At 54.6% G+C, this 69,443-nt stretch overlaps 2 protein-coding genes across 4 annotated transcripts; both read left to right on the top strand.

The window, feature by feature from the left end:
- The first annotated feature begins 3,561 nt into the window (after nt 1–3,561).
- Nucleotides 3,562–4,229, top strand: LOC120759755 (noggin-2-like). Its single transcript, XM_040079345.2, has one exon. It carries the CDS (start codon nt 3,562–3,564, stop codon nt 4,192–4,194), a length of 633 nt encoding a protein of 210 aa, XP_039935279.1. The 3' UTR covers nt 4,195–4,229.
- Nucleotides 4,230–24,833: 20,604 nt separating this feature from the next.
- On the top strand, nt 24,834–56,667 carry NTN3 (netrin 3). 3 transcript variants are annotated; one of them, XM_040079627.2, is made up of 8 exons: nt 24,834–25,028; nt 25,871–25,982; nt 34,709–35,676; nt 42,011–42,199; nt 47,969–48,118; nt 49,031–49,084; nt 55,805–55,879; nt 56,141–56,667. In XM_040079627.2, the coding sequence occupies exons 3-8, from the start codon at nt 34,710–34,712 to the stop codon at nt 56,467–56,469; spliced, it is 1,764 nt and encodes a 587-aa protein (XP_039935561.1). In that variant the 5' UTR covers nt 24,834–25,028; nt 25,871–25,982; nt 34,709; the 3' UTR covers nt 56,470–56,667. The 3 variants fall into 3 exon arrangements, with proteins under 3 accessions (XP_039935561.1, XP_039935559.1, XP_039935560.1); XM_040079625.2 differs by having other exon boundaries at nt 34,706–35,676; XM_040079626.2 differs by lacking the exon at nt 24,834–25,028 and adding an exon at nt 25,521–25,652 and having other exon boundaries at nt 34,706–35,676.
- The last annotated feature ends 12,776 nt before the right edge of the window (nt 56,668–69,443 follow it).

Raw genomic sequence — 69,443 nt, 5'->3', positions numbered from 1 at the left:
TGCCTTTTTACTTTGTTTCTAAATTTTCCATGTCTTCTTTAGCTGGCAAAAGGATGCCAGATAAGGAAAAGATGCAAAAATAAGCAGCTGGTAACCGTTTTAGCCTTTCAGAAAGTGCCTTTAACATCACGTCTTTCTTCTTACATAGAATTATTTTGATAAGGCTTTTCTATATGGGATATGTACCCTTTCCAACTTGAAATCCTTTAATTAAGGGCTAGATGGAAGGGAAGGGAAGGGAAGGGAAGGGAAGGGAAGGGAAGGGAAGGGAAGGGAAGGGAAGGGAAGGGAAGGGAAGGGAAACCTTTGACTCTCATGGTGGACTTTGCAAACAGAATGAAGCCTTAAGTTTCCTGCCTATGGGCTAGTCTTCACTTCCCCTTTCCCCTAGAGTACTTCAGAAGAAGACCAAGTGAAATGCTTCAGAGTGGCTAGCACAAGAGCAGGGCAGTTAGCCCACTGCAATCTTCCAAGCCCTCTGCAGACATTGGTGCCTTCCCCTTCACTAACCTTGGGATGTGCCAAGCACCATTTTCCAGGAATCTTGCCTCCAGAAGGGGAAATCTTCTCCAGCACACCCTGGAGAGCCTCTCCTCTCCCATGGGGGACTTGTTGAAGCAAGGTGAGGGTGGCCAGAGCAAAGACATCTTTGCCTGTGGCGGAATGATTAAGAAGCATGTCCAGGACACAGCTGAAGGAGTTAAGTTACTTGAGTGCTTTGGGATCCTTCAGGATTCAAAATGCTCTATACATGTCAGATTTTATTATTACAATTACAGTCAGATGTTAATCACCCCACCAGGATTTACTCAGGCAGCAGTGCCAACAACAGTACATCTTGCTGAGTAATTGCCCCCTTCCTGACTCTTGGGTGTCTCTGCCCTGAGCTGCTTCTCATTTCTGTGTTTGCTTTAGTTCTGACACTGCTGAGAGTGCTGCATTTTCCCACCCAGCAGCAAGTGATGGCAGAGCACATCTTGCACATTCAGGTTGCCTTCGCTTCAAGCACTGCATGTGCATTGGGGTCAGAAAATAGATAATGAGAATGTTTTACGGATAATATTCAGCCTCAGGGGATGGCAATACTAACCTCTTTTGCAAATCGTTGGAAAAGCTGTGAAACAGTACAGTTTCATGGGTCTAATTGTAGAGTATGTGTGAGCCAAATGAATGAAGAAAAGCTCTAAGTTCAGCAAACTGCGCTGGGATCATGAAAGCAGAAATACAGAGTAAGGGAATAAAGGCAAGATACATTTAAGCCCCTGAAGACAGTAAATTACTGAGATGCACTGGGATCAGCTCCCTCGCTGGCACAGCAGCTCTGTGTCCCCAATGTCCAGCAGATGCTCTGACTCTATGCAGACTCAGAGCTAGATGTCCAGCCTCTCTGTTTTAGGGAGATTGGGTTTTGTTTCCTGTCTGAACCCAACATTTGGCATTTCTGGGATGATGAAAACAGAAGCCAGGGGAGATGCTCTGTTACTCAGTACTTACGTGAAGCCAGCTCTGTACAACCCCCAGCATGTGCCAGAGGGATGCTCTCGGGACCTGTCGCTGCAGCCCCTCACTTTGCTAGGTCAGAAGAACACTGTGGTGAGAAACTGGCCCCATGATCCACCTCAGTCACTCTGCACCCTGCCTTGGCTCCAGTGGGTAACTGGTTATCTCATGGCTTTGGGAGAGAGTGACTGGCATGGGCAGGAATGTTCTTACACACTGTCAGCCTGGAGGAACCAGCTGTGTGTCCAATTTCTGGATACGATTCAAGTGTGAGCTCAGTGCTCAGCAATGTGGAGGTAAAGGAGGTGAGGAGGGTTTGGGGTTTCACACTGTTGACACACACCAGGCTGGGAGTCTCTGTGCCTCAAAGGCTGTGGGTCCAGCTCGTCTCCAAAAAAAAAAAAAAAAAAAAAGATGTAGCCCCACACAGCTGAGAAGGAGGTGAAGGAAGAGCCAGTGTTTTAACCTGGCTGGTTATCACACCATGTTGCACTGAGGGATCCAGGGACTCTTTCTCTCAAATGAGAGTGATGCTCCCGGAAGGCTGCAGGCTCCCTTGGATAGGGTGCCGAGATGCTGACGCTGGAGTGGTCCCACCCTGATGTGCCGTCCCAGAGGGGCTCTAAGGACATGGTACCCTATTCTATTAAAGTTCTGTGTAATGCTGGAAGGTGGTTCGATAGCGGCTGGGCTCCTGCGGAGAAGCAGACATGGGGCAGCAAAGCAGCTGTGGCGGGCAGAGGCAGAGTGAGGGTCCGGCCACGCGGGGATCCGTGCGGTGACTGGATCCCGGGCTGCTGCAGCGCCCCGCTGCTCCGGGGCCATCGCCTCCAGCCCCTTGCCGCGCCCGCTGCCGGGGTGACGGCTCCCGGCGAGCCCGGGGCCGCAGGTGGGACGGGGCTCCGCGGAGGGGGGTGGATGGCTCCGGGGGGTTGGCGGCAGGACCCGGCTGTCACTCAGCGCGTGGAGAAAGTGACAGGGGGGGCGGGGCGGCCCCGCGCCGGGCGCGTATTTAACTTGGGCGGCAGCGGCGGCGCGGCAGAGCGCGGCGGGCGGGCGGCGGCGGCGGGCTGGACAGCGCGACACCGGGCGACACCGGCGACGCCGAGCCGAGCCCCGCCGGGCCGGGCTGCACCGCGCCGGGCCGAGCCGGCAGCTCAGGGCACGGAGCGAAGCCGCGGCTGGATGCGCTGAGCGCGGCGGCGACGACGACCGGGTCCCCGGAGCACCGGCAAGAGCAGCGGCAGCGGCATGGGTCGCCGGGGCTGCTGAGCGGCGACCGAGCCCGTCCCTGCCCGTCCCCGCCGAGGAGCCGCCAGGGAATCGAGACGCGCCGCCTCGCCGGTGCCGGGGACGCCCCCCGGCCCCCCAGCCCCATCACGCCGAGGATGCCCCGGGGGCCCGCGGGCCGCCCCCGCCGCTCGCCATGAGGAGGAACCCGGCCGGGCCGCGGGCGCTGCCGCCGCCGCCCGCCGCCGCCTGAGCCCCGTGCACCGGCCGTGCCCGCGCAGGGGCCGCTCGAGCGCCCCGGCGCCGTGACCCTCCTCCCGCCCCCTCGCCCGGCGCGCCCGGCTATAAAGGAGGGTTTTATTCTCGGGCTCCGGTCTCACGCCAAACCTTGTCACACCGTCTAGACGAGCTGTCGTGGGGCTCGGCCCAGCTGTCACCATGGCGATGGAGACGAGTCCGCTGTGAATTTTGGGGGGGGAGCGAGCGAGCGAGAGCGGCAGCGGCGGCGGCGGCAGAGGAGGAGGAGGAGGAGGAGGAAGGCTCGGCCGCCGCCGTGCCTTGCCCTCCCCCGCGGGGGAGGTTCGGACCCCCCGGCGCTGCCGACCACGGCTGGAGCCGGCCCGGCGGGGAGCCCCGGGAGCCAGCGGCCGCGGGCGCGGGGCGAGCCTCAGATGCGGCTGTCACACAACCCCGGCCGGGCTATTTAAAGTAACGGGCCCCGCCGGACATTGGTGTCTCTGCCTATTTATGAGCCCCCGAGAGCCGGCGGGCGCCGCCGGGCAGCGCTAGGAGCCGAGGCCGCCGGGAGCAGCGCCGGGGCCCGCCCGGAGCATGACGGCGATCCGGGCGCTGCTGCTCTGCCTCTGCCTGGGGCTGCCGGCGGGCGGGCAGCCCTTCCTGCGCCTGCGACCCTCGCCCAGCGACAACCTGCCCGTCAAGGACATCGTGGAGCACCCGGACCCCGAGTACGACCCCAAGGAACAGGACCTGGACGAGAGGACGCTGAGGAAGAAGCTGGGCAGCCATTTCGACCCCGGCTTCATGGCCGTGGCCGTGCCGGGGCCGGCCAACGCCTCGGGCGCCGCGGCGGCGGCGGGGCGGGGGCGGGCGGCGCTGCCGGCCGAGCTGCGGCGGCTGGAGCTGGGGCCGCCCCGGGGCCCGCGCCTGCGGCTGGGCAAGAAGGCGCGGCGGAAGGTGCTGCAGTGGCTGTGGGCGCACACCCACTGCCCCGTCCTCTACGCCTGGAAGGACCTGGGGGTGCGCTTCTGGCCGCGCTACATCAAGGAGGGCAACTGCCTGGCCGAGAAGTCCTGCTCGCTGCCCGAGGGCATGTTCTGCAAGCCCGTCAAGTCGGTCACCAAGACCTTCCTGCGCTGGCACTGCCAGGGCTGGTCCAGTCAGAAGTACTGCACCTGGATCCCCGTGCAGTACCCGCTCATCTCCGAGTGCAAGTGCTCCTGCTAAGTCTCCCCGGCCCCTTGCACTGCCGCCCTCCTCCTCCGGATCACTTCAGGGGGGAGGTTTTTCGGGTGGGTTTTTTTTTTTTTTTGGGGGGGGGGGGTTCTTTTGGGATAGTTTTTCTGGGGGATTTTTTTTTTTTTCTTCCCATCCCCCAGGGCGAAGTGGAAGAAGATGAACACCTTTGGGGTTTTGTTTAATTTTTTTGTTGTTGTTGTTAATTTGGGGGGCTTTTTTTATTTTTGGGGTTTTTTGTTTTGTTTTGTTTTGTTTTGTTGGGGTTTTTTTTGTTGTTTTGTTTTTCGGTTTTTTTTTTGTTTTTTTTTTTTTTTTTCCTTGGACTTCTTTTAATGTTATTTTATTCAAAAGGGGAAAAAAGCAAACCCAGGAACTGCAGGGCAGGCCAAAGGCACAGTAAAGCACTACAATCAGATGTCTATTTTTATACGTATATAGCCTTCTAACAAAAGGAAAATTAAAAAAAAAAAAAAAAACCTTAAAAAAAAAAAAAAAGGAAAAAAACTACCAGCCATGTAAATAGAGAGATTTTAAAGGAAAAAGGAGGGAAATTGCAGCTGTTTTTTATTATTATTATAATTATTATTGTTATTATTATTATTTTAAAGACATAGGACCACATTTTAAGCCCATCCCCACAGAACCCAAGCACTTCCCTGCCGAAGGGAAGGGCAGAAATGTTTTTATCAAAAGGAGAAAAGGGGCGGGGGGGTGTGGAAAAAGAAAAACAAGAACCGCAGCATCCCTGAACGGTTGTTTCTCTGTGCTGTATTTTTTTTTTTTTTTTTTTTGTCTTCTTCAGACCTTGTCACTGATGTTTGAACTAATTTGCCAAGCTCTCTAGGGTTTTTTTTTTGTTTTGTTTTGTTTGTTTGTTTTTAAGTGTATAACAATTAATTAAGGAAATTTTAAAGAAAAGTACAAATCTATGAAAGAGTGGAATTGTTTTGTTGTGTGGGAATACATATAGTCGTGTAGAGATGTTAAAGGAAATTTTCTGTGTACAGTTTATTTATTTTTAACGTTTGTGTATAGGGGAAAAAAAAAAAAAAAGCTAGAGATTATGCCAGAAACTATTGGAAATGTTTACTTGAATATTCCTTTAAAAACATATCAATGTAAATATGAGCTATCACTGATCAAAACATTTTTAGCAATAAACTCTATCTTTGAAGAAAAGCCCCGTGCTGCCCTCCAGCTCCCTGGGAGACCAGCGGAGACTCGGATTCTTGCTCCGAGCAGGTGATGAGTAAAGGGCTTTGCTTGGGCCACGCTGTTGTAAATCACGAGATGACCCAAAAGTTGGGACAGCTCCACCGGTTTCTGTCTCTCTGGGATTTCTTTGTGTGTATAACCTGTTGGGGAGAGAGAAAAATATCGACGGGAGAGAAATGTCCTGTAACGCATGAAAGAGCTGCGGTGTCCCAGACTGGAGGTGTCATCTGAAGTCCTTGGGAGATTCCATGCTCTGCGGCTCTTGGATTCGCCTCTCCCGCTGGCAGAGGAAACGGTCGAGGTTACTGCCCTGGCCATCAAAGCGCCTGACACAACTTGGCAGCCCCGCGTGTGTCAGAACAAATGGGTTTTTTTCTCTGCTGCTGCCACTAGCAAAGGAGGGAAAGATGGAGATGAGCCCTGCCCTCCTGCCGCGACGGATCCCCGGATCCGGCATCCCTGCCCACGGTGTTGCTGGGTGTGTGCGGGGGTCAGCAGCCCCTGCGATGGCGTGGAGTGCTCGTAGCTTGTGTGCCGGGGCCAGGCCGACCCCCGGGCTCCCACCGGAGCTCATGGAGCCAGGGCAAGGCAGAAACGGGACGGCTCCACACGGACAGGCTCCGACAGCTGGGCTGGGACGAGCCCAGCACCAGAGAGTGAGGTCTCTGGCGGTGTGAGTCCGCTGCCGACGGAGATCTGTCTGTCTCTCGGTCCGTCACAGGGCTTGGAGCGCGGCCCTGACGGGCGGCCAGGCCATTCCCCTGCGTGTTCTGCGTGGGTTGCTGGTGCTGGAGGGGAAGGTCTGGCTATTCCTGCTGGTGTCTGAAACGTGCCCAGCATCCCTGAGGAACAAACTGCTGCCAAAGGCCCTGGCCAGTGAGGAGATGTTCTCCCCCAAGGTGGCTGTGGAACAGCCAGGAGATCCTGCCCCCCTCCAGCTTGTCATGCAGCACAGGAGAGCAGCATGACACCAAGCCCATGGGAAGGCACTAGGACCCTCCAAGGGGTCTGGCCTGTATCCCTCCATCTTCATCTGAGGGGACTGAGGTCCAGCAAGTCCCGTGAAGCAGGCCTGCAGAACCTGGAGGTCACAGATTGAAGCTGAAACAGGGAGAGAGTTGTTGAGATGGGCAAGGTGGGGACAAAGGCAAGAGGGACAGTGACATCCAGTAGCCCACATCCCTGCAGAGCCCTGCAGCCATCCCCTCATCCCTGCGTGAGGAGGCAGGTTGGCCTTTCCACACATTTGTCATGAGGGACTCGGGAAGGAGGGGATGCAGAGGGCAGGGTGAAAAGGAGACTTCAGCGAAGACAATGTGCAAAACATCAGGGGCATTTCAGAGAGAAAGGGGAAAGCTCATTTTGCAAGAGGAACAACATCTGTGGTGTGGGGGCTGAACATCTGTAGGAGGGAGCATGGGGGGAAGGCATTCTGGGAAAATATTTCTGACATAATCCCAACAGTATCTGGTGTGTTGGGATTTGGTTACAAATGGCCCTCTAACGTCTTTGTGCGTTTTGTTCTGCTGGTTCCAGGGGCACACAGAGACCCCTGCTTTGTGCTAACCTGGGAAATAAACCATTCGCTGGGCTCAATGGCTGAGTTCAGTTGCACGGGGAAGGGGGGGTTGGGAAAGGGGAAGGCGAGATTTGTGTGAACTCAGCGAAAACCCTCCTAAAAGCCTCCATGCCATGTACCGGAGGGAGGAGGGGGGCTGCCTCTGTCTCTGGGGAGAACTCTGGTCCCGCTTTGGATGATGGCTTGCCTGGAGGTGAAAGCATGAGAGCTGAGGGCCAAGGTGCTCCGTGAGGGCCAGGGCTGGGGAGCAGAGGGCAGTCCCGTAGGGTGTGTGCCAGCTCGCCCGGCCCTGCCTTGCCAATCTGCCACAGCACTGGCCCATGGTCACCTGGTGCTGATGCGCGGTGCCCTTGCGCTGAGGAGCTTGGCTGCCCTGGGAGGCGGTGAGCTGGATGTGTGATGGCTGGGCCATGGGCGTGATGGCTCGCCTCAACTGCTGAGCCTCAAAGAAGAGGAAGACAAAGGGGAACAAGCCTAGTTCTTTGGTGCGGTTATTGCATTGTCTCCCCAAGCTGCTTGTGATTAAGGGATGAGCTGCAGGGGGAAAGGGGCAGAACAGGAAGAACCCTGAGATGTGGTGGGTGCCAGCTTCTGAAGACACGGGCCTTTCCCAGTGTGTCCTGGGGTCATGGCCTGGGAAAAGGGCTGGAGCACTGAGGGTGGGTGCCATCCTGTAGCTCGGGTGCTGCCCGTCATTACACTGTCAAAATCTGTGCACAGCCATGGGCACTCACTGACAGCCCCACTCCTGGGCACCCAGCTGTTCCTCCACTCGCCCAGTGCAGGCAGGGAATCCATGCCCATGCCCTGTGGAGCCACAGTGAGCCCCACGCTTTGCAGTGTCCCTTCTCCACACTGAGTCTCCATGCTTGAACAGAAAGTTGTTATCTAGAGGATCAGCTCTTTAACCACTTCTTCCTTCGGGCAGGGCAGAGCACACATGATGGAGGAAGTTCCACAAGACTCAGTGGATGTTCCATGTCCCATGGCATGATGGGAAAGCAAAGGCAGCTTTCCTCTGCACAGCTGGCACCGGCCACAGCTCACCTGCTCCAACCCCACATGCTGTTCAGGGGCAGCTCCCTTGGCTGGATCACAGGTGGATCTCTTCCTTGTAGTCCCTACAAAGCCTGGCTGAAGGAAAGAGCCCCTCTCTCAGGTCTGCAGAGGTCTCCATCTCTTCCTTCTTCATGTCAAGGCCCTTCTATCATTTGGTGAGATGCCTTCCCATGCATGAACCCCAGATCTAGATTATCCTGTTTCTCTTGGGAGAGAGAATGAGTTCAGGATGGCTCCTGACATTTGGCTCGATGAGATCAAGTCACTTTTCCATTCCTCTTTCACATCCCAGTTTGGTTTTGATGCCAGCAACAGGTTAACTCTTTTGTCTCATTGGCAAAGGGTATTTCATCCCCATTTTTTGCCCTGCCTCTCCCCGTTTACCTCATGTCCCCTCAACTAAGGCCAGTGTCCAGGAATGCAGTTTCTGTCAGCATGCCAGCTCTGCCAGGGTAACTCAGATTCATGGGGCCAGAGCTCGCAGATATTCAGTGCCAGCTCTTGAGATATCTGACTCAGGGCCGGGTGATGACCTAAGCCCATCACTCATTCCTAGAAAGGCAGACAAATCGACTGGAGGCAGTAATTGCCCTCCTCAAACTTTAAAGCCCAGGTTAGACTTTTTCTCAACATGCAAATTGTATTTATCTCCTCCTTCAGCCTGAGCATTTGTAGTCAATCACCTTTGCAGCCTGTCATTGCCACCAGGAGCTATCAGGGAAAGCCAGTCTCTCTGCACACCCTACTTGGTTGAGCAGCAGGTCCCTGGTGAGTTCATCCTGCTGACCACTGCTAGTCAGGAGCTCCAGCTGAGCTGGACCCACTTCCTCAGGCACCCCAAGCTCCTTGTCCATCACGTCAGTGAAAATCAAGCCACACTGCTGAGGTTAATAGTGCCAGGGTGCACCATGCTCAATGATCCCAGAGGTCTTTTCCAACCACAGTGATCCTGTGTTGACCACAGGTGTGCCCTGCAGGGTGGTCAGAGGTGGGCTCATCTCACCATCTCCTCAGGGCTACTGGGTAAAAGGGTGGGGGTTCTGCTTTCTCTGTGCAAGACATACCCCAGGATGCCTTTCCTCTCCTGCGCAGATCTCCTTTGCTGTGTCCATGTATAGCAAACCCAACCACGTGCCCAGCTGCTGCTCAGCAGAGCAGGATCCTGACCCCTCTGCATGAGGGAGTGTAGGAGCGTAAGGCTTTACTCACTGACACTCTAGAGGTATCAGAAGGGCTGCTGGCTCATCTGCAAAAGCCATGCACGAGCTTCCCCTCCCCCTCAGTGATTAAAACCAAACATTAACAGCAGCAGCATGCCAGGGACATGACTGCTCTTCAGTGTTAGCTGTTTCGTATTCTGCCTAAAAGTGTCATACACTCCATCAAGGAGAAGGGACAGCGTCATGTGGCACCGGGAGCCCAATCACAGAGGAAGAGCCATGCAGAGCAAATCATGAGGAGTAGGGAGGCAGCGCTTGCGAACCGGCCATTGGCTAAAATGGCCTTTTCAGGAGGACAGTGAATGAATCCATTCACAAAAAAAAAAAAGCACGGCCTCTTTGCAAACAGCAAAACAGTCTACACATTTTACTTTTTTCATCTGGATGACTCTGACCCAAACCCTGAAGCAGATGTGTGGGATGTGGCTGTTGCAGCCATGTCCAAGCCCATCAGTGAATTTCAGTGGACTGATTCTGCCCATCTTCTTGTAGGCCCCACCATTCCTCCCAAGGAGTTTCAATAACCTGCCCAAAGAACCTTGGCTTCTGATTGGGCACCTGGGGTGGGGCACAGATCACCAAGTGCCTGTGGACCACTGCTGGTATATGGTAGGAGACCCTGCTCTCCAGCATCACACTGATATCCTAAAAAGACAGACGAGTCCTCAGAGAAGCCCATGGTCCCAGCAATATGACAGAGCATGTGATAGGAAAGGCTCCTTCCTGTATCTGGAAGCTGGGAGTGAAGGGTATCCAGATATGGGACATGGCTGATCATAGATGACCTGACTAGGTCAGCCATGTCTTGCGCTTTGTCCTGTGAATATGACCTGTGAACATGGGCCATGGAAACCAGTGATCTCCCTGCGCTGGAGAATGAAAGCAAGATGCCCAGCCAAGCTTACTGACACCTCCCCCCCCCCCCCCCCCCCCCCCCCCATTTTAGGTAAGATCTGGACCTTTCCCCAGGGGGAGTCTTGCACGCCACTAAAAGAAGCTGAGGCTTTGGAGACAGTTCTGCCAGAGCTGCTGGGGGTCCACAGCAGGGACCCTAGAGTTCCCAGGATGCTGATTCCACCCACTGGGCAGCAGCATGTCCAGTGGTCGTTGTAGCTCCTCTGTCTCAGCACTGGATGCTTTTGAGACAGCCTTTAGGAAGATAGCAGGAGGCAGAGTGGAGCAGAGGAAGGTTGAGAAGGGAAGCAAAGGCTGCGTCCCTGGATACCGTGGCAGAACACCCTTTGGACAGCCAGCTCTAAATCTGGGGTGGGAAATGGAGCAACAGTACCAGAGAAAAAGTTCCTTGTCATGGATGCTGGATCACGTACAGGTGTTTGAGTCCATAAGCTTCTGGGAGGGTTGTGCAAGAGCCATCAGATCCCATCTGATGCTGGCTGTGTCCTCGAGCATTGTCCAGCCTGTTTCCATTACGTTTGCTGCCAAAAGACACTTTCTCTCCAGGAGATGGTACTAACAAAGGACTGGGCCTCCAGCCTTGGCTCAGTTTATCTACTTTATTGGGGCAGAGTCCATATTTCATGCTGGAGCTGAGATTAAGCACTTGGTGTTCTGCTCTTCGACCATATTTTAGGAAAGAGCCTACATTTGTCTCCCCCCCTTCCCACCCAGGAACTGCAGCCAGCAACCCTCTTGGACACCTCTTTGAGCCAGCAAATGCAACATGTGGCTCAAAGCGTAGCCATGAGGCTGGATTAAGCAGGACACTAATAAAGGACATGGTGATGGTGTTTGTGATGTCGTGGTACCCAGCAGAGCCGTGGGCTGAATTGTACCGGGAGGTGCCAGGCCAGGATGCGGCTTCTCAACGGGAACACAGTGGCTTTGCCTGCTCCCTGACACTGCTCTGGGGGTCCCAGTGAGGGCTGGTGAAGGGACCGCTGGACACACACAGCACGGCAGCGTCCTCCGCCCTCAGGGAGCCCCACGGGGGTTCTGCCCCGGCCCTGCCTTGAGCGCGGCCCCTGCTCTAAGCCCGGCTCTAGCCCCGGCCCCGCGCTGACCCGGGAGCGTGGCGCCACCTGGCGGCCGCGCAGGGCAGGCGGGACCCGCCACAGGGCCCGGAACCCCGAGAGTCCCAACACCGCCACAGGGCCTGGATCCCCGAGGGTCCCGACACCACCACAGGGCCTGGATCCCCGAGGGTCCCGACACCGCCACAGGGCCTGGATCCCCGAGGGTCCCGACACCACCACAGGGCCTGGATCCCCGAGGGTCCCGACACCGCCACAGGTCTCAAAGCCCTGAGGGTCCCGACACCACCACAGGGGCCGTAACCCCTAGAGTCCCGACACCACCACAGGGCCTGGAACCCCGAGGGTCCCGACACCGCCACAGGTCTCAAAGCCCTGAGGGTCCCGACACTGCCACAGGGCCTGGAGCACCTCGAGGTGGCTCCATAAGAGGCAGGGGAATGCACCACCTCAAGCATATGGCCATGAGACACGAAAGAGCCTCTGCCAAGGGCAGTGTGCCATGTGGCAGTGCCATGTGGCAGTGCCGGGGAGGAGGTCGTCCCTCTGAGGGAGCTGTGCCGTCCTGTGGAGCAACTGGAGCTTGCAATGCAGAAGCTTTGTGCTCCGGTCGGATGGCACATGTTGGACATGCAGCAGCTTTCCAGGAATTCCAGTTTCACAGCAGCCCCTGCTGACCCTGGTGTCCCATTCGGGCCACCCCAGGGTGGCAGGTGCTTCTTTTTCCTCTGGAGGCTGCAGCAGCAACAGACAGACACAAGAAATCCAAAGTCCTCCATGACTGTCCTCTGGCCTGAAGCAAATTTGTTCTTCATGAGGAGTTTTAGCATGCCTGGAATATAAAGGCTGCCCACAGGGGCTGACACAGCATCCCTCTATCCTCCCAAATGGAGCAGTGGAAGAAGCACAACCAAAGATATCCTGCATAGAAAAAAGGACATATCCTCCATGAATGTTCTGAGTGAAGTGGGATTCATCCAGGCCCCTCTATCCCTATTCCATACAGGCCTAGTGTCTGTGCACAGTTGTTGTCCTGGGCCAGGTCCAACCCTGTTGACCAGCTCAGTTACTTCAATAAGACTTCAAATTGCTTAACAAATACCACACAAATGTTTAAACCCTCAGAATTTGTACTCTGGGTTCAAAATGTGATTTATCTTCATCTGTGCCCATGAGATTTATCAGCCCCAATTAAGGGAATGGCTGTTCTCTTTAAAGTGTGGTTCTAGTCAGAAAAACCAACTGGAGTCTCCTCTCAGTGAGTCAAACACATGGCCAAACCAGAAGGGAAAAACTGAGAAACGTTTTTCTAAAAACATCCTTATGTTTTTTGGTCAGAAATTTTTGAAGCCTAGCTGAATTTAGAAACATTAAACCAACTGCAGCAAGAGAGGAATCAGGAAAGGAATTGTGAAAATTCAGAAAGGTTTTTTTTCCCCCTCTGTTCTTCATCAAAATTTTATATTTTTATGCCATTTTTCATCAAAAAGTGCAGGCAGGATTATGTGGCACATCTGCCTAAGAAAGACCATTTGCAAACCTCCCCCCACCCCGTGTAGCACGGATAGGAGGTGACTGTGTGGATTCCTACACAGGAGAATAAGAGCTCTTGTTCACATCCTCTGGGCAAGCCTGCTGAAACATGGGATGTGAGGACTTAATCCTGGGCATAGAGGAGTATGCTGGTAAGTAAGGCACTAATTCCTGCTGACAAACCCTGTGGGCTTATACTTCCAATCATGGCTGCCCTGCTTCTTCCTTTCCTCTTCTGCGACGCTGAACTCCAAGGGGGTATGATGGCTCTGCTGTGCCCTGAGAGCTGTTGGAGCACAGCCAGGGAATCCCCAGGCCAAGGATTCAGAGAACATGAATTCCTTCTCCTCTCTTAAAAGCTCTTCAATTCAATCTCTGAGGTGAAAGCCATGATCAGAAGGACAAGTCCAAAAAAACCCCCAACCTCCAACAGGGTAAAACCTAAAACGAGGCAGAGCAGATGGAGAAATACACAAAGATGAGTAGTTGCCATTGAGTAGTTGCAACTAGGATCGAGAGAGATCAGCTTTGACATCATCTGTCATTAAGCCAGTGCCGTACTGGAAATGCACCTCATCTGGAGGTGGAAAGGCATGAAAGATGGGTGCAGAGACAAATGCCAGAAGGAAACAGCCCTAGAAATTGCATTGGCAGGAAACTTTTTTAGACAAAACTTACCTTGAAACTATGTTATTTTTCTGCCTGTGCAATTTCCCAACAAATTAAATGGTAGGGAAAATGTCATGATGGGAATTTTAGAGGTTTCCCCCAGACAGCACCAGAGCCTTTTGACCCAGTTTGAACCCACAGACTCTGTGCATTCAGATTAGGGTGCCAAAAAAGAACCAGAAGTTCCTTTCAGGCAAGATGGTGAATGTTATCCTTTCCTAGTAAGTGTGAGGAGAATGTTTTAATCCTCATCGTCTTGCATGGGTCAATATGTATTTCTCCTTGCAAAAAACTAATTTGTATTTAAGCCTTTTCTGTTCAGTATTTCAGGGTATACAACAAAAGGATTTTCCTTCCTGGAACACTGTGTTGTTAGACAGTTCTGGCTATAGCTCTCACCTGGGATGTACAGTAAAGAAATCTGACCTTTTATGCTCACTGTCTTTGAAGCTAGGAGGGTCCTGATTTCAATCTCAGCAGCAAAGGGCACATGTAAGTCTTGATTTAAAAGGTCTGAAATTACTCTCATCATCTTCCCTGGCTGCTTGTCTCATCCAGCCAGTCTCACCTCATCCCGCCCCACCTGGAGTCAGGCGCAGACAGCTGAATCCCATATGCTGGGCTGTCCTGGGCAGTCCACCGGTGATCATCAGGGCCAGGTGTCCTGGGCTGGGGGCTTGAGGGGCACAATTCCCCTCTTAGTACCCATGTCACATAGCATGACCATGGTCATGTGTGGGGTCCGCCTGATCCAGCCTGGCTGTCATTCACCCCAGCTGTGCAGAAGGCACACAGAAAGAGCAGGAAAAAGCCCCAGGACTGACTTTCCCAAGCCTGAGCCAGACCCATGAGGAGACATGAACCCCAGGAAACACCCTGGTTTCCCTTAACACCACCAGCAATACATTCTGCAGCCAAAGACCTGAGGGCAACCCAGCCCCACCTCTGTGTCACCAGTGACCCCTGCTAGCAGCCCTGCCTGTACCTGGCTGCACCATAGAGGATTGCTCCTGGTGCTGCCAGCATCTCTGAGAGACCAAGGTGAAAAAAAAGCAGGGTCTGTTACCTCAAGATCTCTCCTGTGCAGATGAGGCACATCTGGACAGATACGAATGATTTCAATCTTACCAAAAATAGAGGTTTCCTCCCAGAGGATGCATCGACTTGGAAACTGCTCAGCGGGCTCAGGGAATCAGTTCAGCATCACAGCCCTGTGCCTCCAGTTAGGTGTAGGCACCTCCCCAGGATTCCTGGGGCTTGTCTTAGGTCTGTCCCTGGCGTGGCTCTCTGCCCTTGGCTTTGCTTAGCACCTCCGAACCTTTCCTATAAGAGGAATTGCTGGAAGTGTGAATCTCCATGCCTCAGGACTGCTCACTAGAGCACATGCACTTCTAGAATCAGTGGAAAATGCTACAAGGTCCTATCCCTTGTAGGTGTGTATTGGATTATGTAACCTAAAAATGTGTATTCTGTTTCATCTGCTGAAAACTGGTTTTTGGGAGATGTTTTATCCTTCTCTTGTAACTCCAGGGGGGAAGGGGGCAGCTGCCTTCTGATAATGGCCCAGCCATTCAAACCAGGTGGGGCAGTGTTTCTTACCTCTTTCACCACCCCTCCATCCTCCAGGGGGACATCTTCTGATAATGGGCCTTTAGGGCCCACCAATGGCATGACACATTCCATCATCCCATTGGGAGATGCTCCACCCAGTGTGGGAGGAGCCAACTGTTCCTAGCTAGATAAAAACTGGGACTGAAGGACACAAGGTATCTGGTTTTTCCACTGGATTCCTGGAGGAAGACCGGACCCATCTCGTCGCCACTGGACTTTCTACAGGACCATCTCTACTACACAGAACCACATCTGTTACTCCAGGAGGACTTATTTGGACTGCTTTCAACACCCTGACTAACAGGGTGCCAAGTTGTATTCCTGTCAGTGTTTTCTCCAGGATTTTTGTTTGCTTCCTTGCTTAGTTTTTTGTACTACTACATTTGTATTTTTCTGTATTTTTATATTCCTAATAAAGAACTGTTACTCCTATTGCCATATCTTTGCCTGAAAGCCCCTAATTGCAAAATTATAATAATTTGGAGGGAAGGGGGTTTACATTCTCCATTCCAAGGGAGGCTCCAGCTTTCCTTGGCAGACAACTGTCTTTCAAAATCAAGACAAGGTGCAAACCCTGCCTCCTTTCCCTTGCAGTGTTCTCCTGTGGGAATCTGCAGCTCTTCCATGCCTCCTGGTTAGGAGTATAGCTGTGAGGCCATGAGGCCCTTCGCTTTCGCCTCCATGGACACAAGCAGGTTTTTCTCCTGCCATTGCTGGTTCTGCCTCTGAAGCAGACTGGGGACTGTCTGATGAGCTCTTTGGGTGTCTGAGGCCAAAGCCTGATCCTGGGCCACAAACCTCCCAGGTCTGAGCTGCTTTTGAGACATCTGCCACCCAGGGCTGAGGAAAGGTTCTCAGGCCTGCTCAGAAGAAAAGCATCGCTGCCTGCTTGGCGCCAGAGCTTGGACAAGAATTCTCTTGTTTTTCACAAGCAGGCTGAGCGGTCAGCACATACCATCAGCAACAGTCAGAGTAGCAATAAATAGCCAGACCAGAAGGAGACAACCTGTTCAGACTGGACCGCTCATCCCCTATGCCGGCGGGATGACTACTGCTCTGCGTCACGGTCTCATGAGAGACACGGGAACAGAGAGCCGCCGGCCTGGCCCAGCCTGCCCCGAGTGCATCCTCCAGGAGCAGCCGTGCCTGCTGCTCCAACCAGCATCTCCCAGGACATGGTAGGCAGCCATTGGGGTTGTCTGTGTGGGATGTCTCACTTCTGCTCCCAGAATTGTGCCAGACGACAGATGCCATAACTGCAGGCTGACTTCAGGACTGTTCCTCCAGGGCTGGTTCCCATTTGGGATCACATCCAAACTTATTCCTGAGTCCCAGCAAAAGTCCCAGTTTTTCTTGTTCTCCAGGAAAAGGAGTACTTTGTAAACATTAAGGTTCAGTAACACATCCCAGAAAACTCTGTTTTCCCAAATGGTGTTCCTTTGTGATCTTACACCACCCCATGACTGTGGGCTACAGGAGAGGTCCCAAATACCCAGTGAAAGCCCATTGCTTGGCATTTTCCTTTCTCCCCTTTAAGGTCCGCAAGAGAAGCAGGCATGTTGTTCCTACTGCTCCAGGTCACCTCCTGCTGTGCATCCAATATGGAATAGCCAGGGGTTGTAAAGTGCTCTGAACCTGAAAAGTGCTAACTAAGAAAATGAAGCCCAACATGAGTGTTATTAATAAATGCCAGCCACTGTTATATAACTCCTAATCATGAACCGCGTGTTTCGGCCCCCATTGTTCCATTGTCAGGCCCTATTATCTGGGAACTCCTACCCACCGACCACAAGAAATAGCCTGGGCTCTGTGGGTTTGCAAACTTTGTTGTTGGAAAGCTTTTCATGCAATTGTTTTTGCTTTGCGCTGTTGCCTTCCTCATTGTACAGATGTGGGTGTGTATCACAGCCCACACCCTCTGCCTTTTGCCTCGGGATATCTTCGAAAATTAGCTGATCCATCTCAGTGAGTGTTTTTCCTAAGAATTCTCTTTAAAAACAACAACATTCAAACAAACAAACAAACAAAAAAAAACCCCAAAAAAACCAACTAAACAAAACCCCCCTCATTTTCCTGAAGTGAAGCTTGTGCCCAGGAAAGATGCTGGCCTGCAATCCCAGCAGAATAAGGAGTGCGCCATATCCTCAGAAGAGTCTCCCCGCAGGAACAGCAGCGCCTGAGCCCAGGGCTGAAGGAAGGAGGGAGTGTGGGCTACTGGGTCTCTGGAACTCAGTTGGAGCATGGCACACTGGGGCTTGCAGGGCTGCACTATTGGTGCCCCTTGCCAGACCCTGTGTTTTCAGCCACCCCGCTTCAATGCTTCTTGTCCTCTTCACCACAGCCCATCTCAAGATGGGTTTCTGCATGGTGGTTCTACCTGGGAGAAGCTCATGAAGCTCATCTGGCACATGAAGCTCATCTGGCAAGAGAGTGCGAGCTTGTAAGGAAGTCTCAGCTCTCCTTTCGAGCTACTTCAGGCCTCTGCAGAGGTTTCCATGCCCCAATAAGTGTGGACCTTTGAGGCACTTGCCCACTGGTCAGTGTAAGGTACAGCAGCATGGGAAGCTCTGCAGGCTGGCCACAGCTCGCCAGTGTAGAAACACTGTCATTCATAGGGCTCAGGCTGGGACCGACCATACTGAAAAATGTCTTTCTGGTCAAAATATAACAGTTTGCTGAACTTTGTCTCATTTGAAATAGACATTTTAAACCAAAACCAGAAAATGTCAGGCAAAGAACTTTTGGTGTCCAGTTTTGGAGGCCTGTATTTTCTCTACCAACGTGTTTTAAAAATCTGTGAGACTTTTTTCTTCCTTTCACTGGAAAACCTGAAATGACACAGAAAGCTAAAAGTAGTGACAATACCCAACCAAGTCACTGGTGTTTTCCAGTAAGCTCTAATACAAACTTTGATGCTGTCTTGGGCAAGTTTTGTCACTTTTCTGACCAGGGCCTATTATTAGGGTTGTAAATATTCCCAACCAAAATGGTCTGGAAGCCACCAACCTGTTCCTGCATGGTTTTTCCTGTAGTTTATCCAGCACCTTGCACCTTTGAGCAGTGACAACCTGTAAGTGCAGTGATGCTCTTGGGGTTGGGATGGAGGTGAGGAGCACCCAGAGCAGTGCTGCAGTATGATCTCAGCATGGTTCCCAAGCTGGGACTATTGACCTTGGGGTCACCCTCCCTCACCATCTGCAGAGATGGGCTCTGGGACGCTGGTCATAGGACTGCCCTTTGTGGGTGGATATGCTCCCCACACAGGTCTGAGCTCTCCCAGTTGTCCATCCTCGGGCCCATCCCGGGTTTTGCAGCAAAGGGCAGGCACAGAAGATACATGGCCACCACTGGGCACCCTTCTGCCCAGCCATTCCCGGTGTTTTTCCTTTAAGAGGGAGCAAGACAGGAGGCACAGAGGCTGTGTGGACTGTGCAGGGAGCTGGGGCAGACCAGGAGACCTCTCTCCTGGGATCTCTGCATGGCACAGAGACATTTACCTAAAAATTAAGGGAATAATTTCCATCCAAAGAATCCATTTCGTGGTCCCCTCTTCATTTGTGACACAAGGGAAAATGTGAAGCAGCCAAAATGCATGAATCACTGTCCCAAACAACATATAATGAACTCATAAAATCAAAGGCAGGGTTAGTTTCAACCCGTGCTGCCAGGGCTCCTTGGACATTGTCTGGAATGAATTTAAGTTGTTACAAAACTCTCTGTGTGTTTCTCTTCCCCCCCAAACCATCTTTCTTCTCTCTCTCTTCACACCATGTTTTCCTATGAGCTTCTTTCCCTTCCCTCCCTCCCACCTCTCCTCTCCTGCCTTCCTTCTCTCACTGTTCACCCTGGTCCCTTCTTCCCAGCCCTTTGTCCCAGCCCTTCCTCTCAATATCCCTTCTTCCCCCAACCATCTGGCTGCCAGCCACGTACCTTTCAGAAAGACTCATTTTCAGGACAGCTTCAGACAAAAGTCTTTAGCTGAGTCAGCAAGGCCCATGCCACCTGCTCGGTCTGGCTACACCAAGGGACCCCCTGGGCTCCTGCCTCACTGGGAGCTCAGCCCCAGATTATCAGAAGAGACAGTGGAGGGATGACATCCCCAGACAGTCTGGAGGACTGGAGAAGTATGGCTGCATGCATTTGATCATATGCTCACACTTTTGCCCCCTCACAGGAATTTACAGAATCTTGTGAGCTGGAAGGGGCCCCGAAACATTGAGCCCAACTCCTTGCACAGGACACCCCAACAATCCCACCATGTGGCTGAGGGCATTGTTCAAACACTTCTGGAGCTCTGTCAAGTTTGGGCTTTGAATTGCCTTCACCCCTACAGACCTGCTCACGTGCCAGCACTCTCAAAGAGGACAAGGAAACAGGCACTTCAATCCCACCACCACTTAAAAAACCCCAGGGATTTGTTTATATCACAGTAGCTGCTGCTGCTTGCAACGGAGCAGGCTCTGGAGCCACAGGAGCTGCTCAAGGCAAGTTTGAGCAGCAGCAGGCCCTGCTGCCTTGGAGACCTGGGCTGGCATCCCTGTGCTGCAGTGCATGATCCCAGCAGTAGGATGGGGCCCACAACCCTTGGGCACCCAAGCTTCTGAGCTTCCCTGGAATTCAAACCCAAATCTACCCAAACACTGAATTGGTTTGGAGCAAACAAGATAGAAGCCAAACCTCAACCCCAGCCATGCCAGAGCCAGCCTAGCAAGCTGCTCCCGGCTCACGCAGGACAGCCTCCATCTGCCAGGCAGGTTTGTGGACCTCTTCCCTTGGTGTCTCGCTGGGAACACCCCTGAAGCACCAGGCACACGCAGTGCTTCGATTGCAACATCGTTCTGCGGTGGCCGCCTGCTCTTCCAAAGCCGCGGACGAGGTGTTATCTGCCAGCCGGAAGGGCTCACATTCCGACACCGCCCAACTCCTTCCGATCCCTGCACAAGGCTTGGAGCAGGGAAACAACAGCAGGCGAGAGCAGGGTCCCCCGCACATGAAGATGCTGAGGTAGCTGATGAGGTTTATTAAAAGAGCCCCTTGTGTTAAAGCTAAGCTTTGCTTCTGACTTCAGGCCCGCGAACAGCATTTGGGCCCCTGGAAAACAGCTCAAAAAATTCAGGTGAGATGTTTCCCAGGAGAAACCCTCACTGTGCATCCACATAATCCTGCTCAGCAGAGATGCCACTGGCCGGGCAGCTGTGCATCCTTGAGAGGCCCCCGTTACCCCGAGGGCATCCCGAGGCTCCTCCTGCGGCACAAGGTGTGCGAAACACACACACAGCGTCCTTCTACTTGTGACAAGCACAGCATCCTTCCCCTGATGGCAAGACGACAGGCTCAGCACCTTCGTGCCGGTGGGAACATACACTCAGCTGTCGGTGCCACTGTGGGACCGGCTTATCCCGCTGTTCCAATCCACCCGCTCCCGGCTGCCGGAGCCTCTCCCCGGCACAGACCGAGGTCCGCAGCTGCGGGGGAACGGCTCCACCTCGCGGCCGCCGGGACGAGCCGGGCCGGGTCACACCCGGGGCTGCAGCGTCCCGCGGCGGCTGCGATCGCGTCCTTGGGGACATGGGGATCCCTTTGCCTGCCGCGGGGAAGGAACATGCCGGTGCCATGGCGGTCACTGCAGAGCAAGGAACCAGGAGTGTAAAGTGTGGGGGTGGCGTTCTTGAGCGGTCTGCACACACAGCCATGGCAGTGATGTGAGAATGGAATTCGTTAAAGATGAACCAAAGCATGTTCAGGAGAGGGCCAGGCTTAGGTCTTGCAGCTCAGGTAGCTGATGAGAGAGAAAGGGGCAGAAAATTAATTCCTGACCCCAGCTACTTGCTGACGTGTTCATCACATTCAGCATCATCCAGGAATATTTTCACTGTGAGCAGGGCCATGCTGTGAGCCCTTTGCCATGGGCTACAAGTAGCTACAGGGAGATAACACAGAGCTGAAGATGTGCTAGAAGAACAGGACCTGGACTGCCTGCAGAACTGCCACTTCCTGAGGGCATGGAGTCTGTCTGAGGGCTGTGTTGCACATTGTCCCCAGCCTCCGCAGCATCTTTCCACAGCATCCCCCAATCCAAGACAAGGAATAGCAATGTCACCAAAACATGGCCTCAGCACACACTGCTGCAGGTTCAACATCTCTCCAGCCTTGCTAGCAGCCTGCAGTCCCTTGGGCTGCCCCACCTTGTCTTGGGGTTGTGAACTGAAGCTCTAGCACTGTGCCTGTCCTGTGCAATGTTCATGCTGGGGTGAGCAGGGGCAGGGTAGGGCAAAGTACATGTAATGTCACTGCAGTGGTTATATGTGTTATATGTGTTATATGCTGAGTTTGTTGGTGATGTTGCACTGGGTTCCTTTTCCCCAAGCCACACTCACTGCACACGTTTCAACAAACAAACCCTGTTTCCACCAGGGTGAACTGCCCCTACTGACCTTTCTGGGTGGCAGAGAAGAGCTGTTGTGGCCCAGAGAAGGGCTACAGGTCGCTGGGGAGGGCCTATCCCCCATATCCACACAGTGCTCAAACCAGGGTGCTGCCAGCAGCTGGACTCCAAGCTGGGCAGGCAGCCCAGGACATCTCTGTTCCCCAGCTGTGCAGAGCAAGAGGAAGGGCCCAAATGCACCATGGATGCAGTGGGCCTGCAGGCAGGCTGGTGGCCAGCAGGAGAATCAGGGTGGAGGGAACAGACTCCCAAGGGCTGCTTAGGCTCAGGTGAGGCCCAAGACACTGGTGTGATGGAGAATGGCACGATGCCTTGGGCAAATCACACCCCACAATGAGAGTGTCCCTGCAAGGTCACATTTCAGCTCCTGGCAACAGCTGCTGTGGCCCGAACTCCAGAAGAAATCAGGTGTGGGGACAGACTCTGAGCACAGGGTGGGAGGGCAGATGTGTCTGTCAGGAGACTGATAGTCCCAAAAGGGAGGTAGATAAGGTGCCCTTGGAAGAGTAAACAGCACAGAAAAGAAGGGAAACGTGAGAATTACAGAGTCATCCTGAAGATGACACAGTGGCTGAAATGAGATCCTCCTCTCTTACTGCACTGGGAGAGGGGCCTGTGGGACCAGTCAAAAGAAAGAGTCCTCCCGTCTGGCAGTAAACCTCTTCCTTCTCCATTGCGGAGGTTAAAGAAGGATGTGCTGAGGCAGTAGGGAGGGTCTCTTCCCTGCTTTCCTGGTAACATGAGCCTCCACCTCAAGGAGCCATTCCGACACGCCGGAATGGGGCTGGGGCCGCTCACTGTGACATCTTCTCCTTCTTCGGCAGGGCTGGGGACTGGATTACAGTTGGGCTCATCAGGCAAGCGAGCCAGCCGCGGGGCGCCGGGCCCCGGTGTCACCGCGCCCCGGTGTCACCGCGCCCCGGTGTCACCGCGCACCCCGCTGCGGGGCCCCGCTCTACCGCGGCTCCTCCCGCGCCGCGGCCGGCAGGGGGCGCGCGAGCGCCGCGCACCGGCCGCGGGAGGCGCGGGCTCGAGTGGTCCCTGTCCCGTGGCCCGTGTCCCCCCCGTGGCCCGTGTCCCCCCGTGTCCGTCCCCTGGCCCGTATCCCCCCCGTGTCCCGGGTCCCCTCGTGGCCCGTGTCCCCCCCGTGTCCCGTGTCTCCCCGTGTCCCCCCGTGTCCCCTGTCCCGTATCCCGTGTCCCCCCGTGTCCTGTGGCCCATGGCCCATGTCCGTATACCCCCGTGTCCCGTAGCCTGTGGCCCGTGTCCCCCCATGGCCCGTGTCCTGTGGCCCGTGGCCCGTTCGGGTCCGAGCCACTCTATGGGCATAAGGCAATGGCCAGCGGAGCCCTCTGCAGGGCAGGGCTGGCTTTGAGCGTGTGCTGCAGGGGAAGGGGGGAGGGAGGGGCGAGGTACAGAGGGCAGAAGAGGGCATCAGCCTGGGGGACAGATGGCTCCAGGGGCACTTTAGAGCCCCTTCCAATTCCTAAAGCGGCTCCAACAGAGCTGGAAATAGACTTTTCAGGGATGGGACAAGGGGGGATATCTTCCCACTGCCAGAGAGTAGGGTTAGATGGGATATTGGGAAGAAAATCTTCCCTGTGAGAACGGTGAGGGCCTAGCACAGGGTGCCCAGAGAAGCTGTGTCTGCCACATGACTGAAAGTGCTCAAGGATAAGTTTGAATGAGCAATTTGGTCTAGTGAAAGATATCCCTGCTGTGCAATTGGACTGGATGATCTTTTAAGGTCCCTCCAACCCATTCAACAATTCTGTATTTGCCCCAGCTGACTTGGTGCCAGTGCTTTTGCTCCAACAGCTTGTGGATGTCTGTGTCCTTTCAGCAATCCTTTGTTGACTGGGAGGCCTGGCTGGCACCAAATGCTGTGCCTTCACGAGGCACAAGGAGCAGGAATGAGCAGAGCTTCCTGCAGACCGCAGGGTGACAAACAACACAGCGTGCTTGCCCTCTCATCCTGCCAGTCCTGCCAGATCTGCCCAGGAAGGCAGCAAACACTGGCTGATGTCAGCATGCTGAGGAACACCAACAGGGTCTCACACTCTGATTCCTCCCTCAGTGAGTGTTCCATGTTGCTGATGTCTGTAGCAGTTCCATAAGTCAAACCCAGATTCACATCTTTCTCTCAGGCTCTTCATCCTACAAAGGGGAGACAGGGGAAACAGGGATTCAAGAAATAGTCTCTGCCCATCTCAACTGGGCTTTCACTGATGTGAGGCATGTGAACAGCAGTTCCAAAACTTTTCCATATGGTGGCCAGTGCTTCTAACATCATGTTTGAGTCACAGGATGGTGGGGGTCCAATAGGTGTGAAAACAGCAGCACTGAGGTTGTGGTGATGCAGTTCCCCCCAGCTCACCACCACCCTGGCGCAGCCAGGCCAGGCTGACTCAGTATCACAGCTCATGTTCATGGTTATCACTGTGTTTCCTGGTGAGGAAAATGCCTTCCATTGCTTGGACAATTCCTGCTTCATGTCACTTCAGGCTCTTCTAGCCATGCCTCATTTTCCCCTGTTGCCTTCATCATCCCTGCCTGTCCCTGGCACCACACTGTCCTGAGAACCCTGGGCCTTACTCTGCCCCACAGTCTGAGCTGATCCCACACAAAGCAAACATTGGTCTTGCATTAGCATCTCATCTGGGATCTGCATTGGGGCTGCTTTTTTGGCTTCTGGCTTGACTGCCCAGCTCTCCAAATGCACAAGTGTCCCTGAGAGAGACAGGTGGGCTACAAGACTGGATTGGACTTAGAGCCTTGATGTTCCCCTGCTCATGGCCAGGTCTTCTCTGTCCTGTCACCTGGTGGCTTCCCTCTTGTTTATCCACATCCTTGGTGCTGGAAAAGGAGAGGAAATATGTTTAGTGCAACAAGGCACAGAGCAGCAAACAGCAATTCCCCTGGGGCTTGCAGCCAGCTGGGGTCTGCTCCTTCAGAAAGCATCTGTCAGCCGGCTGGGAGAGCTGCTCCTGCAACCTGCTGCCCCAGAGCAACAGGATGTGGGTAACCGGGGGTCCCCCGGGAGCAAGGCAATGGTGGGTGGGCACTGTGCTGGCACCTTGCCCTTCTTTCCACCCCCGGTGCTGCCTTCAGTCCTCACATCCATTGCAAGGGCAATTACAGGAGGATGTTCCCCGGGCCAAACTGGCAGACGTGGGGGCCGCCAGGCTGTGAACACGGCCCCAGTGAGGGAAAGAATCCAGGTCCGGGTTTCCTGCTCTCCTCCACGGCCTCGCACAGACCGATTAAATTAGTTTCACCTTTTTCGTGCCCCGCTCGCAGGTGGCCTGGGGATAGCGAAGCAGCCCCCCGGGGGCAGCCCAGAGGCAGCTGTGCTGGGTACGGAAGTGCCCCGCTTCACTCTCTCCCGGCCCAAAAATCAGAGACCGAGGGCGACTCCGGTGCAACGCGTGAAAAGCCCCCCCACCACGGGACGGAGCGGGGACTCCAGCTTCCTCCATAAGAGGAGCTGCTCCCGCCAGGTAAATGCCTCATTTGCTTTGGGAAGCAGAGGGAGAATAATCGGCTGCCTTGGCTGCGGCACCGCCGATCCCTCGGCGTGGTGGGCTGCGCTCCGCAGCCACCCGCACTCCGCGGGGATGGACCCGCTGTGGGCCGAGCGAACTCGCGGGGCGCGGCGGGGCTGGCCGGGCAGGTGGCACCGCGGCCAGCGGGACTCCCGCGGCGCTGCCCGCCGGCAGGGCGGCCCCGCTTCCCGCCCGGCTCCGGCCCTGCCCGCTGGGCTGCCGGCGGGGCGGAGGGCGGAGGCAGGGCTGGCAGCGGCGGCGGGCGGCGCACACGCACACACCTCCCTGCATGTGATTAAATGGCTCGAAATCTGCTTCTGATTTCCTCGGGGAGGTGACTTTTCCCTTCTTTTCAACCCGGGGTTTATTGGAGCCTTTTTACTCCGCGTCTAGGCGGCGGTCGGGGATCAGTTTCTCCTATTCTTGCTTTTTTTCTTTTCTTTTTTTTATTTTTTTTTTAAGGGGTGGTTTTTTCTTTTCCCTTTCCTCTCCTTTTCGCCCTCCCCTGCTGCCTCCCTCCCGCAGCCGAAGCGGCCGCGGGCGGTACGGTGGAGCGGGCGGGAGGGCGGCCGGCTGCGGGTACGGCGCTGGGACCCGCCCGCACCGCCGGGAGCAGCGCTCCCGCTTTCCACTATTTCGCCTTATTTCGTCCCCCACCTACGATTCCCTGGACATTTGTTATCATTGTGGGGTTTTTTCCCCACACACCCCGTTTTCTTCACTTTTTTTTTTTCCTTTTTTTTTTTTTTTTTTTTTTTTTTTTTTTTTTTTTTCCCCTTTCTTCGTGCTGCGGCCAGCACCGGGAAGGAGCTACCCCTGCCCGCCGTCCGCCCCGCCGCGGCCCCGACTCCTCTCGCCGCTGCTCCCGGACCTGTCGCCCAGACCGGCCCCGCTACCTGCCCGGCCGCGGTAAGCTGCGCTCCCAACTTCCCGGCGCTCCGGGCTCCCGCTCTCTTCCCCTCCGCTCCCTCCCTCGTTGCCTTTTATTCCTCCCTCTCCCCCCGCACTCACCCTCCCTTTATTTCCCTTTCCATCCTTTCACCGCGGAGAACGGGACCTCCCCGCAGCGGGGCCGCCCGCCCGCCCGCCGCCGAGCCCCGCTCCTGTCCCCGGGCAGCTCCGGCCACCGCCGCTCCGCGTTCTGGCCGGGCTCGGCCCGGCCCGGCTCGCTGCCGCCGCCCCGCAGAGCCGGCTCGGGGGTTCTCAGCACTGTCCAGGGCCCCGCAGCGTCGCAGCCCGGCGGAGCCCCGGCCCGGATCGGCGCGGGTGCGGTGCGGGCAGCGGCGGGAGCCCTGCCAGGCCGAGCCTGCGGTGCCAGCCCCCGCTGACCGGGCACGAGGCATGCACGTGGTTCCCTGCCCGCCTCTCCCACCGCAGCCCCTTCTCCGCCTGTGAGAGCTCCACCGGCACAAAGCCACCTGGGTGGGTGGCATCGCCCCTGTCACCATCCCAGGCTGGGGTCCATTGCTGATCCCTTCCCAACGCTGCTGCCCCGAGAGACTCCCCTGCAGGATGGCTCAGAGGGTCGGCTCCCTTTGGAAACGGCTACTGTGGGGTGTGCTCTGCTCCATTGCAGTTCTGGAGCCAGGCTGGGCGAGACCCTCAACAGCCCGAGCACCTGGCCCTTGTGAGGCACAGCTGGGGTGAGAGCTCTGAACGTGCAAGCAGGCAGCTTCACGGGAAGAAGGGGAGCTGGGCTGCGTTTGGTGGGTTTGCTTTTGCTTTCCTCTCTTGAAGCTGCTGAAGCCTCATTTCCTCAAAACACTGACCTATCCACAGATTCCCTGGCCTGCTGGAGAGTGGGTGGGTGGAAGTACCTTTCTTTGGATGAGGACTAACTGGTGTGATGGGGACGTGGTGCTTGGCAGTCTGCTGTGTCGCCAAGCAGGGTGGGTGAGGAAGGCCCCGTGAGCAGGAGCACGAGCTCCTCTAACAGCACAGTGGTCCTGCTGGCTTGATGCTCATCTAGGCAGGTCTTAGGCACAGATACTCTTTTCTCAGAGAGCTTATCCCATGAATGTATGGGATGTAAACCAGGCTGAGCATCCCCACCTCCATCCATGCCATGTGTGTTGACCAGTAGCCAGGCTGAGACAATACTAAGTGCAGATCTGGATGTGCACACCCTGCCTGCTGGAAATGCCACAGATCCTTCTTCCTCAGTCAAGTTTGCTGTTGCCTATCTCTCAGAGCCAGGAGAGGCTAGAGCTCCCTTGTAACCGGTGGAGAGGGATGTGGCTTCAGCCGTGTGCTGGAAACACCCTCCAAGGTGTTTGCATGGATGGGGGGCAACTTTCTCTTTTTCTGCAATATCCCATTTACAAAACAGAGGGAGCTGCTGTGCTGCTCTGACACCTGTTTGAAGCAGGCTGAACAGGAGATCCAGCAGTCCAAGAGCAGGGTGAGCTGCAAGGGTCCCAACACCTCTACCTGTGTGTGGAAGGAGGGTTGGTCCCTGGAAGAAGGCAGGTGTAATGCCAGGCTGGGAAGGAGCTGATGTGTGTCTGCAGGCTGTGGAAGAGAGAAGCCTGGCCTAGGGATGCAGCTGAGTGCAAGATGCTCACCAGAAATGGAAGCTGCTAGGCGTCAAGGCTGAGGAGCATCTCCACTGCTCTCTGAGCACCAGGACAATGACGTCTTCACTCTGGGTGGGATGGAATAGAGATCCTACCTTGGCTGGCTGCTGGCAGAAGTATGACTCTGAGAGGGGGTTTCCCCAGCCCTGAAGAAGGAGGTGAGCATCAGTGTACACCTTGAGGGGTGTCCTGAGATGTCTTCAACAGGGAAGCAGCCCGCCATGTCAAGGATGTTGAGGCAGCATCTCTGCCTCCTGTTCCACCACCCTGATTAGTCAGGCCCTGCTCCATAAGGAAGCAATTATTTTGTGCCCCTTCGAGCCCCTCCCTGAGCCTGCGCAGGACACTTGCGCTCGGTATGGAAATGCAACAGATTTTCCATATTCTGCTTTGCCCCATGATGTTTGAAAACGTATGTGACAGCTTCTTCCTAATGCTGCAGGCTTGGCTGGCACTCAAGCAATAACAGACTGTGGGACACCAGGGGCATGAAATATTGCACCAATAGCCAGAGAGAGGGTAAAAAAAAAAAAAAAAAAAAAAAAAAAAAAAAAAAAAAAGAGATGTCAAAGTACAGTGTGTTTCCAGTCCGTTGTTGTGAGCCATCCTCTGCTCAATGTGAGAGATCTTTCAAAGCCGGCCAAATGTTGTCGTTTCTGAATACCATTTTAAATATTCATCCAGACTATTTTCAACATCTGTGCCCGGCATGCTGTGAAAATGCAATGAGAAATGTTATGGAAACCAGATCACTGTATTCTCATATGGAGTGGAAAGGCGTGGAAGCAATGAGGACTTCTGGACTGGATCTCCGAGTCCCTTGTATCCACTGGGAGTAGTGGGAGGAAAACCCTCTGCACCTTGAGGGATACTGCTGAGACCACTCAGTAGATCCAAGCACTGTGGTAGGAAGGTGCAAAGGGGTTCAGGAGACTGCAGTGGGGTTAGAGGTGGGTAAAACTAATTGGTCAAGATGTAGTAGAGGTTAATAAATGGGGTAGAAAAAAAAAATCATAGAACACCCTGAGTTGGAAGGGACCCACAAGGACCATTGAGTCCAAATGCATCCAGGGAGTGCTTGCTTGTCCTGCAAGGTCAAGGGCTCCAAATGTCTTTTTGAGTTGCTATTGCATTGGGAACTTTAGGAGGAGATCTCCAGCTTGTACTAGCTGGGGGATGCAAGGGTGTTGCAGCAAAATGGATTCGGGTCTGCATCATATGGGTGATGCTGAAGTCTCCTCTCCCCAGAGGGGGGCCACCTCTGCCCAGGACCAGTGGTGAGCAGAGTGGGCATGGGGGGCCCAGCAGGACACCCATGCTGGGTGTTGGTCCCTCCTTCCTGTGGTCAGCATGGCGTATGAGTCACTGAAACTGGTAAGCAGGGATGTGGCCGAGCATCCTGCATTTGACAGCTCCATGCACATAGCTGAGTAGCCTGAGGGCTGTCCTTTTTTCTTTTATATTTTGGTTATTTTCGATAACCTTGGAAAACTGGGCTCTGTTGCTGCTTTTTGTAACATCAGGCTGCAACTAATTCAAGCCAGGCCAGATCCTGACCACAGGTATGCCAGTGTAAATTTGAACGAAGTTGCTTATGTCTTGGTTTGGCCTGATGTGAATGGACTTACTTCAGGCTGATGCCAAAGCACTGAGGTCAGGATCTGGTCCATCCTTTCCTGTGTGCAGTGTAATTTGTACTCATCTCCTGGCACCGCCGGGGGATCGTATGGCTTGTGTAATTCTGCCAAGAGTGCATTGCAATATCCATCACCTGCAGTGCCTGCTGCAGGAAGATGCTGCTGTGTAATTGCCCCCCTGAGCTGTGCGTGCAGGGAGCTGAGAGCCCGAGGGGCTGCACCGAGTGGGCAGCCCTGCGGACGTGGGGCCGTAAACACTCAGAAGCTCCCGATATTCAAATATCAGGAGAGATGAGGGAGCTTGTAAAGGAAAGTGAGGCATCTCCTTTGTGCCATTAGCCGTGTCCCAAGTGGGCACCAGTTGCTCCATTAGCGGCTGGGAAGGCGATTAGCACTCAGACACATTGCATCCCTCCAGCCGCTCCCAGTGCACACTCCCTCCCTCTGGAAAGCTGAGCCAGACCAGTACCTTGACTCCATGGAGTTTTTCCTTTCACTTTAAATGCTTCTCCATCGTGTTTTTATATCCCAGAAACACATGGAATGATTTATCCATGGCCAGAGCAGAGCTTGGGCCTGATTCTGTTTGTTGGAATTAAGCTTCCCCAAGCTGGTATTGGCATGGTGGGAGAGGGACCTGGGTATCCAGGGACCCTGGCAGCCCCCCCAGGATGGATCTTGTTCATGGGCTAGGGCAGAGCTGCAGGGGGTTGCTTCCTCAGCACGTGTGGCAAGGGAGTGCAGATGCCCTCACACAGACAAAGGGCCTGTAACAAGGTGGAAATGTGCAGGTTGTAGTAGCAGATACACCCTGGTTAAGGGACATGCTCTGTTCATTTGTGCCTGGTTTCAGCTCCTCTGAGCACATCATTCCTCTTCTGCTTTGGGTCCTGTTCCATCTTCCCAGTGACTTCCTTCTCAGAGGACATCTGATGTGCTGATGGGCTTTACTGAGGATGATGCAGTTTAGGAACAAGCAGCCCTCCTAAATCAGTCTTACCCAAGAGTCTTAATTGTTGGACTCCCTCAAGTACTTGGGTCCTTTGGTCCTTGCCCAGGAATCTCTGCCTCCTGGCTTTTGCTGCGCATATTTGTGCCTCATGCAGGTGGGTGGCTCCATCCCTGCCCCACGCTGGCACCCAGAACCTTATCTCTGTGCCCAGGGAGATGCAGCACCTCATGGGGACCAGTCATTCTCATTTCAACCAGTTCCAAATAAGGCCACGTCTTTTCCTCAAGTGATGCAAATCCCCCCACACCATGCTGTCCTGGTCTGGAGGAGAAATGCAGTCAACTGCAGCAGGCAGCAGCATTGGTGCAGGGGCATCAGCCTGGGGGAGCAGCATAAGTCCCTGGCAGGAATGCATCACCATTGCCCTGTCATTCCTTGGGGTTCTCCCATCCCCTTCCAGGGCAATGCTAGCTACCCAGCTTTAGCCATCACCTGCCCTCTAAGCCCACATTCTTCCAACAGCAGAGCACCACTTGTGCCTTCCCTTCCACTTTAATTGCAGACGGCTGCTCCTGTGCTGCAAAGGTCCTGGGATCAAATCTGGTTAATAACCTGCTTCCCTCCCCGCCTTGTGTTGTTCCACCTAATCCTGTAATTACTTCAGCAAAGCTGCTGTGGCCCTGGTCTGCCAGGTGGTGATCCTGGGCCTGCTGTAGGCACCAGCATCCACATTGTGGGAAGTTTGCTCTCCTTGCCCTCCCTCACCTGCTGCAGTTGCCTCATCCGTTCTGTTTCGGGAGACCTGGAGCTCCAGGCATGCATCTGCACCCAGCATCACCCTCAGTAGCTGTGCCTCCTGTAAAGACAATGGAAAAGGAGCCTACAGTGGGTTGGAGCATCACCCTGACAAGTCTCCTACAAGGCAGGGAAACACTGCTGGTCGCTCTGGGAAGTGTGTAGTTGTAGAGAAAAGGGGTGTGGAGGTGTTGGATGTGGAAGCTAAATGTTTTTTAAAGCACTTCTGAAGTGCTCCGGCAGCATGACTTCCTTCCAAGCCGCAGGGCTGTTAGCATTCCCGGAGCGAGTGGAGGAGTGAGGAAATCGCCCACCTCAAAAATGCAGCCGCTTCTGGGGAGGAGCTGGGAGGGCGGCCGCTTCCTCGGGAAGGGTGAGTCCCACCACCGCATTCCCCCGGGCCACGGCTGCTGCTGGTGGCAGGGAGCTGGCAGCCACCCGAGAGCCTGGCTGGGGACACTTTCAGGATGCTGTCCCCAGGAAAGGGGCTCCGTTGCTCATGGCCCTCTTCATGCCAGATCCAGGAACGTGCTGGGCTGGATTCAGCACCCAAGGGTCATCCCAATTCTCTCTGCTTAATCAGCAGTGCCTCCATTTGATCTGAACCGGGGGCAGCAAAGATGGGAAGTGAAATGGGGGGGGCAGATGGGGACCAGGGAGAGAAATACCCACTCCCAGGTCTCTCTGGCAGCTTGCCGGCAGTCCCGGGGTCATGCTGAATATGCATAAAAGGCAGCAGATTGCAGCTTGCCCTCCTCTCCAATACGGAGGTGAGGCCCATGGAGACCACTGGCCCTAGCTCTCTTTCAGTGGTATAATGGGGTGAGCTGAGCACAGAGTGTGCGTGCCTGTGTGTGGTCCTGCGGATGATAATGATTTCCACTCATGCCCCGTCTCTGCAGTGCTGATGCGCTGCTGAGCAAGTGTTGGCTCCCTGTTGGATGCTCCCTGGCAGCAGAGACACCAAAACTTTGGCACGGAACCTCAGAGATTTGTGCCTTGGTAAGACTGGCAGGAGGGACAAAGCTTCCCACTTGGGTAGGGATGATGAGCAAGGGATGCTCATGCCCCCATGCGTGCTGAAACCAGCAGTAACCTGGTCTTAGACCTCTGCTCCAGTGCTCATAGCAGCTTCGCCTGTGGCCTCTCCTCTGGCTATCAGAGATGCTGCTGCTGTTGCTTTCCCCTGGGCAAGGGTTTCCCCACACCTTTGTGTCTTAAATGAAAAGGCCTTTGCTTGAGCATGTCCCTACTCCTGTCACCTTGCTGCCACATAGCAGAGAGAGGGTGGAGGAGACTCTTTGCTGGCAGCATTTAGTAGATGCCTTGTTCCATACATCCTGATTCTCCCTGGAATGGGAGATGCATGCTGGATGGATGCAGCTACTGAGGACCCCTGGGGGTTTCTCCTCTCTCCTCCTGGTGCAGAGGTTTTCCCACAGGGTTGTCTCGCTGCTAGTGCTGCCCTGTGGGTGGTGGGATGGAAGGTGATGGCTGCAGTACCTGACTGCGTGCCCTCTGTGGGGTGTGCAGCTGGAGGGGGACAGCGTGGGGGAGAGGGCTGGCAGCACCACAGGACCAAAGGTGCTGTGCTGGCTTCTGCAAGCACGTGCATCGCCGGGTCTTGCTGGGTGTTGAGGGGGAGTCCATCAGCACCTTGCAGCCATTTGCTGGGTGAGGACACAGGAGCAGGGCTCTGCCAGTGGGCTGGCAGGGGCTTGTGCCCACTGTGTGCTGCTCAGCACCAGGCAGGGGCTGAGGATAATCCCGTCAGGATTGTGTTGGGGAATTAACCAGCCGCAGCCTTTGCTCAACAAGCAGATGCAGGGATATGGCATCAGCCATAGCTTTATCTCCTGCCCAGCAGGCAGCTGCTTGCAGTGGAGCCAGGAGTCCCAACTGGGCCCTGCAGGCTTCCTGCAGTGGGGGATGCTTTTCACTGCCTGGTGCTCATGGCACAGCATCTCTCTGCTGTGGTGACTGCTACATCCCTGCAGTCTCTAATCTTACAGCCACACTCCTTAAGTAGTGGGTTTTCAATGCTCTGGGCACTCCAGGGTCAGTATCCTTTGTCTTGCTGGCAGCCAAGTCACCAAGCCATGGGCTGACGTGTGCCCAAAAGGCTCTGCAGCACTGTGGTAAAGCTGGAACTGTGCTGCTGGGGCGATGCAGGGGCCACCAAGGGAGCTGCGAATTTTTCACATCTCTTTTTCCATCAGCATAGGATTAAGCAGTGAGGAAACTGCACGGAAGTGGCAGGGGCAGGTTTTGCCTTGCGGGAGATGTCCCAGGATGGGCTGAGACCCCCGGCCCCTGTTGCTCCCTTGGTAGGCACAGGCTATGGCTGCTGGGCTGACGGTGGCTGGGCAGAGAGGAGCTTCCCCTCATTAGTGGTTTGGCAGCCTGGAGAGGCAGTTTTCTTCCACAGACATGGCTCCTTTTCATTTGCAAAATGGAATAACAAACCAAAAAAAAGATCCCAAATCATTGAAATGGGCTGCTCCTTGGGGACTCCTTTGGCCAGGGCGGGCAGCTGGACAGGGAGGAGTGGCACTGGGGCTGTAGATAGGGGCTGGAGCTGGGGATACTGGGCTGGGTCATGCAGAACTTCGTTCCTCAGAGAGAAACACATCCTGTAGAGATTTACTAGCAGGAGAGGGGATGATCAGGGGATCCCCTCCTCCTGCCTGGTCATGGCATTGGGATGGTTGAGGCTGGATAACTTGGCTTTGGCTCCGCACAACCCATGGGATGAAAGGGCTGATGCCACCTGCCCATCTAGGAGGCTCAGAGGTCTGCTATGGCAAGAATGGGACATGGCCGATCGGCGTTGTGTGGGAGGTCCTTCATGCATTCAGAGCCAGCAAGAAGGAATGTGACCTCCAGACCTGTTCCACTCTTCAAACCAAGACAGGACCCCAGCCAGGTCCTGCATTTGGTCCTGGACTTCCCCCCAGTCAACAAACACCAGACCCAGACCTGGATTTCTTGGGGGTGAGGCTGGAATAACTTCCTTTGCTGCTGGGTAGTGTGGCAGAGGAATTTGGAGGGGATCCAGCCCCTGGCTTGGAGAAGCCACTGTGCCCGTAGCCAGCAAAGAAAGTAGTGGTGTGTTCAGGAGCTCCAGTTCTTCATCTCAACGAGCTCCTGCCTCTTGCACAATATGCCTTCAAGGTGTTTCTCCTGCTCTGTCAGGAGCTATTTTGTGCCACAGGAGGATAACATGGGGTTTGCAGCTGCTGTTTTATCTGAAAGATCTCCCCTAACTCTTCCCCATCACCAGCCCTTGTAAGCCATGCAGCAACAAGGTCTCTGAACTGTGTGTGACGGCCAGGACTGCTGGCAGGCAGAAACATTCCTGTCGCCACAGGACAGTTTGTAAGAGGCCAGGGAAGGGCTGTACCCTGATTTCAACCTCTTCCATCAAAAGCTCAGGCCCTTTTCCCATTTCTGTGGTATTTCAGTCCTGCTGATGAGCAGTGAGGATGAGGCAACACAAAGCAATTGCCTCTCTGCCCAGGATGCTGCATCAGTGGATATGGGGTGGGAAGATAGGTACAGGTGATGGACCAGACATGAGGGAGTTTCCCATCCCCTACCAACCCTCCCAGCATGGGTGGTGCTGTGCCGTGACACTGCTGGTGCCACTCACTCTTGCTGTTCTTCTTCCAGAAGGATGGAGGTCCTGCAGCTCCTGCGCCTGCTCCTCACCACTGCCATGCTAGGCCTGTCCCAGACAGTGAACCCTTTCGTAGCCCAGCAGACACCACCAGACCCTTGCTACGATGAGAGCGGTGCTCCTCGACGCTGCATCCCTGAATTTGTCAATGCTGCCTTTGGGAAGGAGGTTCAAGCCTCCAGCACGTGCGGGAAGCCCCCAACACGGCATTGCAATGCCTCGGACCCCCGTCGAGCCCACCCGCCCACCTACCTGACTGACCTCAACACCGCCTCCAACATGACCTGCTGGCGCTCAGAAACCCTCCACCACTCACCCCAGAACGTCACCCTCACCCTCTCCCTCGGAAAGAAGTTTGAGGTGGTCTATGTCAGCCTCCAGTTCTGCTCGCCCCGGCCTGAGTCCACCGCCATCCTCAAGTCCATGGACTACGGCAAGACCTGGGTGCCCTACCAGTACTACTCCTCCCAGTGCCGTAAGATCTACGGCAAGCCCAGCAAAGCCACGGTCACCAAGCAGAACGAGCAGGAGGCCCTGTGCACCGATGGCCTCACCGACCTCTACCCGCTCACCGGGGGGCTCATCGCCTTCAGCACCCTCGATGGGCGACCCTCAGCCCAGGATTTCGACAGCAGCCCTGTGCTCCAGGACTGGGTGACGGCCACCGACATCCGCGTGGTCTTCAGCCGCCCGCATCTCCTCCGTGACCTGGGCAGCCGGGACACTGGCGAGGAGGAGGGGGGCACGGGCTCCACCCCCTACTACTATGCGGTGGGGGAGTTGCAGGTCGGCGGGCGCTGTAAGTGCAATGGGCACGCGGCGCGCTGCGTTAAGGACAAGGAGCAGAAGTTGGTGTGTGACTGCAAGCACAACACAGAGGGACCCGAGTGCGACCGCTGCAAGCCCTTCCACTACGACCGGCCCTGGCAGCGAGCTAGTGCCCGTGAGGCCAACGAGTGTCTGGGTAAGTCGTTTTTGAACATTTTTGTTTTCTGGGACTGAAATGCTAAAACAGATCGTGAGGGTAGGAAGTGATGGGTACTGAGCCAAAGCGACGGAGTGTGCTTGTCCAGAGATGCTGGGGAGCATCCCCTGTGCTGGAGGATTGGGCAAGGCTCAGTCAACTACCCTGTCTCTGCTGCAGGTGTCCTGTAAGAGATGCAGTGGTTCCACCATGAGCTAAAGCACCAAAACCCTTCCAAAAATCACTGGTGACTTCCAGCCAGTCAGCAGACCTCAGTGTGGGATGCCCATCTGGGATTGTTTCCCTTGGGCAGCAAACCAGCTGTCCATGGGCCGGAAGGGCAATTGCAGCAGTTCCCTGTGAGATGTGCTTAGGGACAGGGAGCAGGCAGAAAAACCTGGTAGAGGCTGAGGTTCCAAATTCGAAATTTCATCCTTCGCATTCAGCCTATGCGGTCGTTTTAGCTTGTGTGTCCTTCCAAAGGTTTCCCTAAGCTAAAAATATTGTCACCAAAATGAAACATTTCTAAAACATCAAACTGGTATTAGTTGGCTGTCCTGCTCGTGAATCTTTATGGGATTTTGGTGGAGACTTTTGCTTTTTGTCCTGGTTTGGGATGGGACTGGTGGATGCCAGAGCCCTGTGAAGGTCTGGGAGAGAGAGGAACAGACTTTCACTCCTCCTGGACAGGAGCCCAGGTCTCAGGGGGTGGCGGGAGGATGGAGACAAGGGAAAGCTGTACCATTAATCAGCCTCTGAAAGGCTCAGTGGATGTGCCAGAGGTCAGAAGGACTTGTTAGTATTTGTGATCGATGTCTTGTTGAGAACCCAGCTGTCTGCTTCAATATATACATGTTACAGCAGATTTCTTCTAAGAATGGCTAAAAAGGCAGTGGATTCAGAGCAAGTGCTAGAGCTGATGCTTTAAGCCACCTCATGCCCTGTGGGAATGTGTCAGCCCTTGTGTTTTTCCACTTGTTTCAGAAAGATGAGTTTGAGCTCAGAAAAAAACCCTCCACTTTGCAACCTCCCAGGGCTGCTGCAGGTCAGGCAGGGGAGGCCTCCAGTAAGTGTGTGAGCCCATGGAAACCCCCAGGACACAAGGAGGACCTTACCCCACTGGCTGGCCCCTCGTGCCCCCACTCTACACCTGCCTCACTGCCACGTCTTCCAGTAAAGCAGCACCATAGCAGTGGAGGTAGCTCTGGTGGCACAAAAGGGGTTAAACTAGAGGAAGCTCATTTTTGAGTAGCATCTGCAGATTTTCTGTCCATCTCGTCCAGGGCGGGGTGAGGGTCCCTTGCGCTGAGCATCCTGCCCCCAGCTGCGTCACCCTTTTGGCAGATGGAGCTGAAAAGATAAACGAGGGAGGGGAGAGGAGGCGGGGCTGCAGCACCATCCCTTCAAGCCCCCCTCCCGACAGCCCCGCACACAAAGACCCTTCCCCGAGCTGCGTGTGAAAGTAGTTTTTTCCTGTTGATTCACTCCCCTTCTTTCTCCCTTTCCCCTCTCGGGCTTTGTGTCTTCTCTGAAGGGACCTGAAAGAACTTCTCCATCACCCGACTTCGAAGGGCTTAGCGGCTGAAAGCTGGATTAGCTCCCCGAGCCTTCCCCTCTGTGCCTTTCAACAATGACATCTCCCCAGCCAGCACGAACAGACGCAGCAATTAGCACCAATTAAAAGGAGAGGCTGCCCGGGAAGTTCCTTTTGCTCAGCCTGGGGGCTGCGGAGTTTCGGACTCTGTCCTGTGGTCAGACAGCGGTGATGCTGGCTCGTGGTGGCGGATGTCAGGCGTGGCTGGGGAGTGGGGAGGAAAAGGAAAGTGGGTGGATGCAGGAGCTTGGCAGCTCAGTGACAGCCCAGGGGCAGGGTGGGGGCTCGCAGCGCCCTGAAAGGGGGTGTGAGAATGGATCCGTGGAGCCGGTACAGCTTCAGGTCATGTTGGGATATGTCAGCTCTTGGCTTTGTGCTCCCCAGCACTCTGCATGGGGGTTTGTCTCAGTCCAGTGCATGGGAGTTTCTGTCTGCTCCAGCACGGGGACAAACTGATGTCCTATAGCATGGTATGATGCTGAGACAACCATCCATGCAGATGGAGGTGAGGACAAATATTTGTTGTTTCACCAGAATTTTTGCCTCTGGGAAATGCCCAGGTGAAACAGCCAACTACTACCCGAAGTCTGAGCACTGGCACAGGGCACAACCCCACCACGGCTGCCCTAGGGGGACTGTGACATTCGTGGGGACATCACTGTGCTGCACTGTTGAGGTGGTCAGCGTGAGTTTGGCAGGGAGGTTTGGGGCTGCCACAGCCAGGACAGTGACAGTGGATTTGCCAAGCTGCTGGCTTGGCAAGAGAGCACGGTGCCAGCTTTGTGCCTCAGAGTGCACAGCCCGGTGCCTGCTGGCCGGAGACCATCGCTCCACAGGCACGGGAGGCTCTCCTGACACACCACAGGGACTGCTTGTCGCACAGGGAGCTCGCCCTGCCAGTATTGGGATGCTCTGTATGTCCTCTGGTGTGTCCAGGGCAGGGAAGAGGCATGTGTCCCCACCCACGTATCCCCCCAGATTTTAGCCTGGGACAGGCTGTGTGGAGGATAATCCCAGCAGAGGGGCTGGCAGGAGCAGGATTGCCAGAATCCTGGGGACCCCCCATCTTTATCCCTGCAGACTTACACCTCCTCCCCACCGGTGCTGCCGGTTTTAGCCTGCACCCACGGGCTGCTGGGGGCAAGCCCGGTCGCCCCCTCGGCAGCCCGGGCCCCCAAACACCCGGCCCGGGGAAGGAGGGGAAGCGGATTAGCACGAAGCAGCCACTGGAAGTAATTGATGCACTCGCTGGGGATGCGGGAGCCCTTGTTCCCTTTGTGGCCGCCGCGGCAGGAGCACTCCCCGGAGCAGCAGGATAATGCACGGGGCTCGCTTTGATCCGGGGCCTCGGCGGGGAAGGGGCGGCGCTCTCTTGGGAAAACCTCGCCGGCAGCTCGGGGTGGATGTGATGATCCAAGCGGGATGTTGGTGCCTGAAAACACCAATCCCCGGAGCGGTGGTGGGATTTGGAGGATCACATGTAATTCCCTTATGCCCTGTGCCCTTTCCTGTACGTTTTCCCCTTCCCTTGGGAGCGCCCCCGGCAGGGTTCTCTCCAGCTGCTCCCCAGCAGACGTGGTGGAAGCCAGTGAGTTGCCAGCAGCACCAGCCGTGGTCCTTTCCTGGGGAAAGCAGGGGTAAGGCGATGGCTTTGGGAGGTGGGCAGGCGGGCAGCATGCCCTGCCACCCCTGCCTGGGCAACCCCCGCCAAGGGGAAGGCAGCCATCCCGGCGGAGGAGATTTACACTTGTCTGATCATCCCGAGTCCTGCTCCTCCCGGGATGGGGATGGAGTGCCTCAGCCTTGTCCTTCGCAGCCCCTTGGCGAGGGTTCTCTCCTGCTTCTCCTCCTGCTCTTTGGCAGCAGCGGTGAGCCCTTCTCTCCCAGCAAATTCCCCAGGATGGAGGCACGGTGAGGATGAGAGGAAAGGGGCTGTTCTGGTCTCGGCTACCATGGAACCGGGAGGTGCCGCCTCATCCTGCCCTGTGTCCCAGCCAGGCTCTCCTCCAGCCAAAGCAGGGGCGTAGCTCAAATCTGCTGCGGGTTGGCAGCAGCAGCCGCCGGTCTAGGGTTTCGCTGATCCGGCTGCCTTCCCTAATTATTCCCAGGGAACTTGTAGGGGCGGTGAGCCTCGTTCCTGCCCTGCGGGCTCCACTGCCTGTCCCACGTGTGCCTCGGTGCATGGCGCTGCCTGTCCCGTGCCAGGGGCTCAGTCCCAAAGCCCCTCGTGCTGTCATTCCAGGCTCCTACGTCTGCAGCAGTCTGGAGGAGGAGAGGTTTTGGGGTGGCCAGGGCCTGGGAAGTGGTTCAAACACCATCAAAAGGGAAACAAAAGATTGCTCCATTGCAAGGTGTCAACGTTTAATTAGTCTATTATTGCAAATTATTAGATCTTGTGATTGTTTAATTGATGATATGATTGTTTAATTGGGCATACTGTACAAGGATGGAAGTGAGCTACCAGGTAATTAGCCCCAAACTGTGCAATTAAATTCTTATTAATACCCCAAACAGCAGGGAACATTCAAGCCTTTAATTAGTGATTAACGGGAGACAGACAGAGCTTACAAGTGCCTCAGTACTGAGGAACAGTGAGAGTATTTAGCTGGGTAAGAGGGGGACCTGTCTGCCCGGATTAGCTCCGGATGGCTGTGCCAGGGGATGAGGGGATTGCCATACGTGCTGGTGTGACCCTGTCCCCGAGTGGGCACTGCCGCCCAACCCGGGGTGGCCGAGCCCAGCCAGGTCCCCCTGTTGGCTCTGGAATCCCAGCTTGGCAGTTATGGACATCAGCCCAGAGCGGGCAGCATCACTGCCTGAAGGAGAGCGGATGATGCTGGGCTGACAGGAGAGGTTTCTTCCCCAAACCCAGCACCTGGGAAGATCAGAGGGTCTGCAGCGTGTTCCAAGGGAAAGGTGGCCCTGGGGTAGATCAGGACATGCCAGGATCAGTGATGTCTGGAAAAGGCCCTGCCTGTTACTCTCAGCAATTAAACTGGAGGCAGAGAGGGACCTGTGCCAAGGGCAGCGAATCATTTACCCAGCACTTCTCTTCCACTGCCCATCGCCTCCCCTCTGGTCTGCCAGCCCCTCTCCTTCCCCAGAGCATGCTGGGGGCATTCCAAGAGGGACACAGAACTGCCTTTTGGGATGACCCCCCCCCTTGCCTTTCAGTGCTGCATGGGGAAAACTAGGCCCCTCTCCTCCCAAAAATTGCTCCTTTACCGCAGTTCTGTAGCAAAAACCACCTTGTCTTGTCCCTGTCCCGTTATCTGGAGAGTGCAAGAGCACCCTGGCTGTCAGGATACTTCACTGTGTCTCTTCCAGCCCTGGCAAAGCCTGTTTGAATGTCAACATCCTCACTCCAACAGCATCCTGTGCTACCCAAGGCCTTGGGCAGTATTTGCTGTTTTCCTTCCACACACCACAATCCAGAATTTGTCTTAAAAACCCCTATTTTCCACTGTCACCAGGATAAAAGTAAATAGCTCAAAAGGAACAAGCCCCTGAAGGTACCTACGGCCACACCGGGTGTTATTTTGATGCCTGCCATGTGATTTCTCACTAATCTCATAACTCGGGGGAGCTCTGCGGGCAGCTGAGGTTTGAGTGTGCCGGCACTAACCTTCTGCTCAACTCAAGCCTCCGAAAAACTCTTTTTTATGGTCGGGGTTTGCTCTTTCTCCCCGCAGCGTGCCCGTGGCCGGAGTGCCGGGGTAAGTGAGGCAGCGTTTGATGTGTGCGGGGTGAAGCTCCCACTGGCGCTGCTGGCTGTGGGGAGGCAACTTCACACGGCCGCCAGGCCAGGCCCAGGCAGTTAAATCTGGGCCGACACGTTAATGAATTTCACAGTATGCCTGGAAAAGCTCTCACCCAACCTCAATTTACCGGCACGGGGAGGGGGCCAGGGCTGGGGGAGCAGGGCGCCACATTTTGCCGAAGGAAATCTTGTTCCCATTATCTTTTTGCGAGAGTGTTAAGCTGGAATGGGCAGTGCCTTTTTATCTCGCACACGTGGAATCAGCCAGGAGGGCTGTATGCTTCCCAGGGCTGGTTTGTGTATGCACGGGTAAGGTTGTGCTGATGTTTCTGTGCACATCTGTGTGTGCCTGCCTGTGGGCACGTGTACGGCTCTGAGGGTATTTTGGTGCACGTCTGTGTGCACACACGTTCACGTGTATGTTTGTGTGCCTGTGTGCTCGTGCGTGTTTCTGCATGCACACACAGGGATGTGAGCACACACGGGCTGCTGTGTGGATTGCTCTCTGTGTGCGGCTCATGCACACAAGATACAGCTATAAATATAAAGATCTGGGGGCTCAGTTGCAGGGGAGGGCTGTCCCACAGCCTGGCATGAGGTGGGTGGTCCTGCTGGAAGGCTGGGAGGGCTCTGTCACCAGAGCCAGCTGCCAGGGAAGGGGCAGGGGGGACAGTGGAGTTGCAAGTGCTCAGCTGGCACTGCCACAGCCCCCAGCTGCAGCCCTCCATCCCACGCTTGCTTGCCTTCAGCCGAGTGGTGTCAGTTCCTACATGAGTCCTTTCTCCTCCGTCCTGACCGGCCCCACAGGGTGGTGGATGCTGCACATCTGGACGGCACGTTGGGACGACCTGTGCTGTGCTGTGTCCGTCCCAATCCCAGCACAACCCCCCACTGCAGTGGGGGACACCAGGGCAGCTCCAGCCCACCCAGAGGGTCCCGAGTTTCACCTTCAGCCCTCATCCTCTCCCCTTCCCTCACAGCCTGCAACTGCAACCTGCACGCGCGGCGCTGCCGCTTCAACATGGAGCTGTTCAAGCTGTCGGGGCGCAAGAGCGGCGGCGTGTGCCTCAACTGCCGGCACAACACGGCGGGCAGGCACTGCCACTACTGCAAGGAGGGCTTCTACCGCGACCTCAGCAAGGCCATCACCGACCGCAAAGCCTGCAAAGGTAAGCTGGGGGGGCTCCATGGGAGCAGATGAGTGGCAGAATCTCCCTCGGTCTCCTTGCTCTCCTTTTCCATCCTTGGGATGCCCTTCTGCTCACTTTGGCAGCTGCAGGTCAGCTCCAGCCACCCCCTGATCACCTCTACCACGCCTGGTGCACCAGGCATGGATAGCACTTTGAGCCCAGCATCAACTCGATGTGGCAGAGGATTACAGGAAGGGTCTCTCCCTTGCAGGTTGCCAGGAGCCTGGGAGGGTTCTGGTGTGTTTGCAGTTACCATCTCCATTGGTCAGTATTTGGAGAGATGCTGGGGAGATGCTGAAGCAGATGTGACTAAATGTGCTGGAAACCTGTCTCTGATACGGATGTTGTCTGGGATATAGGCATGCTTGGAGCATGGCTTTCCTGCTCTGGAGGGCTGGGGATGCTGGTGGAAGTCACATCTTCCAGGTGGGCTGTGGGGCCAGACCTCACATGGTGTTTTTCAGCTATGGGATTGCTCTTGGGACCTGTTTTTGGGGACATGCTGAGCACCGTGGCTCCTCGTAACTGGCCCTGAGCTGGCCAGGAGCTACACTGGCTCCAAGCCAGCAAACTGCAGCGTGACCTCTCAAGGTCCCTAGCCTGTGACAAACATCATGGGACCTGTACCTCTCTTCTCCCTCTTCTTAACCCTTGGCCAAGCCTGTCTGGTTCCTCTTCCCTCTTCCTATAAAGCTTGTCTGTGAAACCTTTTCTAAACTACAGTTTCACCAAAGAATTTGAGATAAGAAACACCCTGCCTGTCCCCAAGGACTGTTGAGATACAGACTGGAAAATCAGATGGGCAGGAAGTCAGCCATGGCTGTTTAGAGGCTGAGAATTCATCCCTGATCTCCGTTTTTCTGTCTGACTGTGAGAATAGTGCTCCTGGAAGGGAGCACAGTGTCCCTCTCTGATCTCGCTCCAATGGATTTTGCAGCCTTGTGGGCACTGGGCCCCTTCGCTGCTGCAAGAACATGATGCTCGTGTGTTTATGTAGGTCCTACAGGAATTACTGGAGGTGGTTTTGGACCACTAACATTGTGGCCATGGACCCAAATTGAAGGATTTGACTTTTGGGGTTCCCCGTGAGGTGCCTTGCTGCTGTTGGAGGTCTGGCTCACTCAGATTGGGGTATAATAAAGGAAATCCCTCCATTGCCTGTGCTGTGCCAGTGGCCTCTCCACATCCTTGCTACTGCCAGGAATGCTTGAGAGGTTGGAGTGGAAGGAGAAACTTCCCACATTTGCACAGTGTCATAGAAGGAGCAGGGCTGAGCAGGCAGGAAGAACCCTACCTGCAGCCAGCTCGTTAGCAAACTGAGCTGATCATTTTCAACAACCCAAGTGTTGTGGCCGAAGCCACCATGGGATCTCAGAGAACGACCGGCACCTCTGAGTCCGAAGCCCAGTTGCTGATGACGCAGGCACAGGGATGGGTTCTTGTCTGATAGTCCGAAAGCTGCTTTATTGCCAGGAGCAGGATAAGGGGTCTAGGAACAGGAACAGCTACAAACAGACTCCAGAGACAGGAACCAGAACACAGCTGAGGGCTCAGGGTTAAATAGGGGGCCAAAGGGGTGGGTCAGAAGGTCAGGGGCCAATAGGGATAAAGGAGAGTGGGGCATGGGCGTGGTTAAGGGTCAGGAGAACCAATAGGGAAACAGGGGTGGAGCACTGTGGCAAAGCAGAGCCAATGGGGATTGAGCAAGGGAAGAACATTCTGGAAAGGGTACATAGATGGTCAACAGGGCCTGAACTGGGGTGGCATCAACTTAGTGAACCAATGAATGAACAGAACTGAGAGCACTTTAACATGTAACAGCAAAGGCCTGTGGGAGGGAGGCCTTTTCTCACTCTAACCTAAGGGGAGTCTCTCCCCGTTTGCCTTCGCCCTTCCAGGGTTGAGGCATGACCATCCTGGTGGCAGGTGCCTGGGCCTCCGCACCCAAGCAGTTGACTTGACACATCTCCCTCACAGTCTGTATTCCCAGGGACCACAAGCTGTTTCCACCCTGTGGCCTTAGCCAAGCCAAGCCATGCCACAGCTCTACCCCGAGACTGCCAGAGTTCCAGAAATGCTTGGACAACACTCTCAGGGATGCACAGGGTGGGATTGTTGGGGTGTCTGTGGAGGGCCAGGAGTTGGATTCAATGGTCATATTTGGTCCCTTCCAGTTTGGGATATTCTGTAATTCTGTGACCAGCTCCTTCTACTTTTGCTGTAAAACTGATACAATCCCGAGCAAAGTGGACATCATGCAGGCACTCACATCCCCAGGGGCCCCAGAGCCCCCAACACCACTTCCCTGGGCATTGAGGGGCTCAGTTTCTGCTCCAGATGGGAAAGAGAGCACTTAAGAAAGAGCAATAATAGAAAAAATGCCAAAAGCTAATAAAGCAAGCTGGATTTGGCTGGGACCAGGGAGGATTACTGAATGTAGCATGGGTTTGTGGGAGCAGGGCTGCTGCAGGTTGCAGTGTTTCCTACCTGGCTGTGGCTCAAGTCTCTCTCCTTGCAGGGCCAAGGATGGGGGAGGCAGAGAGGGCCTGGCTGCTCCCATCTGCCTGTGCCCACCATTTGTCAATGCAAGTCTTGCTCCACTGCCCTCACAGGGCAGTAATTGTGCAGCATTACAGTGATGGAAAGTATCTCTGATGCAAGGTGGCTCCTCTGGAGGGGACAGGGTGGGCAAAGCATCCCAGGATGCCCAGGAGCTGATGCGACGGGGTGAGCACAGATGCTGCAGCACAGGAGAAATGGCAGCCAGTGATGCCTGGGCTGCGGAGAAGCAGAGGAGTGGGACTCCCCCCTCACAGACAAACCTGTGTCCCTGTGCCAAGCCATGGGCAGGGCTCTGCCAGTCTGGGTGGGGGTTACTGCTTCCGGAGGGTTGGCAGGGTTTGCCTGTGGTTTGGAAGCGCTGCAAAGCTCAGCCAAGCCAGATGAACATGTGCACAGGGCCGACCCCTGCCATGGTGCATATGTTCAGGAGGATCTGGCAGCAAAAGGGGTACCCTGGATCTGGGGAGCCAATTCCTGGCTCTCCCTCGGGGTACAGAGCTAATAATAAAATCCCTGATGTTTCTGCTTCTTTGGTTGCTCCTCCTTCAGTAAAGCACAAAGCATTTCCACCCCTCCGTTATCTAGGGGTGGATCTGCTGGGATTGGGAGCTCCTTAGAGGAGGAGCAAGGTCCCAGGTGCTGGCAATGGAGAGCTGGTGCTCCCAGAGAGGCATATAAATACAGAGATGTGACAAGACAATTCGGACTTGTTTTTTCTAAAGATGTCTCCCATACCTGCAGCTCAGGTGTCTACACTCCTGCAAGAAAAAGGCAGGGTAAGGATCCTGGCAGTGGATGTTTCGAGCAGGCACAGAGCAGGTGGGTGGGAACAGCGTGCCGTGGATTTGAACAAAGGCTTTTGCACCTACCACAGTGCTGGCCCAGGGCAGAGGCTGAGCATCGCAGTGAAGGCAGTTGATCATAGAATCACAGACTGGTTTGGGTTGGAAGGGACCTTGAAGATCATCTGGTTCCAATTCTCTGCCATGCGCAGGGACACCTTCCACTAGACCAGGCTGCAGATGGCTCAGTTAATATTCAGGAGGCAAATCACTAAACAAACCCCAGCACGCGTTACTAAATAACTCTTGAGCCGTGGTTTGTCTCTGCTGGGATGCAGTGTCCTTGAAACAGGCACAAAAACACTGGCTGCAGGTTGTGTCTAACTGAGCAGAGCCCTCGGCCACCGGCCAGTGAGGGGGGGAGTGCTTCCCTCCCACTGCCAGCACCACTGCTGCAGGATGGAAAAGCTGGGAGGATGGAAAAGGCAGAGCAACCTAGAGGATTAATTCAATGGTGGTAATTGAAAAGTCAAATAAAGGATGGCTGTGCATTAATCCCGGTAGTTTAAACAAAGTTGTAAACCGTGAGCTTTCTCCAGTGAAAACTGGTGAAGCAGTAGCAGCTAAGCCCCAAGATGCAAAAATACCTCAATATGAGGTGCAAGACATGCTTTCTGGCAAGCACAGCTTCATGAGTTAAGCTCCAAGCTAGTGACTTAATCCACCATTCAAGCTCCATGGGCCAGATCCTGGCAGCCAGAGGCTTGGAGCAGCAGGGCTTGGTGTGTGGGCAGCAGTGCAGAGCTGCACTCTACCCCCAGCCCTGCCTTCCCTGGGGCTGGGATAGGCTCCCTGAGCCAGCCCCCTCCACAGGTTATGTCAGGATGAGGAAGGACAGAGATGCTACAGCTGTAGTGGTGGGGTGACCATGCTGCAATGCAGGGCCCATCAGGGTAAGCATTCTTGTATGGGATGCTTTTCCCAAGGGAAGGAACAGTGTATTTTTGTGGGACTGTGGGAAATCCCACTATGGCAGGGCAAATGAGAAGAGATTGGTCTGGCAGAGACCAAGCTCATACCCCAATGACACTGATCCGTTGTGCACTTAAGATGAGCAAAGCTGCCTTAATTACTCACCTGGGTAAAACATCCAGAGTCACTGAAATCCACCTTCCACCACTTGGAGAGAGATCAGCTTAGAGGAACTGGATCCTGATTGGGCTGAGATTTATGTCTGTCCATAAACTTTACACCAGGAATGGACTACTGGGGCCCAAGAAAGGCCCTGTGTTTCCAACAGCCCTGCATCATGCCAAGACTTCCTTGCTCGCTGCCATTTGTTATCACAGCTGAGCCCCCAAAATATCCCTGTCAGAAAGATGTCCGCTTCCAGTCCTAGCCAAGATCTGATAAGGATGGAGCATCTGGTCCCCATTAGAGGCGGCTCACTCTGGTTTCTGGCTGTGCTGGAGGGGGGCTCGCGTGCCATGGTGCTCCCACCAGTCCCATCTGCTGAAAATTAGGGAAACAGTAACATCAGGGGGCTGCGGGGGCGGGTGGGGGAGATGTTTTTGTTTTGCTTTGAAATCACGTTCAACTCTTACACTGATGGAGGCCAAGATAACCTCCTCCAACTCATAGCCAGCCCAGCTACAGGCAAGCAGATGGGAAGGTCCTCTCCTGAACAAGCATCTCCTTCCCACATACCTCCATGTAGACAATCCTCAGTGGGTCCATCATCCAGAGTGACATGCTGGAGTGTTCTTCTGAGAGCAAAGACAGCTTTCACCCCCCTCAGATGTGGCTTGTCCCTAGAGAGACTGCGGTAGAAAGGTGTGGGGTCGTCCTTTGCCCAGGGTCTCCAGGAGTCAGGAGGGGTATCGAGGCTTGGGAAACACTGAGGAAACCTACTTCATTCTAAAACAAAGACAAGGTCAAGGTTTGTGTAAAAACCCAGTGTTGGTTCAGCTCCATGGACTGAAAAGCACAGAGGTAGGGAAGGAAGTAGAGAAAATGGTTTTTACTGCTGCAACAGGAACATCTCCCTGGGGCTGAGGTAGGGGAAGATCTTAAATGAGAGCTGCTGGCTGCAGACGCCTGTGGGAATTGCAGAGGCTCCAGGTGCTCATTCTGAGCATCCCTGTCAGCAAGGCCATACCCTGGCCAACCCCTTTGTCCACTCGCCCTCCTGCCCGTGCTGCTCACAGCACGTATGGGGCCGTGGTTCGTCCAGACCCATGGCTCCAGCTGGGTCTGTGCTGTGCCAGCCCCAGAAGCTGATTTTCAGCGGTGCTCTGAAAGGGTCCCCCTCCTCTTCACCTCCCTGGGACTGCACCTTTGGTCCAGTTTGGGGTTTGTGTTGTGCCTCCCGTCTCACATAACCGTTTCTCTATCTCCCAACCAGCTTGCGACTGCCACCCAGTTGGTGCGGCCGGCAAGACCTGCAACCAGACCACGGGGCAGTGCCCGTGCAAGGACGGCGTGACCGGCCTCACCTGCAACCGCTGTGCCAAGGGCTACCAGCAGAGCCGCTCGCCAGTGGCCCCCTGCATCAGTGAGTGCCCCGTGCTTTGCCCTGCACTCAGGGACCCACAATCACCTTGGATGGTTTGTGGTGGGTGTGAGGCTCAGACAAGAAGCTGTCTGTCCTTATGGATGTTCTCCAGGAAGTGGTCAAGTAGGACTCTGATCACTTTCTGGGGTGATCTGGGCTTCATCTGCCCCAGCGCAGGAGGCTCTGGATGACCCTTTGGGTCAGTGCTTCCAGCTGGCTGAAACAGCTCTGCTGGGTCCCATCCTTGGTACAGCATGTGCCCTCCTCACCCAGCTGAGCTCTGAGTGTGGTCACTTCTGGGACAAGGCCAGAGCTTGTAGTCAGCATAAAACTCTGTTTATTGTCACAGTGGTTTGAATTTGACCCAAGTGGCAGAGGAACAGCTTCCCACCCTGCAGTATTTGCTGGGCTGCTGGAGCAGTGGCAGTGCAGGTGACTGGTGGAGCTGGCTCCTCTCTGTTCTTCCCCAAATTTGAGTTTAGGAAAGAAACTCCCCCAAGTTTTGCTGCCAAGAGTCCTGAGAAGGCATTATCTTTTCCCACATTTATCCCCTGCCCCTGCTGGGCAGCCTGAAGCATGCTGAGATCAGCCAAGCACTCATCTGATATCCAAACTGAGTTCAGATGAGCTGAGCACCTGGGGAGCATCAGTCCCTGGAGCACACATCCTCACAAAACTGCTTAGGGCTCTTGGGGATTGCAGAATTGCAGCCTGGCCCAATTTACTGAACTCAGTTTGTGCATCTCCAGGTCTATTCAATGATCAGCAATGGTCAGATCAGATTCATCCCATCATCTCTCACTTGTGACCAGCAAAACCTCCTTGTGGCCCATTTTCAGAGGGCTTTTGCCCAGTTGTCACCCCTAGAGCTGAGGATCTCATCCTTAAGATACCTCTCCCTTTCTTTTGCAGAGATTCCTGCCATCAACCCCACCTCCCTGGTCACCAGCACAGAGGCACCTGCAGGTGAGTGCTCCATGTTCCTGACCAAGTCCAGGGCCCCAGCCCTGCCCAGAGACCTGGGGGCAGATCCCACCTTCCCTCTCCCTGGCGCAGCACTGGGGAGGGCCGAGCCCTACCAAACCACTTGGCAAAAATTTAATGGTAAAAAAATTTGGTGAACGATGTGACTGAGATTTAAAATGTGTATTTCTGGAAAGGAACTGACTAAGATTGATGGAGTTTTTCAGGAAAGGCTTTCTCCAAATCTCCAAGGAGGAGAGCAGTTATGCAGCCCTTGGCAGGTTAAGGCAGGGGTTGTGGCATATGGCACCAGCTTGGGAGCTAGCTTTGTTTTACCTCCTTTTATCAGCACCAGTACAAGAGGTTTCTGCTCAGTGTCCTTGGCCTCTGCAAGACCTCAGGTCCCTGGGAGGTGCTGGGGCAGTGGGGGTCTGGCAGGTCTCAGTCAGGCTCTGGGGCCCCTGTGCTGGGGGGTCTCCCCTGGGATGTAGGGGACATGGTGATCATCTCATCCAGGTCTGGAAGCGTGAAGGGTCTGGGTATGAGCTGCTTGTTCTGGCAGTGCAGGGTGATGGGACCGTGGGTGATTGGACCGTGGAGGGACCAGGGTCACTGCTGTGGTCACCCAGAGAGGGGTGACAGTTCCAGTGAGAGACTGCAGGCCTTGCACAGGTGAGGCAGGCATTGCTGCCATGGTCCTCAGAGCTGCCCTGGTTCCCCAGAGTGGAGTGTGAGGATTGGCATCTCAGTACAAGCTGCAGGTTCCCTTGTGCTCCTGCAGAGGCTTGGCTGAGGCTGGGCACCTCTGGGTGGGTGCATGGATGCTCCCTGCACTGGTGGATTTGGGTCCTTCTTCCAGCCTGGCCAGGGACCAAGGTCCCACCCAAGTTCCCTGTGTTCCCACCATGTCATGGCACCTCCCAGTAGCACCAAGCAGTGCTGTGCCAGCCCCTGGATCCAGTGCCACCATGCTCAGCCCTCCAGTGCTGCAGGATGCACCCAGCAGGATAAAGAGGGCTGTAGCAGGGCTTTCCTCCCTCCCCTCCTCTTCCTTCTGCAGTCCCCTCAGCACTGCAGTGTGGCTGTTCCCAGCCATCCCAGGTCTATTCCCCTGTAGGGATTCCGAGCCAGGTGGAGGGGGAGAAGAAGCAGCCCCTTCCCTCCTCCCTCTAGTCTTGCCCTGCATTCCACTGTGGTGGAATAGACTTCCTGAACAATTCTCCATTCCATCCCATGGCACATGCTCCTGTGAAGACAGCAGGGGCTCCCCACACCCATATTTAATGAGCAGTTTCCCCGTGCCCTGTTTGGGGTACATCTATCCCAAGGAAACCTACACCCTTCTTGGAGAGCTGGTGCTCTGTTTGTATCCATCTCCCCAGCTCCCCTTACCATGGCCACCTTGCCTTGGCAGTGGAAAATGCCAACAGCCTCTTCCCAGGCTGGTGTGTGCCTGGGATGTGCTCTCCAGCCTTCTGGGAACATTTTCCAGGATGGCCAATGCAACCCTGTGCATAAACTGCCTGGCTGCAGGAGAGAGCCAGGGACGAGATGTGTTGAAGAGATGGAATTTTTGGCCCCTCACAACAAGGCTGACACTGAGGGGCTGGAGCATGTCTAGAGAAGGGAAAGGAGATGGGGAAGGGTCTGAAGCACAAGTCTGACGAGGAGTAGCTGAAGGAGCTGTGAGAGCTAAGGTTAGATCAAAGGAGGCTCAGAGGGGACCTCTTCTCTCTCCACAACTCCCTGACAGGTGGGTGCAACCTGGGGGGGGGGGAGGAGGGAGGGAGGGTCAGGCTCTGCTCCCAGGGAACAAGGCATAGAACAAGAGGAAACAGCCTCAGGTTGTGCCAGGAGAGGCTCAGGTTGGACATCAGGGAAAAATGTTTCCCTGCAAGGGTTGTCAGGCAGTGAACCAGGCTACCCAGGGCAGTGGTGGAGTCATGATCCCCAAAAGTATTAAAAAAGCAAGAAGATGTGGCACTTTGCAATGTGGTTTAGTGGGCATGGTGGTATTTAGCTGAAGGTTGGACTTCGTGATCTCGGACACCTTTTCCAACCTTAATGATTCTCAGTTCCTCTGGCAGGAGTAAAGTGTGTGCATGGGGATAGAGAGGGGAGATGCACCGGAGGAACCAGTACCTCCTTGCAGAGAAGTGCTGGCTTAGCACACGTGGACCCTGTGGAGTAGTGCCGAGCTCAGGACCTCTGCACAGCCTGGCACCCCACCCAGCACCTATGGGCACTGCTGAGTCCTCACAGGCCTGCCCCTAGAGGCTCTGGAAAAGTGGGGGTGTTTTCAGGACGGTGAGGAGCAGCCTTGCCTGGATCTGGCTGAGGTTTCACTCCTCGCTGTGGCAGAGGGGGAGAGATGGGACCTGGAGTGCACATCCTGTGTGATGGGAAGATGCTGAGCTGAAGTAATGGTGCCACTGCTGGAGGGAGCTGCATGGGACAGGGGAAACCACCACCACCTCTGGTCCTGCCTGCCCCACCCACCCTGCCAGCTGTGAGGAGGGAGCTGGGAACATCAGGCTTTGGGAGAAGGAAAAGAAATGGGGGGATGGAATGAGAGATTTGGCCGGTTTTATTGCCAACAGGCAGTGTCACATGGAGCAGAGCTAACCAAGGTGACTCCCCTCCAGTGCTTTATAAATAGGAACAGTCTCACAATGATGTCTGAGCTGTTCAGCTGCACAAAAATAAACAGCACTGACGGAGAGTTCGGTTGTTTGCTCTGTTTTAGCAGAGCAGGTCTGCCTCAAACTGCCTCCAGTTTATCTATGGGTTTGTTGGTTTAAGATTTCTGGCTTCTAGCTCAAATATCCTTAATGCAAAGTAGCTGCCTCTGCCCAGAGTCTCTGCCACTGGAGGATCAGGGGACCCGGTGGGGGTCCTGCTCCCCTCACTGGGGGGATCAGAGATGGGGGGTGATACTGCCCTGGCTGGCACTGCCAAGGTTACCTGCGACTGGTGTGTTTGTCCTGCAAGCAGGAGTGCCAACAGCGATCCTTTCTGCCCCTTCAGTGATCCCTGCCTGATGGCCCTCTGCCTACAGCCCTCTGCCCCAGGAGCCCCCCACTGTCTCTGAGCAGGGCACTCCCCAAGGGGCCCTCAGCACCTCAGACAGACTCCAAGCCCCTTCTCCCCCCATTTCCCCACCTCCCGCCCTGCCTCTGGCAGCAGGTGCTGGCTGCAGGAACAGCAGGATATTGTTCAGGGCTGCCATGCCCAGGTGCTGGGCTTCCCGCCCTCTCCCCATCCTCCTCTGTGCTGGGGTTCAGTCCCTGGGTGTGTCCAGGCTTTTCACTGACATTGCCATCTTCTGCATCACTTTTCCCAGCTTTCTCCTGCCTTTCCAATCTTCCAAAGCCTTTGATGTCTGTGCCTGAGCAACTGACTGGCTTGGTGATGAAATGTCCTGGGTCCACTTCTCATAATTTTTATTATTGTTATCTTAAAATATTTTCCACTTAGTGGAAAAAAAATAAAATTCACGTTCCCCATTAACAGAATTAAAACTCGTGGAGTGCAAAACAGGGCTTTAAGGGAATTCAAAGTAAGCAGTAAAAGATTTGCAGCCATAGCACCTAATTAAGTTACATCTCTCTTAAAACAAAATATTCCTTTTTTTTCAAGGAGAGGAGAAGTAAACCAGATGTGCAAACCTGCCACCTCTCACACACCCGGTCCCCCACAGGGATGGGGAATGCCCACACCAGGCCAGTGGCTCTGGTTATCAGCTGCCTCCTCCCACTCTGCACCTGTAGCATCTCCCAGGTACGCAGCAGTGTAAGAGCTGGGGCTGTAGCGTGTCCCAGGGATGCATTTGTGCCTGGGATGGGGCTGTAGTGAATCCCAGGGATGCAGCAGTGTCAGAGATGGGGCTGTAACACATCCCAGTGATATCTCAGTCTTAGAGATTGCTCTGTAACTTGTCCCAGACATGCATCAGCATCAGGGATGGAGCTGTAGCATATCCCAGAGATGCAGAAGCATTTCAGGGTTTGTGGGTGCATTTTCATGCCGTGGGCTGTGTCAGGTCTCTGCTGACCCCCAGCCCATCTATGGGGCTTGGCTGCCCCATCCAGCTGCACGGACACAGCGGAGGGGTGGCTAAAGCTGCTCTTCTCCCCACTGCCCTGCAGAATGTGTAAAGCCATGGGCTCTCAGGGCCTGTATGTGGGAGCAGCCCCCATCAGGCACACAGCATCCCAGTGCACTTGGGAGGATGGAACCGTGGTCTGTAGCTGTGTTGTGATCAGGACTGGCGGCTGAGACCTCCAGCAAAACCCTGCAGGAACAGGACAGGATGCTCAGGGAAAGGCAGTTAGGGGAGGTGCAGGCAGGATCCATCTGCCCTGACATCTCTTGCCACTTGCCAGCCACAGCACTCGTGTCCACCCCACACCCAGTGATGGAGGAGGCCATGTGCTCAGGGCCAAGGAACAGAAATGCTTCCAGTTATTTGGGCTTCTTTTTTCTTCCCAAGTTTCTTAGATAATTGGAGTGGGAATTGATTTTACATTTGAGGAACGTTCCTCAGCACAAAGCTGTGGTTAAAAAAAACCCCAAACTAATTCTAAATTGGTAATTCCCGACACCATTTTCTGGCTCCTTTGAATCACAGTGTTACGTTGTTAATCATGAGCAGGAGCCCAGGGCAGTTACAGGATTCTTTCTGCTTCTCTTTCATCCCCATTGCCAAGGGAAGAGGGTGCCAGGTTGGCTGAGGCTGCCCCACAGCCTGCTTCCACCACACATCACCTCACACTCTACTACCCCAGCCCAGGCACGCTCCAGCCGAGCACCCCGGCCGTGCCACCCTTCTCCCCAGCAGCACCTGGTGTCCATGGGTAGGTCTGTGGCAGCTGATGCTGCCCCTGTGCCCCTTTGCCCGGGGAGGAACAGCTCTCCTGTCCTGATGAGCACTCCCCAAAACAAGGTGGGGGGCTCTCTTTCGGGTCCCTTTAATGGCGCAGGAAAGGACGGAGCGCCGTGTCAGGTTGGGCCTGTGGCCTGTCTCAGGGGGCATGGTGGGGTCTGGCATGGGGCTGTGGTGTATCCCAGAGAGCACAGCAGGCTGTGCCTGAGGCTGTAGCACATCCCAGGGATGCCGTGGGTGAGGGCATCTTCAGTACCACCGCCAAGCACCCCAGCACGCTCAGCATCCACCCCCATACGGGGAGCCCTGAGCCCCCTCTGTAGCCACCGTGGCTGTTTCAGGGGAGGCAGCAGGGCCAAGGCAGCTCTGCCAGCCCAGGCAGAGGGGCAGTGTGGCAGCATGGGGAGGCTGAACCGAGAACCAGAGCTCATCCCCCTCTGCCAAGAATTAGCTTCACGCTGCACTACTTCTATCACTGACAAATTTGGAACAGGTGGCATGAAGTCCCAGATAAAAAGGAGCTGGGCAGAGAGGAGAACAGCAGAGCCCAGGGTGAGTTTGTGCTCCTGGGCTTCTTTTTTTCCTCTGTTCTCCTCCTCCCCTTGGCACAGGGCTCTGTTATTCCCCGTCTTCCCCCAGAGCTTTGCCTCCATCCCCAGTGATCACTGTGGCAACCCGCAAACAAAGACAACTTTAGAGGCTGCTGGCTCTGTCCTGGGATGCGGGGCCAAGCCAGAGGGAGAACCTGCAAAAGGCAGAGAAAAGAAGAAAGATGGACTCAGAAAAAAACATGCTATTTGGAGAGAGACAAATTGAGATGTTCAAAGGAAGATGGCAGGGGAAAGAAAGGAGGAGAACAGGGCTGCTTCAGGCAATTGTTGGGATCAAAGGCTTTGTGGAGAAGGAAAGAGGCATTCCCTGCCCTCCCTGCTTGAGATGCAAATCTGGGGGCTTTAGAAATGCACAGAAAAAAGCTTCCTGTAGGACAGGAGCCTTGGGAGACAGCAGGGTGGTGGAGGACAGCCTGGTGGCCTCCCCAGCCCCTCTGGAGCAGCCTGAGCAGGGGATGCCTGGGCAGCAGGAGTGATGTAGTAGAGCAGAGCCACTTCCTTCACCTGCCTCCTTCCCCACAGTCTGAGTCCCCTTCCCCACTTACGGGAACCCACGAGGCACGGGACCCTGGAGGGGCTGTCCCCTGGGGGTGCTTCCCACCACTCTGGCCCCTGGGAGCTGAATCACTCTGAGCATCACAACCCCCTTGGTCTGGTGTCAGACCTGCCTTTGGCTCTGCCCCCTGTGGGGCTGACCGTGGGATTGGTGCCAAGTCCTTTTTTCCCACGTCACCCAGGGCTGCAGGGTTGCAGCTGTTCTGTTGGCTCTCCTTGGCCATGGCCCCTGCTAGCCCTCCATGGAGGCCACCATCACCTCACCTGCATTCCTCCCATCCATTCCTTTCTGTGTCTGGAAGGAGTCCCCAGGCTTCCTCCACTGTCGCTGTGCTGACTTATCCTGCAGGACACTGTCACCACAAGTGCCAGAGTCTGCTCAGTGCACCCAAGGCCACTTGGTTCCTCTTCCCAGCTGACGTGGTATCAGCTGTTCATCCTGGTCTTTGAGTCCCCAGCCCCTGTGAGGTGCCAGGGGAGCAGCTGCACTCAAGAGACCCTCATCCCCAGCAGTGCTGAGGCCCTGGCAGGTGGAGTCAAGCACCCACCACCTTCTGCCAGGCTGGGTCTTGCTGCTGTCTCCTCCACCCCACTCCCTCTTCGTCTGTGGTGGGATGAGTCCTCATGTGCCTCAAGCCCACCAGTGCTCAGCCCAGTGTTTTTCTGCTGCAGATTGTGACTCCTACTGCAAACCAGCCAAGGGCAACTACAAGATTAACATGAAGAAGTACTGCAAGAAGGACTATGGTAAGGACCTCCGACCTCCCTGTGCCACCCTGGGCTTTGCCCCAGAGGCAGACGAGAGTTGGCTGTGGGTGGGGCAGATGAAGGCATCCAGGGGGTGGAGGACACTCTGTATGGAGAGGGGTCCCCAAATCAGCCCTCCCAAAGTTGCAATGGATGAGGCAGGTGGGGCTGCTGGGGAAGGGCAGTTCCCATCCCCAGCCTTCCTTTGAGGAGCAAGGCAAAGCATCCCCCATCACTGTGCCTCCTCCTTTTTTCCATCAGTGGTCCAGGTGAACATCCTTGAGATGGAGACGGTGGCCAACTGGGCCAAGTTCACCATCAACATCCTCTCTGTCTACAAGTGCCGTGACGAGCGGGTCAAGCGCGGTGACAACTTTTTGTGGATCCACCTGAAAGACCTGTCCTGCAAGTGCCCCAAGATACAGATCAGCAAGAAGTACTTGGTCATGGGGGTCAGCGAAAACTCCACTGACCGGCCTGGACTGATGGCTGACAAGAACAGTCTCGTCATCCAGTGGCGGGACGCCTGGACCCGCCGCCTTCGGAAACTGCAGCGGCGGGAGAAGAAGGGCAAGTGTGTGAAGCCCTGAGGGGTTTGCACCCGCCCTGTCCTCCATGCCCAGCCCCAGGCCAGCTGGGCACTGCCAGACTGCACCCACAGACTCTGTACATATATATAGTGTGAACGGACTCTTTGTCTATAGTGTATATTTTGGCAATGGTTTCCTGTTGTGCGCGTGTGCACGGGTGGGTGTGCGTGTCAGTCCTTTAAGTGTATATTAAAAATAATGCGGTAATGACAAACCTTTAATGAGGAGCCAAGTGGAGCGAGGTCCTGTGGGTGCCTGTCACCTGAAGGAGCTTGAAGGGGATTGGTGTCCTGCTCTGGGCATTCTGGAGCTCATTTTCAAAGCTTTTATATTCCCATTAACACAGTAGTCTTCTGCCCAGTGCTGACATCTCAGCTGACAGCTCTCCCTTCTCCAGCATCCGTGGTATGATTCTTCCTCACTCTGAAAATGTGCTGCTGCCAGACCTCTCTCTGCCTTTCTCCTTGCCCAGGAGGAACAGGAGGTCAAAGTTATCTGTCCCACGTTCCAATGTTCAGGCAGGCTGAGTGGAAACTGTCTAGTGCTGCAGAGCATCCTGCCCCAGGAGCTCCACCAGGAAGGACAAGTTTAACTTTTACAAGGCCTGATTCCCTGACCTTGGGCTCACATGGGCCAGCGCTGCTGGCTGGGGCAGGACCTGTGAAGTGCTGCAGTGCCATAGGGAGGAGCCAGGCTATGCCAGTGTGCTGGTGGCCTCTGGGGAGAAAGGGACAGACCTGGCAACCCCTGGTTGCCACTGTCCTGGTGCCTAGTCCAGACAACCCAGTGAGAAAGACCTGGACACACCATTTTCCCCTCTCATGTCCACCTGCTCCATCTGAACCTGAGCTGGACTGGACAGGCTGACCAGAGCCCTTGTGAATCATCATCCATCTACCCGGGTCTATGTGCCTGTATTCTCATTTGGTACCAATGGACATAATTCCACCTGTTTCTGTTGAGATGACACCAAGTGACCGCCTGCCTTGGTGAGCATCTTCCAGAGCTGGCCAGACTATGTGCTCTCCTAGGAAGAATTGCTGAGGCCAAGGTTGTCCAAGGAGATGCACAAGGCAGAGGTGACAGGAAGAGAGAAGAGTTTTCATTGATTCACCTCTAGTCTTTTATATCTTCTTCACCATGTATTAGCATCTGGTTAAACAGACACCAGTATCTTCCCATATTGAGATTGTAGCGGTCTTGGCGTAATAAATACAAATAGAAATAATAGGTGCTCTGACAATAGATATTCCTCTCCACAAAAATATTGCCTTGCTTATTGAGGGGTTGCTCAGTATGGGGTTTTAGCTTACATCACAGCCTTGCAGTCCATTAGGATGAAACTTTACTCTTTCCAGCCTGCAGCAGCTTGTGTGGACTCCCCATTCCATGGTAGTGCTTCTGGGTTTCAGCATCCCAGGGTGGTGCTGGAGCTTCCAGCTGAAGAGACTAGTGGAGCACTGTTTGGTTTCAGGACAAGGGAGAAGGATCTAGGCCCTGGGAATGTCTGTGTGGATGTGGAGGTGCACTGGTGAAGCTGCTGGAGATGCTGGAAGTGACCTTTCAGAGCTGTGGAGGGCCTGCAGTGCCATTGTTCAGGTCCTGTGGGTGCTTGGGTGCCCAAGTACCAAGGGCACAAGCAGAGGTGTGGGGAGGCCAAAAGCTGAGGAGTAATGGGTATGTGGGACCACCTGGGCTTGGATGAGCTGATGTTACCCCCTCTCCCGACACAGACCCTGCTCCCTCCTCTGTCCCCTCTAAGATGAGGGGACCCTCCAATCCCTGTCTCCTCTTGTTTGGATAGTCATAGAGTATTGGTCTCTGCCATGAGATGGCTCTTGATTTGGTTAGACCACCCAGTTCTTCTCTTCCTCCCCCATCTGCTTTCACCAGACTTGCTCTTGGCTCAGGCTCACTCCAACCCCATGCACCCAACAGTCACAGAATGGTTTGGGTTGGAAAGGACCTCAAAGATCACCTCCTTCCAAGTCCTGCCATGGGCAGGGACACCTTCCACTAGACCAGATTGTTCAAGCCCCATCCAACCTGGCCTTGGACACTTCCAGGGATGGGGCAGCGGCAGCTTCTCTGGACGAATGCAGGTTTCCTCACACAGAAGTCAGTGATGGAACACCCTTTGGATGTGCAAGGACAGGACTTCCATCAGGATCATTCCTTCTGTCCCAGACACGGCTTAGCATCACCCCATGGGGTGTGGGAGTCTTTTGACCCCTCTTCTCATCAGGCACTCTTCAATGAGCCCAGAAAGAGCAGTACCACTGTTCAATGGGCATGGATACTTCTCAGGACAGGACTTCAGCAGCATGTGGTTTCTCCAAGCAAGGAGAGGCACAATGTATCTGTGTTCCACAAAAACAGTGGGCACAGCCTTCTCAGGCAGGGAACTCCAGGGTTTCCTCTGGCACCTGATTTCTCCTCCACTGAAGTGGGGCACCTAAAACTCTTTGAGGAATTTGGTGATTGGAGTTCTCCATTTCTCCTCCCAGACAGCTCTTCCCTCTTCTTTCACCTCTTCCATCTGGGACTATTGAGGAAGGATGGCTCCCAGCTGGCATCTCAGTGTCCTACTGGGGCAGACCAGAGAGGCCAGAGCAGAACTACCACCCCATGGCCTGTGCTGAGGAGAGGAGTTCTCTCCCTCTCTCCCTTTGGTTGGGGAATGTCCTAAAATCCTGGCTGAAAGACTGGAGAAAGCCATCCTGGACCTTCACTGAATCTGATCTCTGAAGGACTTTCCCTGACTTCCCTTGTTTATGTCACCTCCATGTCCAAAGCAAGAATTCACCTTTCTTATTCCCCTCCCTCTGCCGGACATGGTCAGCTGGGAACTGGGGACTGCACATAGATTTAGCTGTAACTGGGATGCTGTAGCTGGATCACCCTGAGCTCGTCCCAGGACACCAAGGGCAGTGGAGGAGGCACCACAGATTTTCTCAGAGGTGCTGCTCATCCTGCCTTGGAGATCAGGCAGGGTTTGGGGCACACACCAGCATGGGCATCATTTGGTGGAGGGCTGCAAATCCAGGGGCAGTTCCACATCCACCAGCATCCACCCAGCCCTGTCCAACCCTTTGGTGGTGGGGAGTGCTTTATGCCACTGGGAGCTGCCAGAGCCCGTGGGTGACACAGGGCAGGGGGCTCACATATGTCACACAGTCCTGGTGGCTGCAGCCAACAGCTGTGAGATTTGCAAGGGCAAGAGAGACTGCAGTGCAAACTCTGCTTGGCACTACAATGCAGTATGTTTTCCAAAATAGCTCTTCAAGAAAAAAAGTATTAACACAGCAAAGCATCAGAAAAGCCTTTGGAGCGCTCCGGTGCACTCCCAATTCCTCGAGCACGGATCCCTCGCCCTGTGCAGCAGCTGGCCGAGCTCAGTGTGCTGGGAAGCACCGTGCTGGGACCAGCTGCTGCAGGTGGTGGATGCCGGCCCACGTGGGAAGGCCCAAAGCCACCACGCACATTTCCATCCATGTTTTTTATTTAACAGGTCTTTTCCCAGTATTCAGCTGGGGCAAAGTATTTGAGACACAAAGGCAGCGGAAAGAGAGGCCAGGTTTGCAATTTCCCCCCTGCTTTGGGACTGAATTTTGCAGCTGGTTGAAATTTTTCTCATTTCAAAACGCCAGTGGACATTTTTCATGAAAACCCGGAATTTGGCCAAGGAAAGACACAAAATATGAGAATAGTACAGAAAACGCAATGCTCTTTTTCTGTGTCATCCAGCCAGCTCCACTCACGAGAGATCACAGGAACTTGGACAGCTGAACCTCAGCCTGAGTAGACAGACAAATGGATCTATGTGTAGAGTATTTTTCATCATTTTGCTCTTGGTAACCAAAGTCCACATAAATAAAAATTGACTGCATCACACAGGAAAACACGCTCCCTAGGTAAAATAGGATCAAGCAAAGAGCATTTTGCTTGGCCAACAGGGCACAGCTCAGTGCTGGGGTGTGAGAATATTCTTCCTGGTGAGGAGCTGAGCCTCTAAGAAGGGCAAGACCTACTTAGAGTGACCCTTGTCATAGTCAGACCTGGTCTTGCTCTCCTGAAGCTCTCTGGTACACAGAGCAACTTCTGTCCATGCTACCATGCCGATCCAAGTCGTGTCTTCAGTTGTCAGAGAGCAGTGATGGTGGCTCTGCCAGCCCATACTCTCCAGTCTTCTGTGGTTAATAACACGGACAATCATACTTTGCCCCCTGTGGACATGGTGCTGGGCAACTGTGGCCTGCTGCCACTCCTCAGGTGTGTCCAACCAACCACATGCTGTCCATCCAACATGTGCCACATCCTCTGTCCCATGCCCTTGGTACTGCAGCACTCTGTCCATCACCCCTTACCCAAGCATGGTGTTTCACTTGGCACTTTACAACCCTCACAAGTCTTGTTAACATCCTAAATTTTGCCTCCTAAGCAAAGCACAGCCTCTGCAATTCCCAGCCCTCCTCCTGTCCTCCAAATCCCAACCAGTGCTCTTTCACCCACCCAGCTCCTTCCAGAGGGCTATAGGACCAGGGCAGGGCACACTTTTCCCACTCGTGACCATGTCAAACAAGCGTTTGGGGAATTTAGTTGCTCCAAGCGTCTCTTGTCCTTGCAAAGCTGTGAGAAATGTGCTGTTCTTCAATATAACTAGTGTATTTTTACCAGCCTTGGGGGCACTTATTACATCAGCGTTAATCACCTGTCATTTATTTATTTGCTCTAGTAGTCCTTCATCCAACCTATCTCCTTGTTCATCTTTACAAGGGCACAATTCTCTGTTTAAACACATTCTCCCTGTGTGCACAGGATATACAGCACCTGTGTGGGGTCTGGGGGCATGGGGAGGCGGGGGGCTCAGTTCAGCAGGGCCTGGGGAGCAGGGAGACAGGTCGGCTGTGCAGGGGGAACATGAGGAAACCATTAATCGAAGGGCTGGCCCATGCCGTGTTTTCCTAAGGAAGAGCCGAAGATGGGGAACAGCTGCGGTCAGCAGGGCACCATCTGGAGAAACCCGTCAGCTCCCTCCTGCTGAGTTTTTCCCACCTCAGTGGCAATGGAGAGGATGAGGCAAGAGGGAAGAGTGGTCCCCACCAGCGCCCTGAGGATGGGGGATCCTGCTGCAGCCCCGGACCTGAACATCCCCGAGCTGTCTCCAAGGCAGCTGTTGTGCCAGGAGGTTTGCCAGCAGCACAGGAGTCATGGCACAAAGAGAACATCCCACCCAGTTCAGCACATGGCACTGCCCCATCAGAGCCATGGCAGTATCCCCATGTCTTGGGCTCAGCACCCTTATGCAGAAATCACTGATTTCCCTGCATGGGGCAGGATCAGACACTCAGCATCCACCAAAGCTGGTGCTCTATTTACACAGCCACAGTGAGACTCAATAAACAGACAATGTTTTCATCTTGGACAAGATGCTCTGCTCCAAAATCTTGGAGAACCAGCCTCTCCACTGTCAAAATAAACACCACATACTGCTTCCCCCCCCCGCACACCCCCATGATAGGAAACCATTGCTGTGAAGGAGCAGGGAGAGGTGGCAGTTCCAGAAGATGGCTGGTCCTGGAGCATTCCCTGTCTGAGGGCAGGCAGCAGCCAGCCCAGGCACACAGTCGCCAGCTGACCCCTGGGTTAGCCACAGTGGGGATCACGGTCCTGCTCACAGCACAGGGAGTGAGGAGATGAAGATGGGCAGAGCAAATCCAGCTCAGCACATTCGAGGAGTCTGGAAGTGCCTGGGTTGGGTCTCTCCCTGGCACCAGCATCCCCACAAAGACCTCTGCAGCAGCAGTGGTTAAAGCCAGGTGCTGCATCCTGCCCGTCCCTTCCTGTCCCCTGCCTGTGTCCTGCCAGACAGATGACAGTGGGAGCAAATAATCTCCAGTGCTCAAAGCTCCAGGACTGTGCTATGGGTCACTGACCCAACCTCAGGGTCATTTGCGGCTTTTGGTATGTGGTGACTCTTGAGTGTCCCTTCCCAGCCCTGCTGGCCACCCATGCTGTGATCCCTGTGGCCCTGGGACAGGATTGGTGCTGCCTGGGGCAGTGTCCTGGGAGCCCTTGGTGCTTCCCATGCTGGGGCAGCTGGGGTTTGCTCATCCATCAGGAAACCCAGCCGACCCCAACAGGCTCTAGCTGGCATCTTGAGCCAGAAATGAGGTGGCTTTGGCCAGCACACACATACAGACTGTCCCTTTTCCAGCAAAACCAGACAGTACCTGGAGCTGGGAGTGAGGCAGGGTGGCCAAAGGGGGCCCTTGGAGTGGCGGGGCAGTGCTACCTCCACACCAGCAAGGCTCAGTCATTTCCGTGCCCTGCCCAAATCTGAGCCACTGGCAGCAGCCCCCAGGATGTTGGTCCCCACCTCCATCCCCATACCCCTTACTCCTCCCTTCCTGAGCAATCCCTTTCTGTCAACCTGCTGGCTGTAGGGGGAAATTCCTGGTCCTGACTGTTATGCAAAATTAGCTCTCAGGGAACACCTGGTGGAATCGTGGGGCCTTCGTCTGCTCCGGGTGCTTTCAGACTTTTCCCTGGCATCCAGTGGGACAGCCATAAATCTCTGCTACTGCCTCCAAGTCGAACATTTCCTCCGAGCTCCATTATTAATTTTCTGAAAGATCCCATAAACCCCCAGATGGAAAAATATGGAGATATTTGCACATGTGCCGTAAAACACATTGCCCATCTATTTCAAATGGATGTGGCAATATATAAAACATACTTAGGGCATGAGCCAGGTTTCACGGTATTTAAACAAGGCAGCATGATGTAATTGGAATTTACAGTGTAAGAGCAGATTGAAGCTGGGCCATGGGTGCGTACCATATATCTCGGATGTCCTGAAGATTTGGCCTGCGCTAGAATGACAAATATCTTTTATACTTGTCACCTATATTTTAAGTGGATGAACAGCTCTTTTCATGAAATATAATGGTTGGAAAATATATTTTTTTTCCATCTGAATTTTGGAGCCTCTTTGGAGAGGAGAGGTCTGCCCTGTTCCCTGTAAAGAGCATGATTCCTAGGGATGCAGGTGTCTCAGGGTTTTGTTTCCCTTGTCCCTCAGCCCAGATGGCTCCTGTCCATGGGAAGCACAATGCCACCACCTCTCCCACTGCATGGCCTCAATGGTGGGGGTGAGGACCTCAGAGAATCCATGGTGTGGGGTAGGGATGAAGACCTGCTGCCCATAGCCACTGTCAGATTGGATCGGACTCTGCCCAACCTGGTCTAGTGGAAAGTGTTCCTGTCCATGGCAGGGGGTTGGAAAGGGACGTTCTTTAAGGTCTCTTCCAACTCAAACCATTCTGTCATTCCCTGGAGCAGGAGAGGGCAGAGAGCCTCAAACACTGCTCTCCACTGCTGGGAAGAGCAGCAGGATCTCCAGGGGCTGCTGGCAGGGGCACAGGCAGGAGCTGGTTCAGGAGAGACCAGCCAGTGGAAGTGGTGTCACCATCAGGTCCCCAAGAAAAAGCTGTGGGGACAGCTTTCAGGTGCCTCCACCTCCCTGCAGTGATGACAGTTATCAGGGCAAGTGGTGGGAACCACTCCACAACCAGGTCATGAGAGGATGACGGGCGAGGAGGGGATATTTAGGGACCACCCAAGCTGTCCCCATCACCAGTGCAAGCATTCCTCTGCCACCCATCCCAGGACAGGGGGTAGATGGGCACAGCAAGGCTGGAAAGTTTTTGACTCCAGCAGTCCAGTTCCTTCCGGCAAGGTCCTGATCTTTCCCTTCTCCGCACACTGCTCAGACCCCCATGATGCTTGCCAATGTTGGGAATTCTGGGGAGGTGGGGGTTGCTGAGGGGCTACAGGCATGCTACTCTTTGCCTGCTGCTCCTTGATACTGACCCAGCTGGGAGACCTGCTGGCACAGACCATAGTCTGCACCTTGTCACGGGAATATGGTGCCCCATGGTCAGGGCAGGGACATAGTTATGGGCCCTGTCCAAGGGACAGGGTACTCCATGGCCTGGAAATCCCCCTGAGTTCCACCAGTCAAAGGGAAAGGCAAAAAAAGGGAAAGGCAAAAGACACCAAAGGATAAAAATTTGAATTTTACTCATAGATGGCCTGGTGGCTCTATCCTAGCCAGTGCCACTGGTGGACCGTGGGCACAGGGCTGATGGTGGCCTGATCACCAGCCCAAGTGTGCCAGGGTGCTGCAGAGCACTGGGGTGGCTGTGGGCACTCAGAAGGGTACTAGGGAACTCATCTGCAAGCTGAGGAGCCAGGAGCCTCAGCACAGAGTCCCCTGTGCCTGCCAGCTTCAGGCAGGGCTGGTGCATCTGGTCTGCCCAAACTCATTGTCCCTCTCTCTACCCCCATTTGAGCATTCAGAAAGTTTGGACGAAAATTTTTTTAAAAATTAATAAATCAGGTCCTTCCCTTCCGGTGGGAGGAAAACCCCTCCAAAAAATGTCAGTTAGAAATAATCCAAGTGATTTGTTTGGAAAAATTTGAAGTGCAGGTCCTCCCAAGAGCCAGAACGGTCTCTCAGCCTCGCTCTGCAGAGCCAGGAACCAAAAGCCAAGACCCCGCTCCAGGACAGGAAGCCTGGATGCTCTCATAGCCATGGCTCAGGCTAGAACCCAAAGGAACTGCAGACCACCTGCAGCCCAGCCAGGGCTGGACCACACGAGCCCACCTGGAGCACCCCCAGGGCTTTCCAAATGCAGGAATTCAGCTTCGGGGGACTGGGCTAGATGCTGAGGAGAGGGACAGTCAGCTGGCTCAGCTCAGGCAAACTGGCTTTTTCAGAGGGTAAAACCAGCTGGATTGGGGATTTCCTAACCAGCTCTTGACAACCAAGCATGGTGCTGGACATGGATGAAACACGGGACTGGTGTATGTTTCCTGTTGGTGTGGAAACGAAGCTACTGCTCCTCAGCAGCCCCTGAGCTGTCATCCCATGGGATCTTTTCCTTCTCCGAAGCTCCAGACTGAATTCCTGCTCATGAATGAGCTGAACTGCTCTGAAGAAGCATGTGAACAGCCATTAGCTGGACAGTACTTGTGGTTTCTCGAGTTCTCCTCTATCATGTTCTGAAGGGCTCTTACTGTCAGACAGAGGTCCCTGAGGGTTTCTCGTGAGATTCAAGTGTGTACAGCACAGCAAAAACTGCTCAGCAAGGTCGTGTGTGTGCACCCCCAGCCCCCAGACCTCTCGGAGACCCAGAGATCAGAGGATATTGAGCATCAGGTCTCTGAAAGCTGATAGCCTTTCCATCATGGCCCCAAGGGAGGCACTTGGAACCACTTCCCAGGCTGGGGAGCTTCAACCTCACCAGGCCAAAGCATCAACCTCACCTGCTGAATTTTTGGTTTTCTGCTAATAATGGGATGTGTCCTGCAAAGGGCTTTGTGCTGAGTGCTCGCAGAGGTGTTTGACTCCTCAAGTGCTCTGGAGCCAGTGGTGGGTCTCTCAAGTGGATTAAATGATGTAGAGCTGCATTCTACCATCCCCAGTGCCTCTTAATGGCACATTTCTCTGAGATGAGCTCTTTCAGGCCTGTTGTGGCCATACACATGTTGTGATCAGGTCCTTCTCTAGGCTGACTGCAGTGGTCATCCAATGTTTTGGCTCTTTAACTCAAAGGGGAACAAGGCAACAAAATGAACTTTTTTCTTGGACACCCCTGTGGAGTTATTTCTCCAGGTGCCATTAGAGATGCAGGAAGAGGAGAAAGCAAATAGTTTCAGTCCTTTGGCTTTACCTAAAGAGTCTACTGACCACCCTTCCACCACAGGAAGGGTGGGATTGCAAGAGGCTGGGAGCATTCAAACCCAGACAAAGCAGCTCTGACAAAAGGATGGAGCTGTCCGTGATGGCTCAGGAGGGGATAGTGTGGATAATGGGAGATAAGCAAAGTGCTAGCAATTGTGTCTGAAGAGATTGCAAAGGTGGCAGCTCTAGGCCATCAGGGGCCCATGAAGCCCTTGCCTGTGTGGCACACACTGGGCACTGAGGCTACAGGCCTGACCAGCACATTAGCAGGAGTCAAGGAACTTGACAGAGAAACCACATTTCCATATATCTGGGTCATCCTTTCACACTCTCACCACCCTCCTCCATCTTTCTCTCATTCATCTCTCTCGCCTCTGACCTCTCCCCTCTTCCCACCAAACTTTCTCTTTTCCCAAGTTTCTTGTTGTTTGGCTGCTCATTCTCCCACTCCTGTCAGGGATGATAAATCACCTCTACAGATGAGCGTCATCAACATACCAGGCTCATCATTCTTTTGACCTCCTCAGCTCTAAGTCACTTCCAGGAGGTAAGAACTGGTCCATTTCTCCTTTTTCCTCCAGTAACAAATCCTGTTCTCACCAGTTCTACATGTGTAGTGAAGACTGCACATCCCTCTGGCCATCATGCTGTGCATCCAGCTGGGACACCTCGTGATGAGGAGATGCCCATGTAGACACACCCCTCTCTTTCTCTTAATCTCCCTCACCTTGCTCCCCCTTTTCCCTTCCCCCATCACACATCTGCTCACATAGTTCCAGAAAATTTGTTTCATATCACCACTGAGCCATTTATTTCTTTCCAGAGAGTTAAAAGGCTGTCTTCCTTGATTTAGTGAGTCAAGAGTGCCTAGGAGGGAGCAGAGAGAAGAAAAGAATGAAAGAAATAAAATAATGAAAAAAAGTCTTGGGAACATCTGGAGTTGCTCTTAAGCAAGATGCAATATTCTTGGCCAGATGTTGAATGACTGGCTTCTACTTAGGAAATGTCAACATGTCAGATGCTGAAATCCCACCCGACACCCTCTTCCTTACCTTCCTTCCCCTCATCCTTGTCCTGCTCTTCTTGTGCAGCACACAGCATCCCGCTGGGATGGCACCAAGAGGAAGGGGTAGTTTGTTTGGGACCTTGATGGGTGTCATTGTGAGGCACCAGTGGGCCAAGCTCGTCACTTGAAGACCACTGATTCACCAAGCAGAGGGCTGTGGAGAGACTGGGTGATCTTGCAGTGGTGCTGCTTGCGCTGGATGAGGCAGAGCCAGGCAATGGAGGAGGAAGAGCTCCAAGGAGGCTTGTAGTTGGCTTTCTGCTCCCACATCTCATTATGGTGGGTATAAGGAACCCAAGGTTTATGGCCAACTCTATGGAGGTTTTGCAAGCTGGAATCTATCCTCATGCCCCAGCACTGCCCAGGTACCAGGAGGAGCCCTCCAGGGCTCATAGAGGGCCTCCCACACGCCAGAGATTACACTTGGTGCAGGATGACCAGGTTAAAAAGAGACCTGCCTCCCCTTCCAGTGAGAGAGGGAAAAGGAGAGTGGAGAAGTAAAGGACAGCTGAACCAACCCTCCCATCACAAAAAAACCCTCTGCCTGCATGTGTCAGGTTAGCAGGCATTGCACGGTGATGGTTTGGATCTGCCCACAAGAGGCTCCGAGCCACACCAGCAGTGCCCATGGGCAGGCAAACACTCCTGCTTGGAGAGGGGTCACTTTGGGCGCTGCTCTCCCCAACTTCCTGCTAGCTGGAGGGTCCCAAAGCCCACTCAGGCTCTTATTAATGCTTGAAGAAACTGAATAACCACAGGCAGAAGGAGCATCTTCCAGCTCTTCAGAGCAGGGACAGGTACCACCTTAGCCAGCAGACCAAGGCACATGTCCGGGTCTGCCTACTGCCTTCCCTGCACATGTTTCTTCTTCCTGGACCAAAAAGTGATAGCTGGAAGGCTGAGAGCACAGTCACAATGCACTTCTGGGACCTGTCCATCTCCCCATGGCTCACAGCCCCCACTACTCTGCACAGGCAGCACTGCAGAAAGACACACAGTCCTCCCATCTCTTCTAGTCCCAGCCCTGCAGGTCCCGAGCTGGGGTCTCCATGGCCAGGACAGTGGGGATGTGCTGAGGAGGTGTCAGCTCTCCCAGCTGATCAGTACAGGCCTGCAGCAGGAGGGCTTGGTCCTTGCCATGGCCTGGTGCACCAGCAGGCAAAGTCTGGGGTAGAACAGATGGCAGATGGTTGGGTTCACCCTCTCTAGGTGCCCAGAGCCCCAAGTGACAGCAAAGTTTTGTTCTCCCTCCTGCTGTATGTGGGGACATTTACGGTCCTTAATCCATGGAAAGGTGACCAGGATATGATCTGCATGGAAACAGAAACAACTCCAAGGAGTAAATCAAGTCCTGGTCCCCTTTCTGGAGGATCGCCCTCCCCAGGCTGCCTGGGAAAGCCTCTGACTCTCTATCCTTCCACAAGGATGGGATTAGAGGGTGCAGCCCCGTGTTACATGGGGTTCCCTCTCCCTTGGAGCAAGCTGTCCTCCAGAGGTGAAGGTGGTGTGGAGTGGGGCGACAGAGAACCGGACAAGCAAGATCCTCTGCGAAACCCCCACGGGGCGTCCCCAGTGCCGTGCCCGCAGCCCCCGGCGGCGGGGCCGGGTACCGGGCGGGAGGGGAGCGCAGCGCCGGGCAGCCGGGCTCAGGTGGCCGCAGCGGGAGCGTGGGGCCGGGAGCGTGGTAATGACAACCAGGTGAGCGGGTGGCGATAAGCCCCCAGGAATGCGGCGGCGGCGGCAGCTGCCGGCCCGCGAGTCGCTCAGCCCTTGGATGGGCCAATTAAGTAAATAGAAAATTTGGAGCGCGGGATCAAAGCCCGAACGCGCGGGCTTTATTTATATGGAAAAGGTCAGATTATATTGGCAGATGTGTTAAAGGAGCGAGGAAAAAAAAACCTTTCAAAAACATTGGCCCTGATTTGAGGTTTCCTGACGGGCGGGACGGGGTTTTTCCTTTCTTTTCGGGCCATGGGTGCGTTGGAGAGCTGGCAGCGCGCTGGGGGCAGCTGGGAAGGGTATGTCTGGTGCTGGGCTTACTGCCCCTGCCCACCCACCTCCTGGACCCTCTGCCATCAGCACAAACCCCTTATATATATGTGCCAGCAACAGCGTCCCTCTGGCTCAGACCATCACCTTGTACTTGGTGGACCCCCA

Source organism: Hirundo rustica, chromosome 15 (assembly GCF_015227805.2).
Source record: "Hirundo rustica isolate bHirRus1 chromosome 15, bHirRus1.pri.v3, whole genome shotgun sequence".
Lineage (NCBI taxonomy): Eukaryota > Metazoa > Chordata > Aves > Passeriformes > Hirundinidae > Hirundo > Hirundo rustica.
This window is presented reverse-complemented; position numbering and strand designations above follow the sequence as displayed.

What these genes read in the sequence shown, in the direction of transcription:
- LOC120759755 (XM_040079345.2), top strand. Translation starts at nt 3,562, where the DNA reads ATGACGGCGATCCGGGCGCTGCTGCTCTGCCTCTGCCTGGGGCTGCCG.
- NTN3 (XM_040079627.2), top strand. Translation starts at nt 34,710, where the DNA reads ATGGAGGTCCTGCAGCTCCTGCGCCTGCTCCTCACCACTGCCATGCTA. An exon ending in TGAGGCCAACGAGTGTCTGG is followed by an intron (nt 35,677 to 42,010) that starts GTAAGTCGTTTT and finishes CTTCCCTCACAG; the next exon opens with CCTGCAACTGCAACCTGCAC. An exon ending in CGACCGCAAAGCCTGCAAAG is followed by an intron (nt 42,200 to 47,968) that starts GTAAGCTGGGGG and finishes TCTCCCAACCAG; the next exon opens with CTTGCGACTGCCACCCAGTT.